Here is a 65195-nt window from a genome sequence, read left to right on the forward strand (position 1 = left end):
ACCCCAAACCTTCTCCTTTCTTTTCCAGGCCAGACAAGGAACAAATTCCCACTCCTCCTCTTGCTTTCTACAGGGATTACACAGCCTAAATTGAGATTAGCACTCACAGGAAGAGCCCCATCTCTGAAATGCCCCTACCTCTTTCCTTGAGACAGAGGGAGTGAGAGAGAGACAGCGGCACAGATCTCAAGAGGACGTCCTGGAAGATGTCTTGGAAAGAAAACACCTTCTTATCCCAAATTTCAAAATGTCCTTCTCCAGTTCCAACAAGTGATTGGCACACATGCAAATGTGTCTACATATGTTCTTGTACTGAGTAACTTTTGAACCTGTTAGCCAGATGCAGGGGAGGATACCTTATAGACAGCTACAGTACATGAACAAAGACAGAGGAGAAATTAATTTCCTGGAATCAATTTGTCCTTAATAATTTTGCAACCCGAAGGGGTTGATTCCTACAATCAAACATAGGTGCTGGCAAGCCCAAAGAGTGTGAGAAGAGGTGATGGGTTTATTCAAGGAAAATGGGAGCTCTTAATACAGGCAATTAAAAAAAAAAATCAATCAGAAGATACTAATCCACAGGGAAACTGGAGACAGTGGTGCTCATAAAACTGCCACCTGTCAATACCTTCTTGTCATACATGAAAAGTCAAATTGTGGCATTGCAGCTGCGAAGGGGGGAAAAGTGGAACCTCTCATCCATGCAAGCTTGTCCTGGTTTCAGCTAGGACAGAGTTAATTTTCTTCCTAGTACCTGGTACAGTGCTGTGTTTTGGATTTAGTAGGAAAATAATGTTGATAACACACTGATGGTTTTAGTTGTAGCTAAGTAGTGTTTATACTAAGTCAAGGATTTTTCAGCTTCTCGTGCCCAGCCAGCAAGAAGGCTGGAGGGGCACAAGAAGCTGGGAGGGGACACCGCCAGGACAGCTGACCCAAACTGGCCAAAGAGCTATTCCATACCATATGACATCATGCCTAGTATATAAACTGGGGGAGCTGGCTGGGAGGGGCGGATCGCGGCTCGGGAACTAACTGGGCATCGGTCAACGAGTGGTGAGCAATTGCATTGTGCACCACTTGCTTTGTATAGTTTAATTCTTTTAGTATTACTATTGTCATATTATCATTATCATTGTTTTTCATTCCTTTCTGTCCTATTAAACTGTCTTTATCTCAACTCACGAGGTTTTTTTCCTGATTCTCTCCCCCATCCCAGGGGTGGGGGGGAGTGAGCGAGCGGCTGTGTGGTGCTTAGCTGCCGGCTGGGGTTAAACCATGACAAAGCTTGAATCAGGGAGCAAGCCCCTTGCTAACCAGAGCAGGTACCTGTGGGCAGCACCAGCTGTGGTTCAAGATCTCAGCAGTCTGCTGAGCAGGTCGTGTCCCAAACTGCTGAGAGAGGTTGAGCTCAACCCCACCGAGGGCATGCAGAGCTACTTGGCTTGAACCTGGAGGAAGCCAACATATAGGTCGGGTTGGCCCTCACTGATGCCAAAAAGGACTTTAGCCTGGATGTCTCCAGGGAGCTGGAGTGGAGGCACTGTTGCCCAGCATGAGCTGCAATATCAGAATCCATCCCTTTGCTAGTCTGGGGGAATGGAGGCGGGATGGCCTTGCAAAACAAGCAAGCATCAAACAGCTAACAAAGCAAGATAAATATGGGACATAAATATGTGACGGTGCAGGAGGCGGTACCATAAACTTATTTTATTGCCACTTGTCTGCAAAGGCCAACATAACTCACTCCTTTTGCCTTGCTCTGTCATTCATGAATAATGAGATTGCCTAAACACATGCCAATAAAAACCTCCTCACGCCCTGCACCAAGATGTGTGAACGCTATCCTGGGTAAGGAAATAAAGGAATGGGGATTTTTAATAATGACCAATCCCCTGCTCTCCATATCCTGAATATCTGATGTAGTGTTTACTGATTACCCATACAATCTGATATTTCATGTTAGTTCCTACACAGCTGTTCTCTGACTTAGCCCTTATCTTAAACGGTCTTCAGGAGTGATATGAATACAGCTGAACCCAGCTCCTGCAGGCAGAGGTCCACGGTGTTTCATAACCAGCTCACAGCAAGTGCAGCCCATGCTCTGGGCTGAGCAGGTCTGTGCAAATGCAGTCAGCCCAATGCCGTTACCCAAGCAAGCATCCTGGGGGCTGAATTAGTCTATCCTGCCTCTCTGCAGGGTTAACGTGGCTTTCAACTTGTTTTGGCTTGCAGCAAGCAGTGCAGGCATACTTGCAGAGCCGTGCCGTGCCCAGAGGCACTAACAAGGGCTTGACCCACGCCTCCAGCTGGAGCAGGGAATCTGCCTCGTGGTTTTGGAGATACATATTGAATAGCTAGCACCTAGTGCCTCGCGCACTGGCAGATGAGAGGCTAATACTACCCTTTTGCTGAACATCAGCTTCTTCTCACCTGCCCCAGAGGGCCGTGAATTTGGGTGGTGTCCCCCTCCCTCCCTGCCCTGGCCAGCCACATCCCCACAGCCGGCTCCAGCCACTGTGTAAGACAACATCCACCAGGAAACGTGACAGGGGAGCCGTGTGTGGGACTGACTGTGCCAGAGCCAGAGGGGAGGGAGCTGGATCAGGCTTGGGGATACGCAAAGCCATGGAGAGAGGATTCTGCTGCCTGCGGCGGGGCTGCGCTCCCCGGCCCATCGCTCCGGTGCACGGATGTGCGGGCACGCCAGAGCCCACAACAACGCAGCCTCTGCCTCCCGAGGGGAAAGCCACTTCAGAGACGGGATGTCTCTTCCCCTGCGCTCGCAGCCTGAGCCCCGCCAAGCAGCCCTCGTAGGAGGCAGGGCCGGGGTCACGCACTGCCTGCCTCCCCCTCTCTGCCAAAGGGCAGAGCAAGAAAAAGACAGTGAAACGGGGAACGTGGGTCAGCAAAGAGAGCCAGAGCCTTTTTCCAGAGCCCACGAGGGAAAATTTCTGTAACCCCATGCACAGGATATCGATGGGCAGTAGGGTGCGTGCTTGGTGATACACAGGCAGAGAGCTGATCCCCAGAGCTAATTCTCTCTCCTCCTGTTATAGACTGGCACTTCTGTGTCACCGTGGTCACAGGGAAAAAGGAAAGCAGACAATTCTCGTTGCCTTCCCATTACTGGGTGACAGCAGCATTTCCCCAGCTTGCACGGGCTGCATCGCCTGATACCGTTGCTGCGCTGCTCCATCTGGGCTGAGAGCTGGAAGCTGTAAATCAAGGTGTCCAGTGGTAGTCGTAAGGGGATAAAGCATCCACAGAAAAATTTCTCTGACAAGTAGTCACAGCTGAGATATCACTTGATGAATGGCAGCAAAATCCCCAATGCAAGGTGATGGATTCTCCGAGGCTGCGAGCAGACTGAACTCTGTTATGGCTGTCAGGGCTTTAGGACATCTGCCACTTCAGCAGGTACGTGTGAGGACGTACCTAGCCCAAACCCTACGCCACTCTCAGCAAGAGCAGCACAGGTAGCTTTCTCGTCCAGTTGCCTCCATCTAAGGAGAACTGACTTTGTCATTGATCCATCAAGCACGGAGGCATCAGTTTTAGTCCTACCTTGGGCACTTTGCTCTTCTCCACCTCCCGGTCCACATAGGTAAAAAAGAAATAGGTAATTGCCTCATCTATCTAGGGTGATTTCTCCAGGGCAGAGCCTACAAGCAGTGCAAATCGCAATGGGGCCTCAAAATGGTTTAATCTCTCTAGATGGGTGTATAACAAATTACGGTAGAGTGTTAAAAAAGTGGAGACGCAGGGACCATGACATCTACACCAGATGCCAGGACATGGGGCACTCACCTCCAAGAACTGGAGCCAACACCAATGCTGACCTCTGTCTTTTCCTTATCCCTCAGGATGAGCTGGTTCCCAGGGGTGAGCTCAAGAGATACAGGAGAAAACTCACGTACCTATTAAAGCCAAGCACCCCAAGGGTTATTTTCAGGATAGTGGGAATGTCCTCCATCTCCTGGGACAACCTCCAGCCAAATCAGGATGTACAGCCACCCTGTAATAAATACTCGTCCTCATTTATGACATGATCATAAATGTTGAAGCAGGAGCTGTAACAGAGAAAATAGTACCAGATATGGCTTTGAAAAAAATAATCAGGGCAGGGCTTTCCATTTCTGTTTGGTTTCCTGGAGATACCAGCAATTTCAAGAGATGAGGTACATCTCTAACATATGCTGGTACTCTGCATGCTGAGCATCAGTCCTAAGAATTATTTTGGCCGTAAGAACTGAGGTTGTCATGGGCAGCTTCCCAGAACTGAAGAATTGCATCTCAAGTCCAAAACCACTTACAATATCTCAAAAATAAAATACAGGTGCCTAAATCCATTCAACTGGAGTAGATATAGGGTTGGGTTTACTTTTTTTGTTTGGTTTCTACCTTGAAGTTTTTCAAATAAAATATAAATGGTGGTTTTAGTCAAAGATTTCTAGGGGAATTGTTGGGATTTTGGCAAAGGTTCCTGCTTTTGAGATTTTGTCAGCTCTGTACTGAGCAGGACTCACTGGTGGTTCTGCTGGTGAAAGGAAACAATACATCACGGAGTCCATCGCTCATGGCACATATTCTGGTTGGGTATCATCTCAGCCCACAGAGCAGAGCAAGGAGCAAAATACAACCCTCCAAAAGCTACCACAGCTCCAGATCTGTCCGGACCTGTGCACCGAATGTGCAACTTTGAATAAATGAGTCTTGTCACAGGTAGACCTGCGTTTGCAATGCTGCTTTATGGTCCACTTTTTTTTCCCCTCCAGCTTTATGTGCCACACAGAACTCAATGGCCTGACCCTTAATCCTCCATCTGGGGGACACCAGTACCTGGCACTGCCTGGACAGAGAGGTACCACTAGCAGCCTGTTCTCACCTAGGTACAGTACCATGACCTTGACCTAGTCATGTCACCAACATGCCCATGTTGCTCTTATCAGACCCAACGCAGAATTGTCTCATACATTGGGGAGGAAGATTCCTGAGAGGTAAGTGAGTCCCATTTTTCAGGTCAAGACTTCAGTGCTCAGCAGATGTGTTTGATGAAAGACAGGAACTTATATAAAAAACAGTTTCTTGTCACTGAAAGAAGTATGTTTAAAACTCATTTATACTTGGAGAAGACCTAGTGTCATTTTGTGACGGGCTGTGGACGATGCATAACTCAAGCATGCTGGAAAACCAGTCTGGTCTGCACCAAGGGAGAAAAATGTACGTTACAATTGAGGACTTTCCACCCATATCTCCCTTTCTGCAAGGCCCAGCCACAGAACAGGAGAAGCTCACTGTGTTGTACAATACAGCCACACACCACTTAGAGTTTACGTGCTATGGTGATACTCTGGAGACAGCCTGCACATAGCAAAAGGCTATAATAAACACTACTGCAAGACAATCCCATTAATTTCAGTGATACTCTTCTCAAAGAAAGCGAAAAAATCCAGAGATGAAGGAAGAAATACTCCGACTAGGACGACATTTGGATCAGGTCCTATTTTAGGTTCTGTTTTCAGGAGCTCTTCTCTGCGTTTAGATTCACCTATAGATGCACCACCCAACATGGCACACGTCTTTCTGACCTTGCAGCCACCTGGGTGGGGACGTGTTGAAGAAAGTCTCAGCTGCCCACAGAGAGGGTTTCGTTGTCAGAGCCGCCAAACCACACAGTGACGGAGGGAACAGAGCGTGCATTTGCTGCACAGGCTGTCTGTGTCCCTACAAGTGACCTGGCCAATTCACCCCAAGAGGTTCCCTTTGGCGACATTTGGATGAGGTCTTATTTTAGGTTCTGTTTGCTGGAGCAGAGATCTAGGCTGCATTGTGCGATGCCCAGATATCCAGATGAGGGACCTTTTGAAGAGTGTGGAAGTCACTATTTGAGTGCCATGAGCTGCTAAGAAGTATCTAGGAGCTACAGAAAGTTACCAAGCCTCCTCAGCTCTCTTCTTTCCCTCCTTTCCCAGGTCAGAACAAACTCTGTGGAGGACTGAACTGACCTTGTACTTCCATCCCTTAGTCTTCCACTCTCACTATGCCCTTCCCTACTTAATAATTATTAAATTATTTGTAATCGCAATTACTAATTATTACTAAAAATTATTAATTATTAAATAATTATTAATTGGTACTTTTGCTTAAGGTACCAATCAACAGTGACAGCACATAATTTAAGCTAGGGGAAGGGTGCCATTTCCTAAGCATTCGGACTTTCTGAGATTTGATACAGACGACAAACCTCATCAGGATGAGTATCTGGGCTTTCTTGTGCATGGCCCTAAAACAGGGCAGGTGGTTTGAAGAGCTACCCCACTAATGCTCCTTATTTTCTAAGCTCATCTGAGGGCTGCTGCTTTTACACATACCTCAGCAGATGGACTAACACCCTCTGGAGCCAAAAATAGGTCCTGCTGCAGCTGCAGTTAAGAGCTATACAACTGGGAGCATAACAGACTCGCACCCTTAGCAGAGGAGACACAGAGGTGAAATTGTTAGCAGGCACCAAGAAGGGGTTACTGCACCTCGAGTCCTCGAATAGTCCCCACTGGTGTGACAGCCACCTCCTCGGTGAACAGGGTCTGCTCAGGGAGCCGAGATGCGTGAACATCTAAAACAGGGATCAGCTCAGGCACTCAGGAGGATCTCAGCTGTGCTTTGTAGCAGGCGATACTGGAGAATTACATCATTTTGATAGACATTGAGTTGGACCTGTAATCCAAAAGCTGTCACTGCTACAGAAACTGCTACACAGGAAAAAAAGTCACGCGGCTGTTACCCTTTAGCACTTTGGCTTCATCTTCAGAGTAACTTGCCTTCCTGCTAATATAGATTAGATCAACACTGACAAGGAGCATGATGGAGTCTAACAATGTCAGATAGTCAGAGGGTTGCTCTGATTATGTTTAAACCACCCAGTCCAATGTTTTTTGGGTTTTGTTTGTGGTTTAATGCAGAGGACAGGGCCAACCCAAAGCAAATGGGAATAAGGGAGACCTGGTAATTTCCAAGCATCTTTACTTCTATCTGTACTTTTTCCCATGCATTTATTTATGCATTTAAAGTCTGCAGCCAAAGTATGAAATTCCTAGAAATGCCTCTTACCCTTTAACACCTTACAAATGCAATCGCTATCTCCATGGTATTTTTGCCTTCCCAGCATCACATCAGCAGCTGGAGTTCATGAAGCTACACTTAGATATCCCACTGCAGATGCAATCCTGAGCCCTTTCAATGGCAGAGAGATTGGCCTGTCACAGTAAATTCACGCAGACTGGATACCAAAGAGGGAGGGTGGTCTTTCCTTTCGGGCACTAAAAGTGTCCTGGGCTCTTTGTTGGGATCTGTCTATCCTGCATTAGGTCAAACCCTCTAATGAAGTCAAACAGTTGCTATCTTCAGAAGGAGTGACTGCAATAACCAGCCTTGAAGACACAGCTGCCACTTCCCAGCTGGTGGCAGAGGTTATCAGAGATGGTCATCTCTAAAGTGTCCATTCAGCAGGGTTTGTCTGAGCTGGGCATCTGAAAATGCTTCAGTGCTTTCCTTGGACTTTAGCTACTAAAGAGAAGATCCAGATTGGCACTACTGTACTGCATTTAGTATTGTTTTGATGTCTGGCTATAGTCTGTTTCTAATAACTGTCCATGAAAGGTGCGGCCCTGATCATATGTTGGAGTTATTTTGGTGTTGGCCAGTGGAAGGAGGATTAGGACTGGCCTTGGAAGCACTGCTTTTTTATCCCTCTTTACTGTTATTGTGCCAGATAGCCTTGGTAAATTCACCCAACACTTCTTCTGCACCATCTCATTCACAAGATGAAGATTGCACTACTCCGTCTTTCCAAGACGTGTCCTCTCGCAGTGCTAGGCTTTATTATTGTTGATATTTTTCCTGTGTTGTCAGGTAAAACGCTAAAAGGCTACATCTTGGGGAAAGAAGGGACAAAGTGTGAGGACCCTGTTCTGCTTGGGTTTATAACCTCTTGCATACTCAACAATTGGTGTAATTTAAATAAAAGAGAGGGTTGGAGGAGAATTCCAGCCTAATTACACATTACAATGGTGCTGTGCTGCTTCTGGGAGACCAGCCAGGCATCTGGAAAGAGGTTCAACTCCCAGCAGGGGGGAGCTGACAGGACAAAGGAGAGAAGGCTGGGGAGTAAGCAGGACAGAAAATACAACCAGAGGAGGGTGGCCCAGCTTCAACCAGGAAATTACAATATTACCAACACCAGGCAGCATGGACACGGCAGCCACGTGGCCAGTCTCAGAGGTAAATCTGGGTCATAATGGTTTGAATTCAGGTGCCTCGGGCTGTCCCTTAACCTTGCTGAAAGCCTTGCACCAGGAGCACACACAATTCATAGCTGAGCTTCTCACTTGTCATGGGCCACCTTGGAGGCCTTTTCAAAGAGTCATCCCAACACACTGCCTAAGAGCTCTGCTTCCTCTCCCATCAATGCAACAGCTCTGCACGTTCAGTGGGAACAGGCCTTGGCTGCACCTCACTCACTTCCAAGACACTGTTAAATTTATCTCCGAGCTTCTCCCCCTTGGGCAGATCACCACTCCTTCTTGCACAAATTCCCAGGGCAGAGGTGGGACTACAGGACCGCCTTCCCCACATTTCCCCTACATCCACGAGGCTTCCCTGGCCGAGAGCAGCAGCTGGGAATGGTTAGTAGACACTGAACTCATGTCCCTCGCAGACAAGGGGTGGTCTTCTCTTTCTTGGCATAGAAAGCAGCAGAAGAGGTTGCCCTGGCAGCTGCTGTTTGAAAACACTGCTTAAATGACTGTGAAGAGCCAGATGGACCTCAGCCCTGAGACTCGAGTGCCCTATTTAGCCACAGAGTGGGGACGCAGCGAATGACCACAGATTTTGCGTGCAGGCTGTCTCAGTATTCTCCAGCCCTGGTTTGGAGGGCTCCATCCAGGCTGGATCTCCAGACCTATTCAGATCTGCCAACAAACTGCCGGAACAAGCTTGGGGAGCTGAACAGCGAGGAGCCAACCCATTTCACCAGTCTTCAGATGGTAACAATCCTTCCCAGCCCATGAGCCTGCGAGCAGGAGAGGGGAAAGGCTCCAGATTTCATTCTTAATCCTCCAAGTTATTCGTACTGCCCCCGTTCCCCAGCATTAGGAAGGGCAACGTTCCCTTATATGGTCAAGAAAAAGTGGAGAATATCTGCAATACATTCTCACATCTGTGCTCAGCCGAGCCTGGCCAGCATGTCCCTGTGAATGCAGAGGTCGTAACTGCCAAGAGCTGTGGAGCAAAATGCCTCCGCCCTGCTGTGAAAAGGCAGGCAAGGGGGATAAACAGATACGGTTGGAAACATTGCAAAATGGATCACATTAAGCAATGCTGCTCATGGGTTTATGGTATCTGATCTGGGAAGTTTTCCCGTGCAAGCCTGGAGTCCAGTGGGAAAAGGCAACTTGCAAATGTGAAAACAACGTAAGAAAATGCTGCAAGGCCAAGTCCTGGAGAAGTAACTAAAATGGGGCATGTAAACCCCCAAAGGACCCAGAAGAAAACTGGTCCTGCTTACTAAGACAAATAGGTGCAGGTTCCCCTAATGAAATTCTCCAACTTCTTCTTACCTGATATGAAGGTCAAGGTTTTAAACTGTGGAGGCTTAGAAGAAAGAAGGAGGGTTCAGACAGGCTCTTCAGGGAAAAAGGGACAACACCATTGGGAAGATCCTTCCAACAGATAGCATTAGGGCTATAAAGAGGGAGACGTTGCCACATTTCTCTGCTGATGGAGAAATACATGCCATTTAGGAGTTTTAAATACCAATACCTGTGCCACCTCATGCACAAGAGCATGACCCATCTGAAAGGTTGCCCAGGCAGTGTTTGTCTAATGATAAAGTTCTTAACCACATTGATTTTTTCCACCTAGATGTCCTACTTCCTTTCAGAAAGGATCAGATGTTCAATGGACGGATTTAGTTTTTGCGGGACCCTTGTATGCACTTTAAGGAGAACTAAGCATGTTTTTAAGTGTAATCCCCAAGTCTGAGAGGCCTCTGGGCTAATAAAAAGTCAGCCTGTAGTCCTGAAGACATGGCATGTATTGCATCCATATAGTGAAACCCAGAGCAATGTGGCCACATCCAAACCCGATTCAAGCATTGCCTGGGGTCATGCTACCCCAGGCCAAAACAGTGCCGGGGTGCATGCTGATGATGAAAATGTGCTTGGTTGTGACCTGCTGGTCTCGAAAAAGGGTCTTACCAGGACACAAGATGTCCTGCTCTGCCCTCCCACTACCTTGGCCTTGGCTCTGCGGCCAAAATCCCCCAAGGCGATGGTGCAGGGAGGAGGCCATTAGGCACCAGGGCAGCAAGCTGGGCTCAAAGACACCTTGGATTTCCCTCCTGCCTCCCACCTCCAGCCCTGTCAGAGGATGCTCCAGGCCCAAGGACCCGGCTGGGATCAGAGGTTGCCAAGGTTGGGCTGGGACTGAGGAAGGGGGCTGAAGCATGGAGAGGAGGAGACAGACACAACCTCCTCCTGACTGCCCCAAATGTCTTTCTTCTGATGAATGTTTGGATTCCACCTGGGATGAGACAGTGGAGAAGAATGATCTGTTTAAGTCACTTGTAGCTGGCTGAGAAGGAAGCACACAATTTCAGAGCCTGGCAGTGCTGCTCACAAGCCCCCTCACCAACTCCAGCCCCAGGAAGTTATGGATGCCCTGGAAATCAGATCCTTTCTGTGTCGAGCTCCGTATTTGAGGACCTAAACAGAGGCACTCGGATTTTCAAAGGTGCCAAGCACCTTTGGTTTCTTTTTCCCCTAATGGCTTTTGTTGCTCCTTTAAAACTAGAACACTTTAAAAAATCCTTTAACATGTAACTAGTGTTTGGGGAGCATCCTGTTGCAGAACACAGCTTTACACACCAGAAAACGGTCTGATTTTCAGGAAAGACCTTTCCTCCCATATAGCAGTTTCTGCAAGACAGGCATCTTAAAGAATCTTGATTCAATAGTTTTTCTTTTTAAAAGATACCAGGCAGTAACCCATCCAATGTCACCCAGCACTCACAAAAAAATGCACTGTCTCTACATCCTAGAGACTGTGCGGCCCTAGGAAAAACTAAAGCCCTACTGTCGTGATGAAAAATACCCCAGTGCTCTGATTTTCTCCTGAAGGTTGTACGAAGAGACGTTGCTGGCGGCATGCTCTGTGCCCTTCTCCAGATCAACCCTGCTCTTGCTATAAACATTTTGCCCCTTTCTGCCAGCTCTGTAGCAAAAGCATCCCTGTCCAAACACACGGAGGAAAAACTGCTTTCCCAATGTTGAAACAGAGGTGATGGGACAAAGATGCACAGGACAAGTTGGGCATTGGCTAATTGGGCTCTATTTATGAATAGGTAATTCGGTGCAGCTGCAGTAGTCCCTGCTTTCATAGCTGCAATGAGAGACAAAACATGTTCCCATTGCACGGATGTTCCTTAACTCTGTGCTGGGGACAGCCTGTCTAGAAACAGGCTTGCAGCATCCCTTGAAAGGGGATGGAGGAAGAAAAGCAGACTCCAACACAGGAGACTGCATCCAGGTCCCAAGAGTGAGTGAAAGGAATATCAAGACTGCCTGTATACTATCACTGCTGTGCAGCTTGGACATCCAGGCCGTTGTTCAGACACCACGTATGGAGCACTTGGATACAGCAGTGAATAAAAAGTACCTTTTACTGCCAGCGTCATGATGTTTCTGTGCACTGCAAGTCAGCCTGCAGGTCAGGGGTCCTGTGGTCTCCATCTCCAGAGCATGGCTGGGATACAGCCAACAGCAGGTAACAACCTTCTCATGAAAAGAACACTAGGGAGAAAATTACCTTTATTAAATGGACACAGACAGGGTGGTTTCCCAACCTCTGGCAGCTTTCTTACCTGTTCTGCCTCCTCCTTGGTGGTGGGGAGACCAGATGTTTGATGTGCTTACTGTACCCCCTCTGCTGCTGCATCCACTGGAGCAGTGAGTACAAAATCTGTCCCCTCTCCCTTCACAGGCTCCCACCTCCTGTTTTTAAACCAAATTTCCCCTGGATCCGTCAATTCTGTTATAGTCAGAGAGGGTCCCAGCAATGCCATTTTGACATGTCTGTGTTTCTCGCAGTGAATGATCAAAACCAATGACATATCTCAGAGCCAAGCTCCTCTGAGATACCCTCTGAAAATCTATTGGATCCTGGAGTGGAGACACCCCCTATTTTGTATAAATAAATATGATTTAATTACTCTGCGGGAGGCTCTGGAAATCCTGCAAGGATGAAGCTCCCTTCAGCTGAGTGCCGTGCAAACGCAGACGGAGACAAGTTCCCTGCTTTAAAGACCTTCACCCAACCTTCTCCAGCTGATGGGGTGAAGAGGAGAGAAATGCCTGCAAATGAGGAAATGCTCCCCAAAAGTAAGGTGGAAGCGCCCTCTTGTGTCCTCGGAGGAGGCGAAGTGGGTTTGTTATCGAAAAATAGATGTGTGCACGCTCCTCTTCAGACCTTTTTGCACAAGTCGGGGACACCATCGTTACCTAAAGGGCAGAACATGAGGGAACAGGGACTTCTCCCAGTGTGACAGGGTAGTCCTAGGAGAAGCTTCCTCTCTTGCTATAAATGCAGTGGGAAGGACCGTGCAGAGGCAGCATGATCAGCACCACACCATCAGGTAAACCAGCACGGAGCCCACCATGCTTCACCGACGTGTCCTCGAGCAGAGGTGCAGGGAGGAAAGTGCCAGATGGAGGATAGCAGTGAGGAGATTTGGGAAAATAAACTGCACAAAAAGTTAAAATCAACTGGAAGTTTTTTTAAAAAAACATATTTTTGCCTTCTAGATCCTTTCCAGAATGGGATGTGGTTGAGAGACTGGCTTAGGGTATCTTCCAAGGAGCTTTTACTCCCTGAACAAGCCAAGGTACTTCGGTGCTTCCCACTCCCCAGATGTCTTCCCTCTGCTTGGCATGGTGCTTACCCCTTTGCTTACTCAGCTGTGGGTGAGATGCACCAGGGAGAGCAGGTGGTGGATGCAGGTCTCCATGTGTAGGCAGTGGGCAGCTCTGAGCAAGTGGTTCAGGACAATCCCCACAGGAAAAAATCTATTTGGAATAGACCTATTTGGAAACAATAATTCAACAGCCCCCCCAAACCCTCCATCCTCAATGGACTGCCTTCTTTGGGAGGACAAACTCCCCCAATGCACTTTGCGGGTACCCTTGGCCATTTCACAATAAACTCTCTGAAGTCAGCGGAGCAGTGAACCTCAGTCCTTCAGGGTAAAGGGATTACAACAACCCATACGGAGGAAAAATATTGATTATGGAAAACACATGCAAACTGCACGACAAACACCGTACTTAGAGTATTTACCTTTGAAGACACGAAGACAAGACAGAGAACAGGGTTGTAAACAAAGAAATGAAGCTCAGAAACACAAAGTGGTCACAAGCAAGGAGAGGGGAGAACACAGCAGGGGTCTGAGCCTCTGCAGCTGAGGGTTTATTCACATAACATCTGTCCACAGGTGATCCTGAGTTTGCCGTACAGGCAGCAAAAGTAACTGGTTGAGCAGGCAGCAGCGTCGCCAAACCTACCTCCCCCCTGCGAGCGTGTGTGCTCTGGGCTCGCTGACTCCTCTCCCTCGAAAGCCTGCAGTTCCCACAGGGTTTTGTCTTGTCGGAGGCACGTTAAGCTCCTGAGGGCACATGCTGTACTTTGCCTCCCGACACACTCTTCCATATGTTCCCCACGTTGCTGTAGACAGACAACCTCTCTCCTGGTGGGGACGTCCCCGGGGCTCCGCGCGTTTGACAGCTGCGGGATGCACACAGGCAGCCTCTGAACCCTTTAATACACCATTTCTCATGGTTGGAGACCACTTTCTGTGTTTTGAGTAAATGGTGACACCCTGGGCTGGGAGGTTTCAGGCTTCACAAATCTTTCTCTTTGCAGGAAAAGAAGAGCTGGAAGAGATCTCTTGTTTTTACCTTTTCTGCCTTTCAGAGACTAGCAGAAGCATACCACTGTTAATGTTAACAATAATAATAATAATAATGAATAAATTTCACTCAGATCCCACTTTGGTATGCAAATATTTCCTCTTTATTTGTATCTTTCCAAAGGATCATGCAGATGTGAAGCTGGATCTATTTCTTAACAGTCGCGTCAAGCTGGCAATGATGTGAAGACCTTCAAGATAAATACATAGGGCTCGGGAATACAGCTCCTTAGTGAAACTTGCAGGCACAAAAGTGTAATAAAACTGATACCCAGCCAGTTCACCTATAGCTTGCAAGCCCTTGCAGCCTGCCGCAAAAAAACCAACACATATCTGTACCTTTCAACCTACAGTTCATTCTGGTATCTGATCTTGAAGGTCAAACCAGGCCTGGTGGAAAAAAAAGCTGGTTTTAAGGCTAGCAAGAGCAGTTTGGAGTCCTGACACATGCAAGACTGACGCAATTCTGCCCCATTCCCAGTCCTCTGGCCCACAACCCTTTCCCTGCTCCTAACCGCACACCAGGAGGGAACTCAGCCCGGGGACCGAGAAGAGGCGATGACAGCTGCCAAACACCCCAGCCAGCTGGAAAGAGGCTGAAGATGGAGCAGGGCTGTCTGGGCTGGGCCCTGGGGAGGTGCCCCACCACCCCCCAGCACCGCTGGGTCCTTATGCAGCCGTTATGCTCCAGATACGCTCAGGGCCAGACCCCCAGCTGAAAGCGATGAAGCGACACACATTTTCCTCCACCAAGAATGGGAGATGAGTAGAGCCGGGCTTGCTGCTTGCCTACAAGCGTGGGTTTCGGCAGCGGTGCAACGATGCAGGACTTGAGCGCTTCTTGGCCCCTCACCCACTCTGCTGAGCCCGACGCAGGGAGCATCTCCCCCTCACCTAGATTTACGCTCGCTCATGTTCCCAAGACAGAGCTTAACAGATTTCCCACGCATCTACTGCAAGGCTCGTGGTCGGGGCTGGTAGGCATCAGCGTTCAGCCGGCTCCCCCTGAGCTGCTCTGCAGTGGTCCCTTTCCTCTGAGTCAACACTTTCAGGTACAAGAGTTTGCAGTGCCAAGAGCCTCTAGCACAGGCACGGAGAAAAAAGACACCCTAATGGTCACCAAACCTTTGCACATCTTCCAAACAACCCAAAAATACACTGCAAACTGTACACGAGGCTGCATTTGCCAGGCAGGAGAGGGCAGAGATGCTGAGGGGCTGCTGTTGCCTTTCCCCTTCCTCTAGCATCAGTCAGGGTGGTGTGTATTCTCCAGCTCATTTTAAAAAAAGGGGGAAAGCAGAAGCTTTTGCTCTGTATTATGGCTGCACCCAGCTCTGATGTATGCCAACAGAGTACAACAGCACGGAATATGCACGCTGTGTAGTTTGCAGACACACACAGAGCTCCACAGTGTCTTAGAGGCAGCCAGGAAATATCTCCTCCTCAGAAGAAATGTATTTTTGCTGGTTTTAATTTTCAGAGCTTCCCAGGGGGGAAAAAAGATACTTTTCAATGAGAAACTGAAGCCTGAACAATCTGCGGTTTTGCATTTTGCTGGAGAGGGTGGAAGAAACATCCACCTCTGAACACTTTCATAAAACCATCTCAGGCAATCACCTCCTTTCACAGGGAAAAGCCTGTGAACAAAAAACATGATCAGCCCGAAGGGACACTGCAGTCCCGTACCATCAGAATAAGATGGTTTATACACTAAAGATTGAAGAGACAAAGTCTTTCCTTGAGAAAAAGCAGTGCATGGGACATGCAGAGCACTCAGGGTGAGGAGAGTCACAAAGCTTTTAGTTGCATGGGCTCATTCATATTCAAAAATTAAAGGTAGCTCTAGTTCTCCCCTTTCTTTCTTTCTTTCTTTCTTTCTTTCTTTTCTTTCTTTCCTTCTTTCCTTCTTTCCTTCTTCCTTTCTTCCTTTCTTCCTTTCTTTCTTTCCTTCTTTCTTTCTTTCTTTCTCTTTCTTTCCTTCTTTCCTTCTTCCTTTCTTCTTTTCTTCCTTTCTTCCTTTCTTCCTTTCTTCCTTTCTTCCTTTCTTCCTTTCTTTCTTCCTTTCTTCCTTTCTTCCTTCCTTTCTTTCTTTCTTTCTTTCTTTCTTTCTTTCTTTCTTTCCACCTTTTGTCCCACTCCAGCGTTCATTTTTCACTGCCACATAAATGGGCAGTTTCTCTTTTGCAATAAATAAGTGAAATGAAGAGTTAGGGGATGTGGCTTGTACCCATAGAAAGGCATGGGAGAAATCAGGGGGATTTGGGGGATAGTCATTTGCCTTCGAGAGCAGCTCGGGAAAGCTTGGGGCGTTGCTCCACAGGCATGGCTGCAGTGTATCCTGCTCTGCGGGGGAAAACCCACGTCCCTCTCCCCAGCGTCAGCATGCGGGCCCCATGGTGCAGCCGGTCACATCACTGTGTCCAGGGGGGGCAAATTCAGCTCAGGATTCACCCAGCTGGAGCCAGTCATGGGGATGGGCACAGAATCCACCCAGGAACGGGGCAAAGCAGGCTTTAAGCAGCAGCATTTTGGGGAGATGAGTCACATCTTAAAGGAGGGAGCTCACACCCCTGTGGTGAAGCTGCACAAGAGGCTGTGAGCATTGAGAGGAGCCCATCTAGGTGCAGCGTCTGGCCATGGTGAAGATGACCTCAGGATATTTCATGCAGAGGGGGATGCTGCGATGTGTCCTGGGGAGGCCATCATCGGACCATTGCCTGAGGACTGCTCTGCTCCTTGGGGAGATGGTGGGCTGCGGCTGAGTGCAACCCCAATGCAGGAAACACAGCCCCGCTGCTATCTTTCAGCTTGGTCCCCTGTGTGTCATGAGACAGTCAACTCCAGGGCAGCACAAGGTCCGCGCTGTGTGGATGTTGGGGAGTTTCTGGTACCAGACAGACCTTGGGGGCAGGTGAGGAAACACGGTCAGAAAACTCCAGTTTGTCAAAGCAGAGACCATTCTGGGCAGGGTTGGTTGCAATAACAGTCCTGACTTGAAAACATATTTTAACTGTCTCACAAGATCAAATGGTTTCTTTCGCATCTTCAAAGTGCCATGCAACCTGAGTCCTCCTTCCTCTACCCACAGTCTAAGTGACATTGCTTTTCTCAAGAAGTCTTGTAGCTGGAAGTTCAGGTTGTTTTCCACCCACAAACCCCGACAGGTCCTACAGGCAATGCCAGTGCTATTCTCAAAATCAGACCCTAAAACTCTAAAATGAAGGCCAACAGAAGCCTTCTCTCCTTTTGAAGTATGTTGGGACCAGCATTTTATTTTCTTACAGCCTGGGTGAACTTCACCTTCACACACTCTGCAGTGCTAGGTGAGCTTACCTACGGCAACGCTGGTGTCCTGAGGGCCACATCTTAACTCCACTGAAGTTCAAGATGCCCCTAATTTGTTGCATCTCATGCCAAGGTCTCTGCGTAAGCTGAGGCCAAGCAGGAGCTGGAGTTGGCCTTGGATGTCCCCACATCCTGAACCCTACAACCTTGGCCATCTCTGCAACCCAACCTCCACCCGAACCTGAGACGGTGGAGTCTGAAAAACTTCAACTTTTGGATCTTTTTCTTTCCTTAAGGAAACCAGAGGCCATCCTACTTCTTGAAGTGGAAATGACCAAATTTTCTGCCACAGTGTTTCCAGCCCGCGTAAAACCCAGCCACTACAGAGGTCTCACAAGAAAATCCAGTCTCCCAAGCTTTCCACCCTGGTTCCTAAAATGAAAAAATCGGAAAAAGGACTTGGCAAACTGCAGCAGGGAGCATTCAAAGGGAGTGTGCATCTGTGGAGGTTCTTGCAGCAGTTTTCCCATGCTTGCCCCCGCAGACCACGTGTTTGTGTTTCAGTGCGCTGGCGTGAAACCGGAGCCCCATAGTCCCGGGGGGCACGGGCAGCCCGGGGCGAGCGTGCACGTGAGCTCCCTCCCCAGCACGTGCCAGTGTTGTGGAAGCTCATTAAAATGGACTGAGCAATGTGCCAGCTGTAAATGCAAAGACAGGTCTTTTCAAATAAGCCCCATTAGTTCCACATGTGCATTTGACAGATAATTTTTTGGTTACTTAACATGAAACCAATAATTATGGAAATGACTGCGAGGATCCAGATAACCTCCACAAGAAAAAGACGGAGAGCAGAGAGAAAGCAATACCACAGACTTTGCAGGGATTTTTCCTCCCCTAATGCACCCATCCTTAGTAAACTGCTAGTGCAGAGCCCTACCCAGCAGACCAAAGGAAAGAAATTGGCTCTGCCAGCATCAGCTCCCTGGAGCTGCACAGTGCCTTCAGCTGCAGGATTAAACACTCACTGTGCAGCCACATACACAGCCTTGAGGCCACACAGGCAAATAGCTCTCCTTGCCCCCCAAAAATGGGGAGAATATACTGGAGAGAGTGCAAATCTGGCTCTTTCCTCCACTGCTTGTAGCTAATTTGCTGTAAATTCCCTGACAGGGGATCAAATCTGGAGGAGACGCACATCACAACCAGTATTTTTCAGACAACCATTTATGCATCAATCTGTTTATAACGAATAGCAGATCTCTGTTCGCACCCAAATTGATTTATTCCCTCTCGTGCTCGCTCGCACCCTGCACCATCCCACCATCCCCGCACACAGCCATCTGACAAGCAGGGCACAAACGTGCGTGCAGCAAAGCAATATAGGCTGGGCACATGGGGGGAAAGAAAGAGGAACGCGCACGTTTTTAGTGGGAATACAGCTATCAAAACAACATTATACAACTGCAAAAAAAGAAGAAGAAAAAAAATAGAGGTGGTTATGTAAACCGCTGTCCCTGTCTGGTCAGCACAAATCTCATGTGGGCTTAGGTCAGTCCATTTGACACAGCTAGAAATAATTGTCTGTGTTAACCATTAGTAGCTCCCAGTTCAAAGTTCCCCGCTAGCTGCCTCTGTGCCTTGCCTGTACTCCCTCTGCCTGCCTCACATGCTGCCTGCCTGCTGCCTACTGCCCAGGCAAGGCGCAGGCAGCATTGCCCACCCCTGTACGTGTCCATGTCCATGCTGGAGAGCTCAGCACCTTGGCAGGGGATGCAACACCCAACTGCAGCTTCCAGCCTGGATGCCCTGCTCTGCCCCGGCTGGCCAAACCGAGTGGCCTCAGTGTTCCCACAGGGTCTGTCTGACCATAGCAAACAAAACCAAAAAGCAGACCTTATTGTTCCTAGCGTGGTGGTCAGGAGAAGTCCTGGGCGGGCAATAAAGCCTCATAGTGCCTGGAACAAAACTCCAGCCCTTACCCTGGAGAAGGCTTGTGTTGCAATCACAGGACAAGGAAGGGTGGGTGGCTCTAACAGGTAGAGTTGTGACCCTACAGAGGAACATGCCAGTGGCATCACTTTGCTGCCCAGGATCATGGAAGCATCTGGAGGACTTTCTAGCTCCCTTCTCATTTTCTGCGGCAAATTCCCGTTGCTTGGGGGAAAAGGGTGTGACTTGGCCATTTATCACAATGAGGAGAGAAAGTGCAGCCTGGCTTCTTAAAACCTCTCAGCTATCTTCTCTCCCAGGGTGAGACCCTATAGAGGGTCCTTGGGATGAAGGCACACATAAGTAACATGGCTGTTTCCACCTTCCTGCAGGAAACAGAGGAGGTATTTGTGGCTGACTGCTCTTTCTAGCTTGGCACACTAGGCCACCACATTTTATTTAGAGTTAAGGACATCTGAAAAGGCCCTTCCAGGACCACAGTCAGTGCTGAACTGTCTGCTGCCCTTGGACAACAGGAGCAGAGCAGCCAAAAGAAAATCTGTGTCCCAAACAAGGCAAGGGTTGCTTGGGCTGGTGACTGGAAAGAGCATTTGGGGGCCACAGAGAAACATGAACAGAAGGGTCCTCACAGCACCTTTTTACCCCATCTCCTCCACCTGGGGAAACTGCTGAAGCTCAAAAATCATGTGCCATCAAAGCTCCTAGTTTCTACAAAAGACCCCTTCCAGCTTCTCACAAGGCAAGACACAAACCCCAAGAGTCTTCAAAAGTAATGATTTCCCTTCCTTTGTTGTGGGAGGAAAAGGTGTTTTGGGGACTGGTACATTCAGTCCCTCCATCCTCTAACTAGTCCCCCACTGCTCCGATTTGGTACTTGGAGGCAAGTCAACCTGATTCAGACAGCTTTCCATGCAAACCAGCGGAGCTACTTACAGCAGCATGAAAATAATGCAACGAGAGGAGATGCAGGGAATAGGACTTGGAGGATTTTGTCCTGGACAGCAGGGACCAAGGGGGCCAAATGGGGCAGCTCAGCAATGTGCAGGTGTGCGTAGCTCTAACCCATTTCTCTCTCTCTGGACTGGGACTCACCTTTTCTTCTCAGCTCACAGAAACTGCTTGGCGTGAACAATTCATTCCCATCTTCCCACAGATGCTTGACAACAGAGCAAACCCAGTACACCGCTAATAGTGAAGACTAAAATCACTGTGAGCTGAGCAAGGCCCCCAGCAGAGACAGTAGCTGAAGAACCAGCCTAAGGCATTGTAATCCTGGCAAAAACAGTTTCAAAACACATTTTATCTAGTGAGTATGCCTTAGCGCTATGCAGAGAATTGTTTCATGCAGCCTTTTTATGGAGAGAGGAGCTGGATAGCAGTAGTCCCCAAAATAATTCACGGGTCTTTTAGCAGCCTCTATTACTCGCTATTAGATGGACTGCAATGTTCTTGTTTCATTCTGTCAGCCAAATCTTTCTCCTCTAAATTAAATAACTAACAAGGATGCATCCCAGCTTCAGAGCCTTGTTTTGCCCGTGCAACTAAAATCCTTCTAGCCTCCCTCAGGTTTGTCTCTTGATAGTCCAGCAGCTACTAAAGTCACTGGTATTTTCCTATTACAGGGCAGGGCGTCCTGCACAATCCTCCAAGAACTGAATCTTGTCACTGGGAAACATCCAGCACGTCAGGGACACCCTGGGAGCACAGGAGAAGGGTGAAGGGTTCACGCCTGGCACAAATCTGAGTATGTACAAAGAGGCTGTGCTCTAGGCTGGTCCTTAGGCACTGCTGCAATGTACACAACTGATAGCATGAGAAGAGTCTACCATATGAAATCAGACTCACTGTACCCACAGGACAGAGAATTAAAATCATTAATGCTTCTCAGTTGTTTCTAGATGCTGGAATAAAAGCTCGATAAAGAGGTTTTGTTTCAGTAAGAATTTAATCAGAACACATGGAGAAGTGCAAGTTATTGTTTTGTAAGGCAATGACAGAGACAGTCAGTTTGTTTATCCAGATCTCTGCTTTGCCCTAACTCACTCGCTCCTCATCTCAAAGGTTTCTAGCTTAGCTTAGGCATTTCTGGGTAAATGATTTTCCACCTTTTGATGTCAAATGCAGCCCTTCTTGTTCATTATAAACCAACACACTGTTATCTGCTGTTATTTGTGCACTGGCTTTGTTGCTTGGTCAACTTTCCAGCATGTGCAGAATAAATCCCCAGGAAGAACTTCATAGAAACCCAGTTATTGTTAGGTGTAAAAGCATCTCTGTTTGTGGCCATGACGCTTTTTGAGAGGGCTAAGGGGTTACCTTTGTCAAACTCCAACTTCAATCAGACTCAGACGTTGCCTAAATCGGATCCCCTCAGACAGTCCTGCCCTTTCTTGCCCCCAATAGTGAAGTATTTCAACTCATTTCATCTGGACCCTGCCTCCCTTAAGGCCTGGCCTGCCTTTCGCTTTTGCCAGGAGGAGCAGTGCATTCCCTAGAGCTGTTAACGCCCCAGAGAGATGCTTTCTCCTGCGGCTCATACAAAACCTCCCCAGCGAAGCCACAAGCACAAGGGACCACAAGCTGAGCTGAAAAAACTCGCTGGTTTGGAGGATGAATATATGACCTGTGCCAGAAGCATCCATTTAAAAATCCCCATGCAGAGGAGCTCATTTCTCCTCCACCTAAGACAAGGTGGGGAGATGGATTCCAGCAGATTTCCACCTAGATCAGAATCTAGCTTTGGGTCTAGATGGCTATTGGTGCCCCAGCTGGGATCCGAATTTACCCCATGTTTTTATGGGGAAGAATGAGACCTCAATAATTGGCGACAGGCTGACAGGAGCAGGGAGGAGGCTTCATCTCCTCTGCTCTTCAGTGCCAGCTCTCCAATTCACACCATCCCCATTTGCACATCAGCTTTTAATATTAAACTGCAGTTTTGCCAAGGGACTTTGCCTCCTGTCTTGTAAAGAAAGGGGAGAGGAAGGAGTCAGAAGCGTGGTACTGAAGAGCCCCAAGGAGACTATCAAATGGCAGATCTCGGGTGGAGGAAAGCACTCTAGCATGTAAGTGATTTTACACAAAAACCCTCCCAGATCACAGAAGATGGAATGAATTAATATCAGAAAAATCCTGTAAACCCTTAGCAAGTGGGGGATGCTGTGCTGATTGTGGGAACTGTTCAGGGTGGGCTGAGAAGAGTATTTCCATCGACTGCCTGTACTGTATTTAAGGAAAAGGGGGGATATAAATGGAAAATCAGGGAACACTTCCCTCCTAACAGGCTCGTTCTGCCACAGAGTAAATCCCTTGAGGGCTCTTCACCTGGAATTGTTTAATGTTAGACACCACCGCAAAAATGGGAAACAATCCCTGGACTGTGGGAGGTGGGAGCCTGTGATCTAACAAATCTGTCTCTTCTCTAACATCCTGGAAAACAAAAAAAAGAAATTTCTAAAGCAACTAGTGAGAAATATATCTCCCTCCCTCTGGTCTTGATTTCAGATGTCTTAAAGGCATGAGAGGGGAGGCAGAGATTCATAAACTGCTGAATGGACACCCCTATCCCCCAGAAAATCTGCCCCTCTTAAGTGCATCTGGAAGTGCGCACCCCAACACGGGAGATGACGGCTCTGGGCACAGCCTAATATTCAGGTCAGTACAACAGAAATCGCTTATGAAACGTATCTTGCAAGCAACATGGCTTTTAAAACAAGTACTTTCAAAATCTAAATACGAATATCTAATAATCCTGTAGTTCGAACGTCTATGTCAGTAATTAAAGAGCAATTACATATAACTTGTAGGTCCCTAGAGCTCTGTCTAAATTCGGAAAATGAACCCCAGATGACCTAATGTACTTCCAAGTGTCAGATCTGTCATTGCAAATCCAATGCCTGAGACTTCTGCTGCACATTTCTGAAGCCTGGAAAACAAGAACATTTTTGGCAGAAGAGACCAAGAGGTGCTTAATTCTCCAGTTACTGCCTGAATTCAGAGCTGGTTCAGGTCTATGCAACATTGGAAACAAGAAAATTTTAACCAATATTGCATATACAAAATTTCCATCAAATAATTTTTGAATTATTTAAAGCTAATTCTTCTTCAGGTTCTTTCCCTCTCCCTGTCACAGAGATGAACTGGGTGATCTAAGAGAATGATAAAAGTCATAGGCAGAGGTGGAAAAGACCCATTCCCTGCATTAGGAGTAATTTAATTTAAACTGTGTCTTCTTTAACCGTATTTCATTTTTTCAAAAATGAATTTATGTGATGAGGTTTGCAGATGTATCAGTGAAGACAGCATTTGTTCCACAGCCCTTTATGATGCACCGATCCCACGAGTGGAGATGGATGCACTAATTGTTGGCCTCTTTTCCCTGGATCATCACATCCAGCACCATAACCTTTACTCTCTTGCTCTGATGCCAGCAGACAGAGAACATGGAAAAAACTGAGAAGCTGACGCCAGCTCAGTCCTTTCCTTTTCTGTGCCATTCTCCAAGGAGCAGTCCAGAGCGCAGAGCGGTTTCTCTGAGAAAATCTCTGTCCGTCTCTGAACTGGTTGCCAGGTGGGTGGTTGATCTACAGTTGCAGTTCACCTTAGATCTGGGGGGTTCCAGGGTGGACTCTCCCTCTCCCACCTCCATAACAAACAAATCTCACTTAGATAACGTCTTTCCCAAGCACAGCATCCCGCGTGTCAGGTCTCAAGCTAGAAACAAGTACTTTTCTGCCATAAGTGCTCTTAGCTATTATATATTACCGATGCATTATTTAGTCTTGCAAGACAAGTCCTGACTTAAAAGCCAGATTCACTTAACAAACTTCCCCAAATACAATGACACAGAGGAATTTGCCCTCAACCCTGATCATTGGAGCATTCCCAGATGGATAATTAAAGCTTTTAATCTTGATAGTCTCTAAGGTGCCACGAGGGAAACCAGCAAATGCTGGAGAGATGAGCTGATGAGGAGACAAGAGGGGCATGGGCATCTCATCCCCTCCCGGTTTCTCTCAACTGTTTCTAACCAAAATGCTCCAGGGAGAGTCACATTTCAACCCAAGCCCTTTAAGGGCTAATTTCTCTTCTGGTTACAACCCATAACTGAGATCAGACCACAACTCTGCCAAGAGTGAGACAAATAGGATTAGCAACAGTACCCGAATTGCATCTTCCTCACATAAGAGTGACAGAGCAGCTGTCAAGACTGTCTCTTAAACTTCCCCTTGGGACTGCTTAGTTCCGAATATCCCAAACTTGGTCAGTTTTCACTGTAAAAAGTCATGTAATCTGACAGAATCTTTGGAGAAAGCTGAAAATGCAGTCCTCACAGCAAGGAAGAGAAGGAAGGTGGTTTCTTCTGCAAAGGTCTCACTCATCACTGGCGTTATATTAGGTCAGGTAGTGACTTCATAAATCCCTTTACATTAGGTTAAAGCTGAATAAATAAACAATGCATTGATCTTCTGGAAAGTCTGACTTGATCTGCAAGCCACATAGTAGCAAAGTGCAATAATACTCCACTTTCAGCCAATATAAGCCCCCAGCACGTCCTCCACCAGTGGGGAGACAGGGTGCTCCAGGAATACTACTGCACGGAGCTTGGGAGGAGAGGGCTCACAACGGATCTAGCAGCACTGCACAGAACTAACCCATTAGACCTAAAGCCAATCCTCTTTGGGGGATTTTTCACCTCTCTCTCACTCTTCAATATTCCTTTTGAAGTCTATTGGGTTTGATATTTTCCAGAGGGTAGGGGAAGGCAGAAAGAGCCTGTCTACTATATGGAAAAATACATTCAGACTAAAAAGGGATTAAGGTGCCATCTCCTGTCTTCCCTGCAGGTACCAGAGCTTCCTGGAAAGTGAAAGCAGCATGTCAAAGCAAGAACATCCCAAGGTGAGAACCAAAGGCTCAGACAAGGTGGGACAGAGCATGTCCTAACAACATAATGCTCCAGTTCTTGGCAATTAGAGACAAAAAAAAAAAGGGGGGGGGGGGGTTTGCAATATCTGGTGCTGTTTTGAGGACATCTCAGGGCAGGTCAGATCCAATTCCCTTTTAGTATGTACAGATGGACTGACATATATAAGATGCTCCAGGATGGGACAGAAGCTTCATGTATAACATTCAGATTGCTCTGGAGTGAATAAATTGTGGGGGTAAAGACTAATAGAAGACATCAAGAGGTGTAGGACCTGGCAGAGAATTTAGTACTGGTTAGAAAGCAAAGGAAGGATCCAGCCTAAGGCAAAGGCACACAAAGACATTAAGGGACCCAGACAGCCACACTGGGCTGGCAGATGTGACACTGAGGCATCTCTGCCCTCCTGCACCAGCAGCAGGAGGTTTTTGAGGTTACCCTGTGTGTCTCAAATGACAGTAAACACCTACCAAAGAAGGTAGGTGCTTAGTGTCATTTCTGTCATTCTACCCCAGGGTGCAGAAATCACTTTCTTGGTGTTTTTGACTGTAATGAGACTTAGACATCAAGTTCACGAGTAGATTTTGCTCACAGCTGCATTTAGATATCTACATTTCAGCATCTTAAAGTGAATCCCCCCCTAACTAGAAGCTGTGACTACTGTTCTCACATCATCGCCAAGGTGCACCTCCCACCTTCCAGTGTCCTTTATATCGTATTTTGATTGCAAACTCATTGGCATAAGGTGCAGTTCTCAGCTCTGTGTTTGCATGTTGGGTCCTGCTTTGTGATAAGGGCCTCTTACAACCTGGAATAACAATGATAAAATCACACACTGGAAGCCAGATACTCTGGACTTCATCCAATTTCCCTGCTGAAGACAGGGTTGATTCCCACTGACCAGAGAAAGCTGAACTGCATCTCATTTAAAAAAGGCAGAATCTGAAAATTTTTATTTCCAGTCCAGGTTTTTAAGATGAAACTGGAGGTTTCCTATGAAATGATAGAGAAGGGTATTTTCTGACTGTTTGGAAACACAATTTCCTAGAGGAAGAGCATGGAGATGGGGATAAAACAGTGATCCAAGAGGGAAGACAACCAGTGGTCATATTTTTTTTTGCTCCAAGGCTTCCTTGCATGACCATGAACAAATCAGGAAGATGCACTGGAAACAGGCAAGACAGAAGCTTCTTCCACACTTCAAAAAGGGCTAGAGTGTGTTTAGATTGTGTCCCTGACATTTACGCTAGAGAAAATAGAGCAGAAAGTGATGAGACACTCTTTCATCCCAAAAAGTTGGAAGGTCAACAGATGTGATGCTTGGACTAGAAGAGCAGGAAACAAAAATTTCAGGAGATTTATTACTGAAGTTAAAGATGAGCCTATTTTGATGTTTGTTTGGGTTTTTTTAGCTCATGGAGAGAAGATATCTATCACAGACTAATGTCAGTCCAATGGGGAAAAACCATGCCTTATCTCAAAGCCATCCCAGTGATATGTGCTCGAGCAAGTCCATGGAGGATCTTCCGATCCCTAACATCAGTGCCCCAACAAGGAATCTCAAAGGACTCCTGACCAGCTTTGACACTCCTAAAGCCACTCCACGGTGTAAGAGTTTACATTTTGCTCCACTGAAGACACCATCTCCCAATGGCATTTTGAGGAAGAGGGAGGCTGATGCCAGAATCATAACAACAATCCAACCCCTGAGCATGGAGATCAAACCCCATAAAGACCCATCCTTCCCTTCCTCTCTTCAGAGCATCCAGAGGAATGCACAATGGAGTCCTGCCACCATCAAATGGAAGGAGTCTCCTGCAAAGGTTAGTAGGTGCTCTTCTTCGAAAGCTCCTGGAAATGTATTTTCTTTGGGTGTCCAGAGTCATCCTTATAAGTGGTTGGGCTTCATGGTGGTGCTTCATCATCCACTGATGCCAATCCTTGGGCATGGAGGCTGCCCTGTGGAAGCTTAACCTTCCATAGTTGGGGAAGGAGGAGCAGGTTTAGACAGATCCTGTCTGAAATGGTCATGTCCGTCTCACCACTGTATGATATCACCCCAGTGATTACTGCTCCACAGGAGGGATTGGTCCCTTCACTGGGAGTACAGCAAAGGGCAACACCAATCATTACTGGATTTGAGACACTAAAATCATTGTGGGAGCTGGTAAAGGAAATGGATGGATAATCCTGACTCTGAAAGAGCAGCAATGGTGGCCTCAAAAACAAAATGGGTAAAGAAAATACCTCTTAGCTCTGCAAATGGGGGAGGTGGGGGGGCATTGTGTGCAAAAACCTGTGAAGCACTGTCCTTGGAGACAACAAAGCAAAGCCAAGGCTGGGTCAGGTCTACAGGAAAAAAGTCCAAACCACACACAATATGTGGAGGCAAAGTCAGGGCCACCTTTGCCTCTGGAAAGCCTCTGGTGCAGTCACCTTCCCCACACTGGGGATTTGTGCAGTTTCTCTCCTCTATTTATGGGAATTTACCTGTTTGCCCGCTGTCATTCCCACACAGGAAGGGAAGCTGTTCTGCGACAGGCAGGCGATCATCTCCTCGGTGCCGGATACAGCCCATGACTCAGCCACGGGCAGAAGCTGTGAGTTGGATTTATTTTGGTTACCGATCATCATTGCTACTCTACTGCCAGCTCTATAGTTGCAACTGGGAAGGGTCTACTTGGTCCTTGCGCAAAGTTGTATTATTTCCCATGTAATCCCACAGCAGAGACTGACTGGGCAATTCTGGCTGGAGGTCGTGTGGGTACTGCCAGGACTGGCCATGCAGCAGTGGGGCCAAGGACAGGGAGTGCAGAGAGCAGATGACCCCACGACTGCAGCCATATCCCTTCCAGCCCTGATCGGTCCTGTTGCACGGAGCTGGCAAATCCCACCACAGCTGGGATCTGGGCCAGTGATGAGTCTACAGAGCCACGCTGACTCTCCCTATGCTGTTATCCCAGCATTTAAAAATAGCTGGTATTAAATACCAAGGCAGAAGTACGTCCATGTTTAGTTTGGGATGAGTAGTATCTCCCTGCACCTCAGCCTTGAGGATAGGAAAAGGGAGAAGTTCCTTTGTACCTAGCTAAGGAGTCTTGGCTGGACTCCTTTTTGAATGTGGCAGTGATGATGTATCAGACACAGTCATCCCTGGCTTAAGATAGGACATGTAAGTGATCCCTAACGCTATGATATCATCAGGGCTAAAGCAGGTCAGGGATATTTCAAGGCAAGAGGCATCTGTGAACAGTGAGAGATCCAAGCCGAAGCTTTGCATGGGAAAGGGTTGAATTTTACAAAAAACTCGCTGTCAGGAAGGTTTTGTAGGTTTGGGGCAGAAAGAAACAACTCTCCAACAATCCCATAATGAGTGGATTTGAGACTGGGGGGACTGTCCTGCCTGGTTTGGGCCTGGATCAGAAAACCAGGGACCCCATATCCCATCTATCTAGGATTTATTCTCTTTCCTTTCCATTTCTTCCTTTTCTTTCACACAAGAAGGGGAAAAAAAAAAAATCACTTGCTGCCTGGAATTGAGACACTGTATTTAATTACCCACCTGCATGGGAAAAGAAGTCTCTTACACAAGTACACAAATGAAGGAGCTGAAGTTTCCACAGCGTTGCTGGGATTTTTGTTTAATATCAAAGCACATGAAGTCACCATGCTATCTTGCTAAACACAATCACAGTATTAGCTGGAGTGTGCCTTTTACAGCACGAGGAACATCTTTTCCTCTGGCTGGCGCATGATGAATCATGGTCTATCTTAGAGCCTTACACCACTCTCCAGCCCCTGACTCAAAGGCCTTGCAATAGCAAAGACTTCATGTCGTCTCCAGCACGGCTTCTTTGGTAGGGCTAGGGTTTACGTGGTGTGGGGTCCTTCTAGGGAGGCAATTGCAGCCAGGGAGCTGGGAATATGACAGCAACCTCTGAGGTAGGTGCTGGATTTGCTCAGAGACAGGAGTTGTAATGCTTCCTAAAAAGTCCAGGAACCGGCTGTCCCACATCTCTGGGACAAGATGTGTCTGGGACTATACCTGTGCTGTGCTTGGTCATTCCCATGGAGCGAGAGAGACATCAGTGCTCCACAAGCCCCAGCAGTGACCAGGGCAGGTCTTCTACAGCAGCCTCCTCACCATCACCCAGGGACTGCCCCACAGCCCTTCCCCAGGGCTGAGGAGGGGACACTCAACAGATGCAGTGACCTGGGATGGGGAAGACAGTGTTGCGCAGTTTGAAGCCACCCAATGTTGTAAGATTAAGCATAGACAACCATTCTCAGGTCTGGGACACTGTGATATGGAGGACAACAGCTTGGCAGTGTTCAAGACAGCTCTGCCGACTGGCATTTGGCTTATCAGCAAACACATGTCCATGCAACAGTCAGAGCTGAATAACGACACACGAAGTCAAAGCACCGGTTGCCGTACCTCCTTCCAGACACAGCATAGTCACCTCTGAGACACTGCTGGAGTCCTGAGCATTGCTCGAAGGGGAAGGCTGCTACACCCCTTAGAAAAGCCCATTCCCAGGCAGCTAAACCAGCCGGGCTACATCCCCAGCCACGCTGACAATATCAGATGGTCCGGAGGAAGCTGCCACCAAAGATGTCACCAAGTCACTAATTAAAGAGGTCCAAGCGGCTGTAGTTAGCAGTAATGAGATTAAAATGAGCAGTGGAAGACTTACACGATAGAACAAAATACTTCCTAGGAAGGAAGACAGTAAATCAAGGAACCATATTCCCCAAAGGGAAATGGTTGAAAGCTTGAGTTCTTTAATATTAAAGAGGAGAAGGCATCAGCTAACTTGCTGCAGGTAGAGTCTCCTGAGTACTCCGAGTTTAAAAATTAACAACTTCTGGATTACTTTTGGCAATGAGAGAGAGGAAAATCATGGCCAAGAAACAGAAAAGAGGGGCATGCATGCGGGCATGCTGTTCCCTCAGCTCACACACATACATATGCTTGTGTGTGTATGTATTAATATAGTTCCATTATTCAGTGCTTTCAGCTGAAGGGCACATGAGGATGTTACCTCGGTGCAGTGTGAAGATGAAACGGGAGCCTGACATGACTGCAAATTACAGAGCATCCAGACAGCTTCCAAAATGCATTTAATTCCCTCCTCCTTCTCCCCCTTTCTATTCTGTATCCGTTTCGACCTCTACCCATGGGGATTTTTCCAAGCAAGGAGAGGAGGTGAAGGAGAGGGCAGAAAACAGTGGACTCCCCCATCCTGCGTGCAGGGAGACCCAGGCTTGGTTGCAACGCTTGCTTGGCAGGGGATGGTTTTTCCCCCGCTCGCTGTAGCACCTGCACTTTCTCCTGCAAGGGGGTGCGGTGCCACCTAGCGACAATTAAACCGTCCCACTTCAGTCCCAAAATTGGTCTCCGCAACGATGTTGCTGCACAGCAGCCACCAGACACCGTGTCCCAGCCCCAGCGCTGGAGGGAGGCTGTCGCCCTCCATCTCTCCATGACCTGGGTCTTGCAGCCAGCATCTCCCCTTCTGCAGCAACCTGTTCAGCAGACGGGGTTGGGAGAACATCACTAGTGAACTGGAAAGATCTGAAAGGCAGCGGAAAAATGCTGATTTAAGATAAAAGGCTGTCTGTGCTTGTGCTACAGACAGCCCTGAGTTCAAGGCAGCTCTGGCATTTGCAATGATAGGGGCTCCTGCAGTCAAAATAATCCTTTTAAAAGCTCATTTCCCTTTCAGCAGTTGCCTTTCATGAGCATGACAAGCAGGAGTTGAATGTCGGGACTCCTGTAAATGGCCAATCCAGCTCTAAGTGCTTTGTGCCTCTGCGACTCAGCCAGGAGGGAAAGTTGAGGTGTTTAAGCATGAGATCCATCTGCCCCCCTGACTAGAGCACCCCACATCACAGAAAGAAGGGGCAGAAGCTGGGTACCATCCATCCCCTTTCACCTCTCCCAGCCCCTGTGACAGCCGGTCAGGGATGCTGGGATCACAGGCACCTTTTTGGGGGGCTGCTGTGGGAGCGTGCAGCGGTTCCCAGGCAATCGTGGAGGGCAGGGGAGTGATCAGCCTCCATTCACGCCTGGCCGAGCTCTGCCAGCGGCTGGGCTGGCAGCAGCGATCATAACAGACAGGCTAGTCCCATCTCGTTGGCTTTTCCTGCGAGCCCTAGTCTCTGCTCTCACTGGATCTAACCTAAAGAGCTTTTCCCCTGCTGAGCCCCTGCTACCCTCTTCTCTCAGCTCCCAGCAAGAGCCACCCCATCTCAGTCGAGGGCTCAGGGCTGCCCTCTGCTTCACACCCGCGTGCCCCCGGGTTGCTGATCTCCCCCTATCACACTCTCAGTGCCTCTCAGAAAGGCCCAGTGCCCCCTTCATTTTTATTTTTTTTTTTTCATTTCCTGCTTTCTAATTAGTTGCTCTCTTCCAGACAGGAGGAGAAAAACCCTTCCCCAGGAGCTGTGCAGAGCTGCCAGGTAGCTCAGCTCTCACAGGCTTGCAGGAGAGTGCTCGCAGGAGCACAGGGTGGAAGTCACAACCCATAGCAGACCAGGTCCTCCGCCTAGGGATGGACAGAGAGACAGCAGGAGAATGAACAGACAGCCATGCATGCAGACAGACCACCCCCCCGTATACGTATGTGATATGTTGCAGTTAGACAGACACACAGGCAAATATATGTTGCAGATGAAGAGAGCTCCACATAAATATATGCATGCACCCTGTGTGTTCCTGCTGGGCACATGTACACCACAAGGACACACACACGCATGCCCACCATGAGCTGCTGACTGAGCCAATATGCTCTGTCCTTCACCTCCTGCCTTTCTGTCCCTCCACCCATACGGAATAAATAAGACACCTCTGTCCCCAGCCTGCCGCTGTGTTTGCTGACACCCCTGCCACCCAGTTCATGCTACCTGAGCGGGTGCGTGTTTGCTGACAGCCCCTGCCATCCCCAGCCCTCTGACTCACAGCCTGGCTGGTGACCAAAAACTTGTCTATCACCCTCCTAACAACATGTCTTGCTTTCCTGCTTCACATTGTGGGATACGCTCACCACAGACCGCTTCGGTCTGTACCTCCTCGCCTGCTTAGTGCTGCCTTGCTCACAGCCATCACTCACAATGTATGGTCTTCTCCTCAGCACGCAGCAGTAACGAGGGTGGCTGTATTTCCTCCCACCCCCGGATGGTTAAATTTCAGCCCATTCTAATTCAGCTCTTTTCTCTAATCCTCATTTATTGAAGGAAGCAACAAAGAACACGGAGACCACTTCAGAAGGAGGGGTGGTGATCTTCCTAGGCACTGGGCTTAACACAGACAGCAAGGTACTGGTAATTCATAGCCTTGCAGGATGTTTAAAGAAACTGGGCTATGGTAGGGAGGAGTTGGCACTTCCAGGAGCCTTGGGGAAAGCAGATGGTCATCTGGAGCTGGACATGATGTGACATGATGTGATGTGATGCGATGTTGGCGAGGAAACCTCGTAGCATGCTGAACTGCAGCCTGGTTGATGTGTAGCATCCTCTCCAGGGACTGATACCTGCAGACCCATAGGGAAATGAGAGGGGGAGCAGCCCCTCCAAACCCCCCTGTAAAACTCCAGCAAAGGTATTCAGGAGGAGCGAACCAAAAAATTTAAGCATCTCAAACTGGAAAATCAGCAGCAGTGAGTTGCTTGGCCCTTTGGAGCAAAGACCATGGAGCCCCTTTAGGGACCGGGGTCACGCTTCACCTACTCAGCAGAATGCTGCTGAGATTTTTATGTGACAAATGAGCTTGGCTGAAACGGAGATGTCCCTGTGCTACACACCGTACAGACACATTGCAGAGAGGCTGAAAGACCTTGGGGAAGTCCCCCTAACCCTGTATTTCTGATGGTGCGTTGGGGCACAGGAAGGCTAAGACAGCTTCCGTGCTGGCAGATAAAAAGACATGATTTTTGCCCCGAGACCATCCGGTCCAGCACAGCTCACATCCGTGCATCTCTCTCCCCCATCGCTGCAGTCCCATGCTGTCTGGCATTGGGTGCTGTAGGCCATGGGCATGGCCTGGGAGGGTACAAGCAGGGTGGGACTGAGCATGGGCCTCTTGCAGCCCTTGCCTTGTGTTTTGTGATCCTAAGCACCTCTGAGTGAGTGTTTTATCCCAGGTGATGGTGACTTCTGGTACTGGCATAGCCAACCCACATCTCTTTTCATCGCCACATGGTGATTTACCCAAGCATACACTCTCTAAATGTGTCAGAAAAGTAAACCGAAGAGAGAACAGCTGGACCTGATTCGGACATTACTGGGTACCTCAGCCATATCGCTATCCCAGCCTGCTAAATGTGGACCATTAAAATAAGGCCCAGAGCGATCGGTTATGTTTGTATTTGTAAATCAGCATGGCCAGGCCAGGGTCCCCAGCTCTGGCCCACAGCTGTACCCACCATTAGTATGCTAAAAATAGCACCCATTGCCCAGCTGAGCTTTGAGGGCATGAGTGCTTTATTGTTATCCCTCTCCAAACACCGCCCAGAGCAGCTACCTGCAGCACCGCATTGCTAACAGAGGGACTGCAAGGATGGGGGTGATTCCCAGCCGACCATAAGGCAGATAGCTCCATTGTCCTTCCTGGCATACGCGTTTCCCCTCACTTTCCTAAAATATTTTTTTTTCTTTCTTGGTTCTAAAATATTGGAACTGATGAGGAAATAGGGAACCGGAAAATGTCGCTAATACCTGTCACCTTTCCAGCTTTTCCCTTAAAACTTTGGCTGTGGCCAGAGGCGAAGGGGGCCTGGCCGTGCAGATCACAGACCGAGGACATGACAGTGAGTCAGGGAAATGCCTCTTCCCCTTTGCACCACTGCCTGGAAGCATACCCCGTCCCGTACTAGATTACACCAGGGGTATTTTGAATGAATAAGTTCTGAAAATAAGCCAGGCCCCCAGACTTTCCCAGCCTCTGTGTAGGATTGCTAAAACTCATGATTGACTCAGCCTGGTGGAAGAGCAATTTCACTCTTCCCTAAAAATAGACCAAGTGGTTCATCCTCTCAACATAGCCCAGTGCTCGGTGATAAAACCGGCTGCCTGAGACCACTGGGAGGCAGTGAACCGGACTGAGGGTGTGAGGAGCGGAGCAGGGCTCCTCATAGGATACGCTAAGGGCTGCCCAGCCGTGAGTTTTACATAGATTTTCCACTGGGGCTGTCTACGGTGTGACACAGCTTTTGGGACTACCGAGACCTCCCTGTAAGTAATTTTGGGGTAAATTAGAGCGGGGTGAAGTGTTGCATGAATATGAACCTCAGACTGATGCTAAAACGCAGGGCAAATGAGGATGCTTAGCACCTCGCGCTATGAAAGTGATGTTGCAGCTCATGGAAAGCCATGGATTTTGTTGGCCCAGAGCTTAGTAAATCCCACCTTTTGATGCAGAAGGTGCTGTCTCTGTGTTCCACAGATGGTGGTTTCTGTCTGGTTCAGCACCGTCTTCTAGGGCGCTTGGGCATGTTCAAGACAGAAACAGAGCATTGTACATGTGTGCTTTTCCCCTGTCCTGAAATATTGAAGTTCCTAGCTTTGAGGCTTAAATTCATGGGGCCAGAACTCAGCGTCTGCTCTCTCCCCAAAAAATACTGTTATTTACCATGACTCTGGTCACCGTGACCAGCAATAGGGGAAAGAATCTGTACGGGATTTGGTTGAGCTGGATGGATGCTGGGGGTGGAGGGGACATCTTCCAGATCAAAACCGTGTTCAGGAGTGGTAGGCAGTAGGCAGCAAAATGTGGACTGTTCGGAGGGAAATGAACTTTGCTTCATCTTACAACCCTAGGGAACAGGAGGCAGAGTAAGATTAGTTAAGGAGGGAATTTCTTTCCCTCCCTCTTCTCTCCCGGTCTCCAGGGAGGGCTGAGAAATGTGTTTGTGACCCTGAGCCAAATAAAGGGCTTCAGGCGCCTGTTGGGTTAGCAGCATTAATATAGCCATACCGCTCCCTATTTGTGCTCACGTATGGAAAGTAACTCCAAAAACTGTCGCCACTCTGTAAGACAGAGCAGAAATCTACCCCTGTGTGTGCACGTGTGTGTCTCATACCTGATTATCCATTTGCCAAAGCCTTTTAGCTCTAAGGTCTGTGTCATGACCAGCAGAAGAGAGCCAGGACTCCAGGTCCAGGTCTCGATGCTGCCCCTCAGTCACTGTGTGATGGGCCTGAGCCCAACGGCCTGAGGTGAAAGTAGTATTTTTCTGCTCATGTATTTGGCGTTGGTTAACGTTTCCTTCTGAGATACACATCCTGCTGATTGCTGCGAGAATAAGAGAAATTCTTTAACTTTCCCCAATTCCCTCCAGATCTCCAATTTTCACCCAAATCTTTGCTGGAAAATATCTGAAGTAGCCTCAGGTTTTTATTAGAAAACAGGGATTTGGGGAAAGAGAGGTGGAGTTGATGCATCAAGTACAGATAGCACTTGATGAGAAGAGGCAAAATATGAAAACCCGTGTTCTTGTCCAGGCAAAGATAATCCACTAGTGTCAATTAAGGGATCCAGCATGGGTGGAAATTCGTAGGAACATCCTACAAAGGCTGTTTTCAGCCCTTGAATAGATGCAGTATTTTGCAGGATACAAAAGCTTCCTTTTGGGAGAAAACCAAGCAAGGATGCCCTAACCCTGTTGCTAGGAGGATGAAAATCCTTCTTCAGCACCGGGAAAAACCCCAGCTGTGGGTCTGAAGACGGTAGCACGAATCTCTGCATTAAGTACTGTACAACCTGGTATTTTACTCTTTTAAAGCCAACCATTTCTATCCTCCCCCGTATTCTCACTGGTAATTTGCCTCATTCAGAAACAAATGGAAATGCCGGGGAAACTCAATAGCTACAAGTGGGTTGGGGTTTTCTCTTTAAAGGATACTGCTAAATTTTTTTGGGCTATGGCTGTTTCTTCCAAAAGAGTATTAAGTTTTCTTGACTGTCAGTGACAAAGAGCTGACAGCAGCATGGAAACACCATGATAAGAATAGAAAGCAGAGGCAGGGTCTCAACAGCTCCTCAGAGCTGCGTGGTATCCATGCAATGCCCCTGCGTAAACACCACGGCACGGCAAAGAAATGCTTAAAGATGCACGCCACAGCCCTGATCCTGGCTGTGCTCTGCATCCCAGGCGGGATGTGCGGCCGGTGATGCTCGCAGGGCTCATGCCTGCACAGACATTCCCAAGGTATCTCTTTGCGGTGGTTAGAGAGGGCTTCCCTTAAAAGGTCTGGTATTCGTGGCATGCGGAGAAGCCCTCCCCCCAGGCAGAGGTTATTCCAGTGGGTAGCTTGGTGTTGCTTTCCCTGGGGAAGGGGATTTTAGAGGGAGGGAAGCTGCTATCGCGAATGGTCATCCTGCATGGTCATCCTGCATTGCAGTCTGCAAGGGCTGAGATGCCGCTCTATGGGAGAAGGTAGAGCACGCAGAGGACACGGAGCCTGGCAGAGGGGTTAGGGATAAAAATAGTCCTGCTGCCAGCCAGCATTCAGGGATAGGTGAAATAGAGAAACAGGGAAATAAAAACAGCTCTCGTTGATGTCAAGCAGGGGTGTTTATCACCATTCCAGTGAAAACCCCCTGTATAAATAACAGATAAAGAGTTATTGGAGGGTACAAGACTGGTGCCGGCATGAGCGGGGCATGATACAGGATCCCCAGCATGTCAGAGGGCAGTGCTGGATACTGAGATCCCAGCGATACACAGCCTGGGGGAGCAATTTATTAAACGTCTGCTCGGCCTTTATTAACCCTTTGCAAATAGCAGAGGAACATGGAGAAGGAGGCAATGCCGAGCGGATAGTCGGGGCTGCATCCGCCTTGCCTAGGCACTTGGTATCCCAAAAGCGGGGGAGCCGACCTGCGTGATGTTGAAGGCCCTCTCTAAGGAAAGAGAATCCCACAGCAGTTGGCCCACTCGGGAAGGCCACGTCCCCAGCCAGCAATGCCACTCGCAGCTGTCTCTCAGCAGAGCTTCTTGGCATTTTTTGGTACCAGGAATAGAGTCCTCCACATTCCTGGATTTTTGCAAAGCCCAGAAATAGCCCCGAGCTGCCTTGGGCAGACACTCAGCTCCGCCCGAGGCTAAATTTTCCTGACTCTTCTCAGGAGTTGTTTAAATTACCTGGGGGTTGTGATGTTGCTCCTGCAAAGGAAAGTCCAGCTGACACTGAGGAGCCAAAAACATTTGCAGAAGTGACTAAAGATCATGAACCTTCAGTTTAGAAGTGCTGGAAACTGTAAAGAGATCTGATTTTGAAACTCAAGTGCAGGAAACAAGACACTCTTCAGTAGCTGTTTTTTCGTTCACCCCCTCCCACCCCCTCAGGTTTGCAAATGCAATGTTATACATGTGCAAAATGTTAATTGGTTGACTATAATTTATTAGACAATTCCTAAAGCATGAAATGATATTTTAAATCTTATTTCCTCTTCAACACAGCTGCTCTTTAGTTACATTATTTTATTTGAATTATTTGTTTAGCACCTTCCTCTGGTTCTGGTGCTTTTCTTTTCAGCTCATTCCCCACCCCAGAATTCATATATTAGCTCTATGCACCAGAGCTGCTCAAGTGATTGCGACATAAGGCTTGCAATCTTTCTTAAACCCTTTCAAAAGAGAATGATTTATATTTTTGATGTGTGTTAGTCATTACATTTATGATCTATACCAGAGATGCCCCCCACCTCCAAATCAGGGATCTATTGTATGTGATGCTGTACAAACTTATTTGAAAGGACAAGGTCTACTCATGAAAGTTTGGAACCAGAAAAAAAGTGTTGTTAAATTGTATCATTTTTGTTAGTTGTCTAACTGTAATCAGTGGTGTTCTTACATCTGAGTTGGTTAGGTGAGCATGTGAAAATCTCAGTTCTCACTTTTAAAGGTCAATTCCTAGCCCATGTAGTTACAACAAAAACGTAACTTGGACCAAAACAGTCAAAAAACAGATGACTTCTTTTGAAAAAATACATGTTTACAATTGCCACTCTCTCACATAATTGGCCAATCCATGGCAAAAAGAAAAAACTTGAATTTCAAATCCTCACTGTCCTTTGTAGAACTGAAAATGAGAGAAAACACTGCAGTTGTTTGCAAACAGAGCAAAGTGTGATCCAGGGATCAGGAGGGAGTACCCGTGACGATAAGCAGGATGTTTTAGAGCATCACTGGTCCTCACTCTTTACTAGAGGATGCCTAAAATCCCATCAATGCTCCCTGCTGCAGCCTTGTCCCATCTTTTTTCCCCTTCCTTTAGAAAAAATAGCACATGACATTTTAACATGCGCTAAAGCCTCAAGAGCAGGTCATGAGGCCAATGAGAAATAGCTAGAGATGCTCTCCCCTCCCCAAACCCTCACCCTCCCAGGACTACCCTTCCCCGCATACCCTTCACTGCAGCATCCCAGGACCACTCACCCTTTTGGCAGCCTCCGAACTGGGGCAGCAAGGAGCCTGCCCTGCTTCCCACACCACCTGCAGCATGCCATCTTCTCCGGCAGAGCTTACCCATGGACCAGGGCTGCTGGAGCAGGGGTTGGGGGCAGAGATTTAAACCTTTCCCCGCTGACCGAGCACCCCCAATGGGCTGCCAGGCTCCCGGATTAAGTGGCAGCACTGGTTTCCCAGCCAGCTTTTGTGGGTGCTTACCCATCCGCGCAAATTCCCCCAGCCCAGCCGTGGAGCGGTGCCGGTATTTAGGAGCCCCTTTTGTCAGAGGATCGATTCTCCAGGGGGCAAAGCTGGGAGGAGGATGGGGTAGGTGTGATTCAGCACTTGCAGCTCCCACATCCAGGAACAGAGGGACTTAGAAATGGAGTCCCCATCTGCAGGGACGGGCTTCCAGCTCCAGGAGAGGGTCAGTGAGTTGCTGAGGTTTCACCAACATGCACGCCAGGGACAAGCAGGTGGGAATGGGGACACATGTCCAGCCACACAGCCCGAGTCAGGGGACTGAACTGGTAGTGACCATCTGATTGGGAGTAACCCACGACCCATCCCAGGCGGGGAGGAAATGGCCCCAAATTCCCAGGGAACAGCCAGCCCAGAGCACCACATACCCAGGATTATTTCCTTCTCCTCCATCCCGTTGGAAAACAGAATCCCTTTCACAGTGTGAAGAAATCACTGTTTTCCTGTCCTGATTTCCCTGGTGGGAAGAAGCTCCAGGACACGGGTCCCTTTGCTCCCACCGGCCTTTGAGTATTGGGTTTTGCATCCTGCATTGTGGGATGCACCGAATGTCTCGTGGTACCCAAGCCATGGCACAGCCAAGAGATGAGACCATAACACATCTGTGCTCCATGGCACAGGACATGCCAGGTCCAGCAGCCATCATGGCAAACCCAAAGCTGATCTGCAGAGGAGCAACGTCAGGCAGCCACTGAGCAGGTGATGGAGGATGCCGGATTCGGCTGCCCGGGATGGGATGCTCTCCAGAGCACCGCTCCTTTCAGCAGGCGATGGAGAGGGATGGGACCCTGGCACAACTTGCACCACTGGGCTATCCCTTTCCCTCCAGCTCGTGCAAGCCCCGTGTGAGCCCTCGGCTGATCTCAGGCCCCGTTATACAACCCCCGGTTCACGGACTGCCGTGGGACGCACACGGCGACACAAAGGGCTTTGCTTAGCAGCTGTGTTTGCTCAGGGCGGCTGATTTTGGGAGCAAAGCTGATGACATGTGGTTGGCCAGGCGACCCGGGAGACTGGTGCTGAGCTTGCAGCTTCCTTTTTTAATAGGTGACTCAGGCGCTCGGTAGCTCACTGGGGTTGGTGGTGGGAGCCGGGCTGCAAAGGCGTGCCAGCGGCAGAGGTGGTGGACACCAACAGGTGGGTAGTGTTGTTTCTCTATAGGATAAAGTGGTTTAAATAGAAAGCAGAGCAAGCCGGAGCTGCTGTGTTACTGGTGAGATGGGGTTTTCTCAGGGGAAGGAGGGGGAAGGGGTTTTGTTAGTGATTTGTTTTCCACTTGTTGGGAGTTGGCTGTCAGATGTAACATGATTACGATTCAAGAGACCTGTAATATTATCTTCAGCAGGAGACAGAGCAGTTTAGTGATTTATGGGCAATAACTGAAGAGGAAGTGAGTGAATTTTTAGATTAATATTTAAAAGTCCTTTTCCCCCTGTTGCCTTGCCTTTTCCCCCTGTGTCTAGAAAGACCAGTGAGTACAAATGAATATGAGGAGTGATTTTCCCCCATTGCAAGTTTGCAGGTCCCAACAGCCCTCCCTGCCTGCCTGGGGTGCAGCTTATGGGGCAGAGAGGCTGTAAACTGAGCCCGAGCTGCACATACGTGGGGCAAGGGAAGAGCTAAAGAAACCCCGACAGCTGCTCCCTATGGACAGTCCTAACATTGCAGCCCCTCACATGAAATGCGTAGATTCATCCGGCGCCAGACGCTGGCACGAAGGACATTTTGCCGACAAACCCCAGCGGGGAGGAGCATTCCCCATATCCCTCGCTCAGACAGCAGCGCCGTCGGCCGCGGTGCCAGCCGCTGGGTGGGACGGGAGGAGGGGGTCCTCAGGAGCTCTTTTCTTCTATTTTAGCTCGCAGGGGATGCTTTAATGCTTGAAGTATCAGGTTTAAATTCCCTAGGGCCACAGTCAGTGCTAATCAATCAGCGCCACATGGGATGTATCACTCAGCGCTGGAACGGATGCTGAACGTACCAGCAGAGCCCTTTAGCTTGGCAAGGCAGAAACGTGGAGTCCAGCACAGGTCTTGAACTGGATTTCCATGCCCTCCATCTCATATACAACAAATATCACCCTAAGCCCGGCCTGCATAGCATCCTTTGGCTTCCCTTTAGCATCCCTAGCTGGGAAGTTCCCCCCTCCCTCCCAGGGGATGCTGTGCAGTGGCACCATGCTCACAACTCTTGAGATGTGCTAGGTGCCACTTGGACGCTGTTAGCCGCACACACGTGAGAGCTCAGCTTTCTCGTTAGCGGAATGAACTGTTGTTCTTTCACTTTTATCTATAATTAGCAATTTAGAGGGTGGCAGCAGCCTGTTTCGTCAGGCATAGCCGTGTGGAGCGACCAGACTTTCTGCAAGCGCAGAGCCAGTCGCCCGCCCGGCAGGTTTGAGAAGCCCCTATCTAAGGCAGGCAGTTTTGTGAGAAGCGATAAGCAAACAGCGGGCTGTGCACAGCCTGTGCACTGCAAAAATGTCAGAAAGGAGAAGAAAAAAAAAAAAAGGCAACAAAGGCAGCGATAAGGGGAAGGTTTCAACGAAAGCCTTGTATCTAATTATATCAATCATTAAAACAGAAGCTCTGCAGCCTTTCATCCATCCAAGCTAATGGATGAAGGACTAGGCAGCACTGAGGCTGTGCTATTTTCCACTGCGTGAACTGGAAATCTTCCTTCAGCTGCATTATTCGTTCTTGGCTGGAGGGGAACATTGCTCTTCTTTGTGCAACGTCTTGACCCATGGGCCCACGGGCCAATAAAAATTATATCAGCTCAGCGGTAATATCCATAGCGTGGGGTGGGAGGAGACCATTAAACATTAGCAGCCCAGCTCTAGGACATGGGGATGCTTTTCCTAAGCACTTAGCACCAAAATGGTTAAGCACAGCAATGCTCGTGTAAGCCTAGGCAGGGTCCCTGCCTTGCCGTGAAGTGCTCCCATCTCCTAGAGTTAGTTTTTAAGAGAGATTTTTCAGTGTGGCTGTGCCCTTGCCAAGGGCTTGTGTTCATTTTCCCAACCAGAAAGGCAAATCTGTGCTTGGTTTTCTTTCTGTTTTAAAGCTACCAAGGCTGACTCTCCCCAGCTCTCCCCATTGCTCTTACTGGGAGGCTTAGCCAAAACTCATTACTTTGCAGGGAAGAAAGCTTCTGTTTTCCAGACTGATTGGACCCCTTTTGCCTTTCCAGTAGGTAATTCAGCAATGTAGGAGAAAAGAAAGAGATTCCCAGGCAAGATTTTTCAAAGCCCTCTTCAAAGCTTTCTGCAGCTAATTCAGCACATACTTCAATGCTCTTCTCACAGGGTACGGCCATAATAAGGAAAGACCATGAAATCTGAGGTACCTTCGCTGCCAGTTACTTCACTTTCCATTTTTACAGAGTAGACCCCTTCAAATGCGTGCCTCGAGCCTCCAAATGAAGGGAGAAGCCCACTGCAGCAGATAGAGGGGCTTGTGTTAGCAGATATCGGCACTGGCTCCAGTAAAAGCGGTGTCTCGGCGATGCCTTGACCCTCTCCTCCCCATTTCCAGGGTGCTGTTTGTCTCAAAAAGCCAGAGATCTAGTCAAAGTTTGGGGTCTCTTGAGCAGAGTGGGGAAAAACTGATGCAATCAGAGGGTGGTTGCAACCTCACAGCCTATCTTAAGATGCACCAAATCTGCCCCAGCAGTGCCACTGTCTCCACTGGCTGTAGGTGGGTAATTCCTTTTGACTTAGTGTTTAAGCAGTGTCTCAGTGCTGTGGACAGCAGAAATCAGGGAGAGGGGTCCGATATTTACATGGTGACTTAGAAAAAAAAGCATTAAGGAAATATCTTCTTCTGTTTCCTCCCCTGATGTCCTAGTGACCTCTGGCAGAACTGGGCAGCTAAACCTGTATTGCATCCCACTGCTTCCTCAGGTATCCAGCCTTGGTTCTGCATCAAAATGCCTGCACATCTGCAGGAGCAGCTGGAACCAAGGACAAAAGAAACTTTGGGGTTTGGCACCTTCCAGCAGCACACTGGCCAGTGTCTGACAAGCTCACTGGGGTCCCTCTGTTCTTATCTTCATGGCTTTTTGGTGCATGTTTGTCCCTGTAGGAACTGGTATTTCATTTGAAGCACCAGCTCCTGGAATCCTGCTAGTGTATAACATTAACTGCTGTCACTTTAAAATAAAAACAGAATAAATCTCCTTCAGTATTTTAGAGAAAAACTTGAAAATCTGAACTCAAAACACAGAAAACAAAGGAAAAGAGTCGTTAAGTTTGTTATTTACAGAATCTCATGATTTGGGGACTGAGATTTGAGGGCAAAGAACGCTAGAATTGCTGCAGTGCTTCTAATGTGCACATATTAAAAAGTACATCAGCCCTTTCCTGGCTGTGCAATAGCTGGATTTGTGGCGAGAGAGCCCATTGTTCAAACAGAAAGCATTGCAAATACCACACTAAATCCGAATGCAGCAGTGCAAGTCTGCAGATAAAAGGAGAACCTTCTCGTGTTTTTACAGCAGTAACAGAGAAATTACAGCCCTGACTAACCTGGAGGACTAAGATGCATCATATAGGTGTAAAGATCTATGTACGTCTGTGACGGGAGGTGGAGATGGCCATCCTGCTCACACCCAGCAGAGTAATGCAAAAAGAAATTTCTTAGCTAGAATTTGGAGTTGCCTCTTTCTTTGAAAACTGAACCCATCTGCTTTAGAGCCCTTAATTTCAACACGAACCTCTCTCTGGGGATGGACACAGCTCTCATCCTCAGAGGGAGGGGAAGCCCCCACTGTTTAGGGGGATGAGGACCAAGGGGGACAGGGCACAACAGGTGGGAATGAGGGACCATGGCCTGAGCATCATCCAAAAGTGCGTGACGGCTCCAACCATCCAGTCCCTCTGTGTACACCTCAGGAGCTGTGGCTGATAGATCACCTCCTCCCAGAGCAGCCATTTCTCCATGAACCAGACAGGGACATCCTCAGCTGTAGTCATCTCCATGGGTGACATCTGAACAAAGGTAGGAGGAACGCTGAATATCTTGGATATCTCAGCAATGCCATGCTGGGCCCCAGTGGGGGCCCCATGGGAGCTGGTGCAGCTCAAAATATCAGATCCCTGAACTAAGAGCAGGGTTCGGTCCTCTGGCTCTGCCAAAGACTCCCTGCTACATCCTTGGGCAAGTCTCGTAGCCTCTTCATCTCTCCGTTCCCTGAAATGGGCTCCCAGGGGAGAGGTAAAGATAAATGGATATAACTGCTTGTGTGGCACACCGATAGGAGAGCGGTGCGGCCATGGAGCAAAAAAAGTGGGAACTGGTTCAAGTTGAACATGCGTAGCTCTTTCACGTCCTCCGACTCGCTCATGTTTGGTGATGGCCTTGTCCAGGGATGCAGGAATGGGTGCGGGCTCTGTGCCCCACCAGCAGGATGGTGGCATCAGGTCACTAGCCGATGTGTTACTCTCATCCAGGCTCAAAGTCCGTTTCAGCCATGAAAGAGGTAGAAATGTCCACATTTTCTCCCTGAACCAAAACGTCATGATGTTAAGTTTTGGGGGACCAGGGCGGGGGCCGCTGGGGGAATCGGTGTGCAGATGTCAAAGGCGCCTGGCAGAGCCCTTGGTAAGCGATGCTCATGCTCCAGGCTGGCCGTGCCCTCTCATCTTTGGCACATAGCTCACCGCGCACGTCTGTCCCTGTTTCAGATGAGAGGACGCGGTCATTTTTAGACACATCAGACAACACTAGCCACATACTTCACCAAGGACGAGGGAGGTCCTCTGCGCCCTCCGTGAAGGAGCTGTCGGCTCTCTATCTCTCCCAGACAGCTGCTGCTGCTGCTCACGCCGGCAGCCCCACACAGCCGGTAAGCACCGCGCGCCGCCACCGTCCTCCCCCTCACAAATCACCAGCGGCATCCGAACAATGTCCCGTCCCAGCAAGTGGTTGTAAGAGGGTGAGAGAGAACATGTCTGGTTTCATAAATCTGGAGAAACACAGCATTTGGTTTTCCAAAAATGACCAGCTTTCCCTTGTCACTTGCAAATATTGTATAAATGTTATCAGAGGTGTTGATTTGTATGTATATGATGTATAAGCTGCGTATACATACACACACACATATATATACACATTATATTCACACATGCACACACATACCAAACACACACACACGTCTACATCCACTAGCCCATACAAACATACGTAAGATTTCCACTTTATTTGCACGTATATATTTACACACTCACACCCATGGAAGAAATATTCAGCACGCAGTAACACATACATCTCCATGCTGTACCCATTCCAACACACGCACTTATATATGTCCGTGTATGTCACACTCAGACATAACTTTACAATGCAACCTCCCTGTGTTCCTCTGTTTACAGCCGTTGGTCGGCATCCAGCTATTTAATCACCCACTCCAGACTGATCATTGGGTCATAGGATAATTCAGGTTATAAGGGTTATGAGGCACTGAGCTACATTTTTCCCATTTCCCCAGCTCCACTGGTGATCCAGGAGTAACCTGGGATGTGATTTCACATCTGAACCTTTCCTGCAGGCACGTTCATGCTCCCTCCCACTCTCAATCTTTTACAGGGTCCCTGTCCAGAGAAGCAGTCTCTCGAGCGTGTATCAGGGCTCTGTACTGGAGGAGTCCAGAATGAAGCAGTCCCAGTTCAAAATAAATGAGTGGAGACTGTAACTGGAAAGTTATAACTGATAGGAAGTCTAAAAAAAAAAAAAGAAAAGCAATTTCAAAACAATTAATTACACAATCCATAATGCAATTACAAATGCAGATCAGTTTTATTTTTAAAAATATCGAAGTATAAACAAAAATATAGGCTAAATCAAACTTTGGAGAAATCTGTGCTTGTTTTGTTTTTCCCTTAACTCTAAACAAATGTGTTTGGGGTTTTGTTTGTTGACTGAGACTTTTGGCAACAAATACTTCTGATCAACCTGGAATAAGATTGTTTTTCCCAGCTGTACAGAACTGCCAGTGAACCAAAAAAAAACACCTCACCTGTAATGTTTTCAGGTCTTTCTAGTTGATACGTACATATATGTGTATTTATACAGATAACGCGTCTTCCTATGCAGTTTGATGTCATTTCTCCTCGTGTCTTTTCCAGAGTACTGTGAAGGACAACTCCATTCACTCTCCCCACAGACAGAAGAAAAGCAAGGTAAGAAATGTTAAAGATAAGCACCGTTATCTAACCAAATATTTGTGGACTGTGGTGGAGTGTGATTTAAATACCCACACAAGGCAGCGAGGAGCGCTTTCATACTGAATATAGCTATCAGCTGCTCAGTCGCCCTTCCCCACATTCAGAAGTTCTTCACAGACCCCCAAAAAACCCTTATTTTTAAAAGTGCATTCAAAGTATGCTGGCTCATGTGAAAGATTTACATTTTACACTTGCTGCAAAATATACTGATTTTGGTATTCTGGGTTTTTTTTTTTTTACTAATGTTCAATACTTATTTTTAGCCGGAACAATCTGCGTGTAACAACGGAGTGAAATAACACCGCGCGCCATTGCTTTTAGCAACAACTAATAATATTCCAGGCATAACTCTACAGACGTAACTCCACAGGCATGCCAAGGGTCAGCAGATCTGTTTACTGAAAGGATAGCCACCAGGATTACAGTCTCTTTTAGATAATGATTGTAGGCCTCGGCTACCTTCCCTTTGGATAAATGCCAAGCTAGAGCAGGTTGCAGGTATTCAGTTCAGTGTTCGGCGCCCAGGCTCCCCAAGCTAAGGAGAAAAAAGGCAGAAAGTGAGGCTCAAAGGTAGGCTGAACAACCACAGTCCACCCCATCACGACTGCACCCTCTGTTCACTTCTGTACCAACGCTGCTGTGAATTTGAGCTGAGCTCAGGCCGATTGAGTCTAAACAGGTCTAACTTTTGCTGGCCCCCAGCGACGGGTGTTACCCCAACCTCTGGTCCCTCAGCCTTGCTTTTTCCTCCTAGCAGAGCACAGAATTTGGCCTGCTAATTCCAGCAGCGTGTAAACCTTAGTTAGCCTCATCCCTGTACAAGTCTGCAAGTCAAAAGAGCTTTATTTAAGTCTATTAGAGATATATATGTATAACTGCGCATCTATTCTTATGCAAATGATGACGTGGGGTACACTCGTGAGTCCAACAGAAGAAATCATTAATCAATCAGACAAACGTCCTTCCCCAAGCCTTCACTCCTGTGCAGTGGGCAGCCCATGGTGCTACCAAAAGCCCATCATGCTAGCTCACTATCCAAAAATAGGCTGTCCTCATCAGCTCAGTTTGACACTTTTGTTTTTGGTTCCCTCTCCCCATTTTCTTCTTGAGACCTCTTCACAAATAGCTCCTTGGCTTTCTCCTGCACCCATATCCTATCTTCCCAGACTCTCTGTAGGTCCTCACACTGCCCTGGACACTTGAGAGCAGGAGGGAGAAGTTAATTTTCAGCTTGCTACTCTAAGAAAGACAGCCTTCTTCATGCTATTCTTGTGGTCACTCTATCTTGCTGACACAGCCCAAATCGGGCATCTCTGTTACGCTGTAGCTGGACTGAATGCTGGGGACTGTGGACTAACCACCGCACATGCCTGGATTAGAGACCTTGCTTTAGAGCGCGTTGCTGTGTAACCAGAGCTAACACGAAGCCTGGAGCGTGTGCAGTGGTGTGATGCTTTGGAGTGCAGTGTGCTACTGAACCAAAGGTATGGAGCTTAGTAGGTGCATGGATTTCCCTTGTTGGCTGGCTTTTTCCTTTGCTGTTCTCACTATTAACGGCCCTGGGGTTGGGGGGTAAGAGATGATGCTGACGTTTAAAACTGTTTCCCTAAAGATGTCAGAAGCTCAGAAATCATCTAAAGTTGCCATCAAGAAAATGGAAGACGACTTACCTCCCCCTCCTGCCCTTGGCTCAGTCCAGGTCATCGCTCCAGGGAGCCAGGATCTCAACCCACTCCCTGTGCCTCCTCCAAAGCAAGCCTTCTCCAAGTTCTACCAGCAGCGTCAAGTGAACGAGCTGAAGAGGCTCTACAGACACATGCATCCTGAGCTCAGGAAGAACTTGGAAGAAGCTGTGACTGAGGACCTGGCAGAAATGCTTAATACTGAAGATCCCAATGCACAGGCATCTGTGAACCTGGACAAAGTTCTTCCAGGAGAGGTTCAGTCCATGCGCTGGATTTTTGAGAACTGGGCACTTGACTCCATTGGGGACCATCAAGCCACAAAGAAGCTGGCAGAAGAAGAGATCATTCCCGGTGGGGATGTGAAAAATACTTCCCTGAGGTTTGAAAGCCAGTCAATCAATGGGGACAGTCTGTCAACATCAGCCAAGGTATCAGACACAGACCTTGCCAGAGGGGATGTGCATACTGCCCGGTGGCTGTTTGAAACCCAACCACTAGACTCATTAAACAAACTGTATTCGGATGAAACCGAAGTGCAGGAGGCAGTTCTCAAGGAGCCTGTCCAGGGAGGTGATGTGAAAGGTGCCAAACAGCTCTTTGAAGCACAGTCCTTGGATGCTATAGGACGCTGCTGCTCAGTGGAGGAGAAGAGCATCCTACAACTCAAGTCAGAAATCCAGGAGCTAAAAGGCGATGTTAAGAAGACTGTCAGGCTCTTCCAAACAGAGCCCCTCTGTGCCATCAGAGACAAAACTGGGAACATCCATGAAATCAAGTCCGTCTGCCGAGAAGAAATTCAGAGCAATGCAGTCAGAACGGCTCGCTGGCTGTTTGAGACTCAGCCCCTGGATACCATCAACAAGGACACTTCCAAAGTGCAAATAATCCGTGGGATTTCATTGGAAGAAATTGGAAGGCCAGATGTCAGTGGAGCAAGGTGGATATTTGAAACTCAGCCTCTGGATGCCATCAGAGAAATCACAGTTGAAGAACAGGATTTCAAGGCTTCAACAGATTTTGTCACAGGGGCAGATGTCAGTAAGCAGCGAATGCTCTTTGAGACCCAGACTCTTGATTCTCTGAAAGGAGAAGCTTCAGAAAGTGTTGTAGCCAAAGAGCAAGTCATTGGAGGTGATGTGAAATCTACACTCTGGCTATTCGAAACTCAGCCAATGGAAACCCTGAAAGACAATTTTGAGGTGGGACGTTTAAAAAAAGTAGAGCTTTCAGCAGAGGAGAAGGGAGACGTGAAGCAAAGAAAACATGTCTTTGAGACCTGTCCCCTTGGCAGCATCTCCAAGGCATTTGAGGAAGAAATTCCAGCCGCCAGCATGGAAGAGGTAGTGAAAGGGGATGTGAAGTCTTTCAAGACCCTGTTTGAGACTCTCCCCTTAGACAGCATTAAGCAGGCTGATGCTGAGCCCGTCATCAAAGAAGAGGAGAAGATTCCAGCTGGCAACGTCAAAGCCAACCAGATCCTGTTTGAGACAACACCTTTGTATGCCATCAAGGATAGTTTTGGCAATTTCCATGAAGTCACCTCTGTAAGCAGAGAGCAAATCATCAGTGGTGATGTCAAGAACTACAAATGGATGTTTGAAACCAGGCCCCTGGACCAGTTTGATGAAAGCACCAAAAAAGTGGACATAATACGGGGGATCACAAAACAAGAGGTGGTGGCTGGTGATGTCAGAACAGCCAAGTGGCTCTTTGAAACTCAGCCCATGGACGTCATTCAATACCAAGCCATGCAAGGTGAGGAGCGTCCCTCGGTGAAGCGGGAGATCTCCCAGCGGGGGGATGTGAAGACCTGCAGGTGGCTTTTTGAGACCCAGCCCATCCACACCCTGTATGAGAAGGCTGAAAAGAAGCAGGAGGAGGATGGCAGTGTGCCCCAAGCTGATGTGAAGTCATACACATGGATGTTTGAGACTCAGCCCCTGGACTCCCTGAAAGGCCAGGAGGAGCAGTATTTACAAGTCAGTAAGGCATACAGTCAGGAGGAATTACAGGGAGTTGATGTCAAAACTGTCCGGCACCTATTTGAGACCGAACCCTTGGGCAGCAGTGTTGTCAGTGAAGCTGACCGAAAAAAAACCATGCGGTACTCCAGTCGTGTGGAGATACAGTCTGGGGAAGTGTCCAGAGTGAAGGAGTTCTTTGAAGCTAAGCCCTTGGATACAGCCACCAAACCAACATCCCAGAAGGATGATGGGACAATTGAAGCTGGATCCGTGCACAAGTTCACTTGGCTCTTTGAGAACTACCCTATGGACTCCCTGAAGGACTGCTCTGAGGGCATCCAGGAAATCCCTCCAGAGAAGGATGTCAAGGGGGGAGATGTTGGAGGCAAAAGGTTCGTATTTGAGACCTATTCCCTTGACCAAATCCATGACAAAGTGGATGAGACAGAGCTCCAGAAGATCCAGAAAGACACCATGAGCAAAGCTAATGTCAAGTCCTGCACAATGCTCTTTGAAAGCCAACCCTTATACGCTATCCAGGACAAAGAGGGGGGATACCATGAGGTCACCTCAGTGCAGAAAGAAGAAATCATGAAAGGTGATGTGAAAGGCGCCCGGTGGTTGTTTGAAACTAAACCCCTGGATCAGATCAAGAAGGAAGAAGAGGTGTTTGTGATTAGGGCTGTCACCCAAGAGGACATCAAGAAAGGAGATGTCCAGTCTGCCCGGTGGAGGTTTGAGACAGAGCCTCTTGACTCCTTCTCAGGGGGAAAGATGTCTGTGCCCAGAACAGTAGATGATGTGCAGAAGGGAGATGTTCAGTTCAACAAGCAGCTCTTTGAGTCCCAGCAAGTGGGCCAGAAGAAGTATGTGAGGATGGTCAGTGTCAGTGATGTTCAGCGGGGTGATGTGAGGACATCCACTTGGCTTTTTGAAAACCAGCCTGTGGACTCCCTATACGGGGATGCGGAGAGAAGCTCATCTATCAGTACCGTGCAGAGAGAGGACAGCCAGAAAGGGGATGTAAAACGCTGCACCTGGTTGTTTGAAACCCAGCCAATGGACACCCTTAAGGACCCAGAGGTGACAACCAGTGCTGGGGCCCAAGAAGCCATCCCTCACGCAGATGTGAAAAGTACAACGTGGCTCTTTGAGAGCACACCCTTGGACAAATTTAGTGCTTCTGAAGGTAGTATAGAAACAGAACTGAAAGAAAGGACCATGAAGGAGACTTTAGAGACGCTCTGCACTTGCCAGGCTATTCAGCTTGATGGGATCCTCATTGAAGCCAATGATATGGAGAGTGTGAAGATGGTGAAGTACCAGCTCAGCAGCCCAGGTGCTCCAGAGATCCTGAAAGAGGAGATTGTGGGAGGCCATTTGCAAAGGATCATGCTGCAGCTCCTGCACAGAACCAATGTGGAAGCACAGAGCGTGCTGGTGGAGGAGGACAGAGAGGGCAAGATCAAAGTAAGCCCATTGCAGCTACTGGACCAGAGTGAAGCTGTTAAAGGCAAAGAGGACTTGAGCGGAAATGTAGCTAAGGCTTTACAGGTTCTCCTCAGTCAAGATGCTTCCATCAAAAAGGGGATGGTCTTACAAGAGACAAAGTCAGGATCAGTGAAGATGACTCTCTACTCCCTCCTGTTCCATTCTGTCCAGCAGAAAGTTGTCAAGGGGGATGTGAAGTCAACGATAGGGAACCTGTTGGCTTCTTCTCAGGAGCAGAAAGCAACAGCAACTGTTAAGCGTGAGGACAATGAGAAGGGAAATGTCCAGCTTTTCGCGAGCTGCATTGAGAAGGGAGATCTAGACTATCTGAAGAATCTCCAGCAGGAGTCCGAGATACAATCCCTCATCTCTTCCCAAGCAGAGCAGGGGGCAAATGAGAGTGCCCCACGGGTTGTGCAGGGGGCTAAGATACATATCTTACCAAATAAAGAACAAATAGAGAAAGTAATTGCAGAGCCAGGGGCTATGGAGGGAGCAAAAAAGGTATTCGCATGTGAAAGCACGGGCAAAGAGGGTGCATTAGAGAGAGAGGCTGTGCATGCAGCAGGTGTGACAGGCACCACTGTGCAATGTCTTGGGAAGCCCCTGCCCACAGTGACGGGAAAGGAAGAAATTCTGTCGGGAGGGCTTAAAGTGACTACAAAGTCAATCCAAAGGGTTGCAGATGTCAGCAAGAAGGCAGAGAAAGAAGAATCCACCACTGCCAGTTTGAAGGAACCCAAAGCTATGACACAAGGTAAATTTCCAACTCATGTGATGGCTCAGAGGGGAGAAGTGGCTGGGAAACAGCAGAGTTTGGTGACTGGGGAAGCCAGCCAGATGCAGCCAGAAGAAAAGGCCCTTGGCAGTGATCTTCAGGCTGCAATGCAAAGCCTGAGGCTAGCAACAGCAGAAGCAAAAAACATTCAACACCATGTCCAGAGCAAGCTACAGAGGAATAGGGAGGAGGTCCACATGGCCTGCAGGCAGCAGGCAGCCAGCACACAGGGGACAGTTACCCTTCAGTCAACCGTACGCCAACAAGACTCTGCATCCACCACACAGGAGAGCACCAGCACTGCCATCAGGACCACCACCACTAGAGCCCAGGAGGCATCCAAGACCCACACAAGCGTGTCTCAGAAGAGCATAGCATCACACAAAAAGGTCAGTGCTTCAGAGGAAGTACAGGGAGGACAACTATTGAGCCAGGAAAGCCAAGTTGTGCCTAGTAGAGATTTTAGCATTAAGGATGGCCTTTATACTGCCACACCCGTGAAAACCTATATAAACCCTTTTGTTGAGTCTGATTACAAAGAGCAATCAGTGCAAGAAGAAAGAGATGTTATTATCAGAGGGGATGTACAGACAGCTATCAGAGCACTGCAAAGTGCCGCCACAGAACAGCGCCTGGTAGAAAAGGAGGATGTTGTCCGAGGTAATTTAAAAGCCACACTTCAGTCGCTGGAAAAGTCTAACGTTAATGTCTCCAGAGGGGATTTTAAAGCCGCTATGATATACAGAAATGCAGGGCAGTCCTATTCTGTGTGTAAAAAGAAAAATGAGACTCAAGTCGTTAGTAACGAGACTGCTGTAGTGGCTTCAGGGTCGCAGGCTGATAATGACTTTCCTCCTCCTCCTCCCTCAGTTGCTGTGATGAAAGCAGAACATTGCCCACCCTCAACTAAGGCAACAAGAGAAGGTGCCCTTCCACTACCAACCAGCAAAGATGAAGCCCCAGGATGTTCTGCACCACTCCAGACCCCTCTTCTTGCCCTCCCTTCTCTGTCCTGCAAACCCAGTGATCAGAGTCCTGCAGAGAAGCCCAGGACTCCTCCAAAACCAGAAATTACTGCCCCACCCCGGAAAAAACCTGTTCCCCCTCCAAAACCTGAGCACCTCTTACACGAGGCACATTCTGCCTCTGCAAATAACAGCACAAGCAGACCAACCAAACCCATCCCTCCACCCCTGCCTCCAAAACCTCCAGGCCTGAGGGAGATCAGCAAGCCAAAGCCTCCCCCCACGGAGCTGGGCTTAAGCTGCATGGAAGTATGTGAGCAATCAGGCCAGGTTCAGGCAAAATGCTGCACTTTGGAGACATCTGTGAACAAGCCTGTCACGGGTCAGGGTATGAGCCCTGAGAGAAAGCTGCCAAAAAACACTACCAAAACCCCTCTTCAAATGGCAGAGGAAAGATACAAGGCCAGCAAAGGAGGACAAGGAAAGGTGGAATCAGGTAGTGCTAAGACTTCAAAGCCAATAAAAAATGGAGTGGTTAGTTTTGAAGTCGAGCAGGGTATGATGAGCGGGAAAGCAGCAGCTCCAAGGAGGTGCCCAGGTGAGGTGGTTCAGAGGTATATAGAGCTGTGCCAAGATGAGAACGGGTGCTCTTCAGTATCACATCCAACCTGTCCTGGTAGAGCACAGACGCTTAATGTGCCAGGGCAGACTGAGCCAAGCACCTCCCCTGTGGGCCACACCACTCCTCCAAAGAGAGAAAATGACATTGCACAAAACGCCTCGTCCAAGGTGGAAAGGGAAAGTGTGCCTAATTCTTATGGATCGTGGGATAGTCAGAGAGTCGTGCAGCAGGTGAATGAGAGGAAGCAAATGTGTCATTCAATGTCTTTCCATCAGCAGCCAATGAGCTCCTTTGAGGAGCAGCAGCAGGGCAACAGTGGGCAATTGAAATGTCCTGATGGGGAGGCAGAGACACCTGCCCAGGAGAAGCCAGCAGTTGTTATGAGAGAAAAAAACAAGAGAGAAACAGAAGATGAGCGTCGGAAGAGGCTTTCAGTACACAAAGAGGAGATCATGAAAGGCAATGTCAAAGAGGCTATGGAGATCTTTGAGAACCTCAGGAGACAGGAGGAGCTGCAAGAGATCTTGACTCGGGTGAGGGAGTTTGAGGAGGAGACAACCAAAGTGGACGTGAAAGCTCTGAAGAGCTTCTTTGAGAAGGTTCCTGACTGGGTTGTTCGTCAGAAGGCCCACCAGGCCAAGCAACAGGACAGGGCTGAGACACTGGCAAAGGAGGACACTGACAGTGTCTCCTCAGTGGAGCTGGTTTTCGGGGACCTTGAACGAGCAAGTGCTGAGATTATCCACCTGAAGGAGCAGACACTTGCCCGGCTCCTCGACATTGAGGAGGCCATCAAGAAAGCTCTTTATTCTGTCTCTAGTCTCAAGTCTGAGTCAGACATCGCTGGGCTCTCAGGGCTGTTCAAGGAGTCTCTGGGGAGCACCCAAAGCTCTGTGAGCAGCAGCAATATCCGTAAAATCAGTATTGTCTCAAGCAAAGCCAAGCAGGAGGGAATCACACAGGAGACAGGGGAAGCAGCATCTGTGGAAGGTGCAAAGGTGGCAGAAAAGACCGAGGTAACCAAGGCAGAGCTAGAGGTCCCCCGCCTTGTTCAATCTCGTGTCAGCTCTCCCTCCTCACCTTCCTACATCTCCATCGAGTCTGCTGCCAGAAAACCAGCAGAATCACCCAGGACAACACACTCCCCCTGGGACGTCCCTTCACCAGACTGTCTTGACACTCCAGGAAAGAGGGATGTTTTTGCTCAGGACAGCGTTAGCTCCTTTAACCATCCATCAGCAGGGCCTACTGGGCATTACATGACCCCCTTTGAGAAGAGACCAGAGCCCGTCCAAACAAAAATTGGGCTGAGCTCAGTGAAACAGCACACCCTTGGCAATGCCAACCATCCGATCAGTGAGAAAGACAGGTGCCCTCTGGACACCTCCAAAGGCAGCTGCCACTGTGGGATGAAAGGAGGCTTTTCGGACTACTGCTCCCTGAATGTCCCCAGCCCACAAAATCCGCGGAGGCAGAAAAGCATCTTGGAGCTGCAGACAGGGCCCGATGGGTCCAAGCTCTATGGAGCCACCCGGACTGTCATGGAGCAGTATGAGGAAATGGACCAGTTTGGAAACAAAATCATCACTTCGTCCACCACAGTCACCAAGCAATCTGAGACACAAACATCTTCCACATGTGATGTGGTCTCTCATCCCCAATATGAGGTATCTGCCTCACCCGTGTTTCGGAGGTACTTGAAGAGCCCAGGCGAAGACTTTCGCACCAACGGCAGTTTTCAGGAGCCAGGAGTGGTCTTTGTCACCTTTGGCAACTCCAAGCCAAAGAAATAGGAGATTCTGGAGAGCAAGAGAGAACTGTATAAGACAAAAAAAGAAAGTCCACAATAAAAAAATCTCCTGGTTTATCCACATTACACACAGAGATTCATCTACACCCTAAGAACTTCTCAGGGTCATCGCCTTGGTGTTTGCATACAGACAGGAAAAATGCAGTCTGCCTTGACACTGGAGGAGAACAGCCCTCACCTAGCCAACCCAACAGACTTGGTGCTGCACCACAACCCAGAGCCCTGACACTGTTAGAAGCACAAGGGAAAAATCCATCCATGGGCACCTTAGGGTAGCTTCTTCCCCCTAGAATGTTTGAGGGGGGACGGGGGGGATCGTATCGGGCTTCTCTGAACTCATGCAGAAGAAAGGATAGGCAGGATCAATTAAAGAACCAACCAGCCTGGTCATTGACAAACACCTTTATGCTATCTTCTTTTTCTAATTTCAATATAGACTTTCCAAGAAGGGCATCCTAAACACACATATATACACATGCTCATATTGCTGGTGAGTTGGATAGGTTTTCTTTTAGCCATTAACAAAAGAAAAGGAAAAAAAATATCTCAAATTGCTGTCACTGTTGGGGTTGGGGGAGGTAGTTATCAGTTTATTTTTCAGTTCCTGGAAAGTACTCGATGTTACTGAAAGTTGTCAAGCCAAGTCCTACAGCTATTATCAGTGCCATTCCCCCAAAGAAAGATGCTATGAAAGATTCTCTACTTGATTCAGAATGGTTACTGCTTTCCTTTCTTTATTTTTAGAATTGTAATTTATTATTCAATATATACAAAAAACTTATTTTAGATTTTCCATGCTTTCATACATGTTTACTGTTTAAATTCATTTTGAGACTTTGTAAAGCAATTTTCTTTTTATTATGACTTTGTTTTGTACATTCTCAACTCAAGATTTTAGATATTTTGTGGCTTTTTTTTTTAACTTCTATTGCTGCGTTCTGAAGGTAAACATTACCTCTAAAAATACTTTGGTCTGGTTGAGTTTCTTTTGTTGAGTGCTTGTTTGCTTTCAAAGTACCTAGAAATCATCTCTCAATGAACCAGTTGAATCACATATTGAGAGCACTCTAAAGCACTGGAGGGATTTAGTCTACTTCTTCTTTACAATGTGGGTGGATTAACAGCCCTGTGGCAAGCGGCATTCATACTCTTGTCTGAAAACTGAGTTGAGTCCAGGGTGATATACACCACCCAATCCGGGACCCTGTGTAGGTGTGTGGAGACTGGGTAGGACGTATACACCAGGAAAAGTCTGAACATTTGCCTGTACCCATTTCCTCCATGTGAGGAGGCAGCAGAGGTGGTGTGTCTCCATAAGCCTTACAAGGAGGGACAGTTGATGAACCAGCCATTGCTCAGTGCTGTGCCTCAACTGATATCACAGGTTGGGCTCAGTTTGGGAATGAGGCGAGCGAGCACGGAGTTTGCTCCAGGTGTGGGAGAAGATGAGGAGCCTACAGAGTGACTGGATGGTTTCTCAGGGAGCTGTGTCCTACTACCTGGCTCAGACTTGGGCTACCGACCCCTGGGTCTGACTGTAGACCTTCTGGCTGGTCTATGGCAAGCCACCTCATCTCTCAGTGCATCAGTTTACTTTTCTGCAGAAGGGGACAGTAACCTCATTCAAAAAACCACCATGTTTCAGTAAGATGTTGCGGTTAATATTTTCTTTTTTCCTCTGAGGGAAAAGAGTTCACATTGATGACCGAAGAGCAGGACACTGGGGAGAAAGGGACTGTTTCAGCATCTACCACTTTATATCCCGGAGTCCATAGCTAGGTTTTTGAATAGCAAATAACATCTCATCTGATGCAATACCTTGTTCAAGGTGTTGTAGACCAAGTAGAAGTTCTGTTTCAACCCCCAGAAAAGCAGGCGCATACCCAGAGCTCTTTGGTTTGCCTCTAGGACCCCATAAATTTGAAAGTGAGATATGCCAAAAGAATATCATTTTCAGTTCCACCAAAGAATACACCGAAGGCTGAGGTAGAAGAGCAGATCATCATAAAATGAGCATATATGGTTTCAGGGAATCAGAAAAAATAACTGCTTAGACTTTCCCAATTGTTTTTTGTAGGACCAATTGTAGAAACGGGGGAGAATTAGTAATTTGGAGCTGCTCTTCAAAATTTTTCCAACACTACTTTCTTATCCTTGATTGTTTCTCATCTTAACTTGTTTCAGGATGACCATAAAACATGTTTGTTTCATTTCTTTTTAAGGACAGCTGCAGAGCAGTTTTAGTAAGCTGCAAACAGGTTGCTTGGGCAATGAAAATGATTCCACAGGAACTGAAACAAACCCAAATATCCTGCACTGCCAGTGCTTAAAAATACTGATCTTATTGTTTGTGTTTCTGGTTTTACAGGATTTCTAAATGTCTCAATGAGCCATTTATGAGGCTAAGATCGTTTCAGATGTGTTTCTTTCATGGTATTTCCATCAGCCAGGAACTGAAATGTCATGAGGGGACAGATGCTGCATTATTTCAGGACCATACATGGCTCCTTGAAGCACTGAAAGAGCTGGAGAAAAAAAACAAATGCAAAGATTTGAAACTCAAATACAAGCAGAAGGATCAGCTCGTATTCTCAGACCTTGCAATAATAAACCAGCAGAGCACATACAAACTTTCAAATCCCAAATGAGTTGCCATAGTTCTTCTGTGATCTTTGGATACAAGACATGATATTGTTCACCATTCTTTACCCTAGTGGGTCACTACACACAGTGCTAGGTAGATATTTTCGAGAGCAAAGTGGCTGGGAGAATTACCTGGGCCAGTGGACAGAGGACAGATGGCCTTGTCTTAACCGCACCTCCCTGAGTGGTCAAAGGACAAATTCAGCTACAGATCTGGTTCTCTTGCAGCAGTAGACATGAAATATGCCACATTTGAGGTGCCTGCATCGAGTATTACCCTTCCCAGCTGCATTTCAGCCACTGGTCTCCCTGAGGATACTCAGTCTTAGGTCAGAAACCTTTGTGCTCACCGTCTTCTCTGCCTATCAATAACACAGGCATTTTCAGGCTGACCCCTCCTACTATAAAGATTTTAATTCACCTAGGGGAAAAAAGGCAACAACTGATAAGCCATAAGCCAACTGCAACTTTCAGCATGGCAGTAATCAGCAGTGTGCTAGAAGAGCCTTCCAGGAACATTCTGTAACTGCTTTTCACAGAAGTCTTAAGATAGTTTCCTTGCCCACAGTGCCATTCGATTGCTGCTAATCACTCTCTCTCTTCCAAACCATTAGGAAGGCTTATTCCTGGGGCTGATAAAAATAGCTCTGAAGAGCAAGAGTATTTGCCGATGCATCAGGCAGTGAGCACTTAAAATAAATCCCCTGGTGAAAGAGACCTGCATCCCCTATAAAAGATTATCACACTTTGGAAACACACTCCAGGAGTACGTACATTCATTCCCAGCTAAGAGTAGACAGATCTCGTTTGTTTACTAAACAGCACTGCTTCCTTCCTTGGTCACAATTAAAGGAAAGCATTTTTTTCATATACAACAGAGACATGTCAACAGTTACTCTCTTCTCTGCCAGGACACACACCTTCATGCTGTATGAAAGCTCATCGCTGTCAGAGTTAAAGCCTGCCAGAGTACCTAGATGTAACTGTGATCTGTACTGCCAAATACAGAAAAGTTGATCCATTGGCTGAGATTTATTATCGCCAGGACTGGCACTTTGCTCCATCATCACAGATGATGTTGCATTCATGCAGCTGCCCATCACCACTCACAGTTCTTTGCCAAACAGCCTCCTCATTTCCTCCACTGAAATGGCATCCATGCCAAAGGTGCAGAGCTTCAGTTTCTCTTGGAGAGACACACTAACATGGCATTACTTTCCATCTGGTTTCTGCTACCATTTTCCACTTGAAGGATCTAACTTATCTTTGCACAAAAGCACATTTCTGCTTCACCTTCACCAGCACTGCCCTCCCATTGGCATCAGCACAGTTCTGTAGTCACATCGGTGAAATTCATCTTGCCTAACTGACTGATTTTGTCCAACTACGTGGGCTTCTTTTAGGGTAGATATATCACCTTCTAGATTCCCTTAACTGGACCTCCACGAAGTATACTGGTAGTTTAGACACCCATTACATATGTAAACACCTACAGAACTATGGTCTCGTCTCTGTAGAGGACTGGAATAGCCCAGATATGCTGACATCATTGCAGACTGAAGGAAAGACAGGGGGTTTGTTTGTATACTTCCCTCTAGAGAGAGGGAAGAAAACCGAAGATGTTAAACTCTTCTTCTTGAAAGTGTTGTCAGAGGGAAACAAAGATGACTTGACCTTACTGGTATGTTCAGCCAAAATGAAGGTAATTTAAAAAAAATTGGTACCTAGGTGTTTGTTGCAAATAAAAGACAGGGTACCTGTTCCCTTGTCAACTCATCTCTTGAGATACAGAAACACCTTTCATGTTTCATAGAATCAGAATCATAGAATCATAGAATCATAGAATCATAGAATCACAGAATGGGTTGGGTCAGAAAGGACCTTAAAGATCATCTAGTTCCAACCCCCCTGCCATGGGCAGGGACACCTTCCACTAGACCTGCTTGCTCAAAGCCCCATCCAACCTGACCTCGAATACTTCCAGGGAGGGGGCATCCACAACTTCTCTGGGCAACCTGTTTTCTCTGGTCTAAGCTAAAATCTGGCCATCAGCCCACTCCACATAAGAGCAGAAAGTAAACTCGCCTTTTTTCTGAGCTGACAACACTGCAAACCAGGGTGAGCACATATTGAAGAAAAAGCCAGAGGGATCAGAGAGCACCAGCAAAACTCTATCAAATTAAACTGTGGCAAATTACCCCCAACAAAGAGGCAGAGATGCCCTCATTTGAGGGAGTATCAGTACTCAGAGCACTGACCTGGTCAGTCAGAGTTAGGTTAGGCTCAGCTGCGCTCCTTTTGGGGCTTTGGACAGACTTGACTTGCAGATGGACTCACCAGGTAAGCTGAGCCTCTGCTTCGCACCACAGTGAAAAGGAACGCACAGAGATGCCCGCATTGCCACCAGCATCCTCTGGATTACTTGACCATGCAGACAACCTGGAGCTATTTCTGCAGCTAGGCTGATGTCCAAGCTTCTTTATTCCCTTTCTCTTTCCACTAATAAAATAGCTGGTGTGGGCAATGCTTTCCAGAGAGATTCCCTGGGCTCTTCACATAAAGTGTTGTTTGAGGAATCAGGTCATGGCATAAAACACAGTCCACAGAGTAAAAATACTGGAGTAAACCACGAGGTTTATGGAGCTGTGGAAGGTTTAACGCTGAGATGTGCTGCCTTTTTAGGGTTTGGACTATGTGGTCTGTGTGAGCAGCCGTAAGATATCAGTGATTTCAGGAGCTGCCCAGCCAGACTTTTTGAGTCAGAGACTCTGAACAATGTTTCTTACCTCACTCAAGGCTTTTAAATGATTCAACTGAGTGAATCATTTGCTCTCGATCAAATGAATAATTTCTCTCATTGGGGGTCCAAGGGTGTCTTGTCTTTCTGTCCTGACTGAAAATTAATGCTGACCTATCCAAGATGACAAGTAAATTGAGTCAGACAGGAATCTGAACTCTCACAACAGATCTGCAAAAGAACATCAACAAGAAAATCCAAAACAAGCAGAAGATTCAGCAAATTAGCTTGCAGATGCCTTTCCAAGTGGTCATGATTCAGGGTTATTTAACTTCAGTTTCTCCTTCTTCTTCAGCCCATGTTGAAAGAAGTGTGTGCCTCATGCCTGCAGCCTGTCTACTCCATGGAGCGTGTGGTCACTGACAAAGTCTGTGTGCACCGCTCATGTTTCTGCTGCCAGGTCTGCGGGAGGAAGCTGAGGTGAGTGGTAGGACTCGGGTGCATTTATTTTTAAGCGATGTCCAAGTAGTTTCCATCACAATAGTCCAAGGGCAGGCTTCAGGAAATGAAAAAGGGCAAACAGTTTCCCTGATACAATCTGCCTCTCCATCACTAGAGTCTGAAGACTGCTCACCTCAAGCTTGTAGACACCTGTGGATCAGGAGTCTGCATGGTGGTGCAAGGGTGAGCTGAAAATACAACAAATATTTACAGTTTGGGAATGTTGATATGGAATTCAATTGGAGGAGTCATTTGGGTGCCTCACATGTTCATGGAGTCAGGTAGGTTGGAAGGTAGCTCTGGAAGTCTCCACCCAGCCTCCTGCGGGTCCAAGGAGGGCAGGTAGCTCAGGAACATGTCCAGGAGAGGTGTGAATGGTTCCAAGGATGGAGATTCCACAGCGTCTCGGTTGGAGCCCCTCTTTCAAGATCTGACCACCAGTGAAAAGGTTTTTTCTTATGTCTCATCACAATTTCCCATGTTACAACTTGTTCCCATTGCCTCTCATCCTGTCACTGTCCACCTCCAAGAGCACTCCAGCCCTGTCTTCTCTATAACCTCCCATAAAACAGACACACAGAGCAATGAGTTCCTCCCTCTTAACCTTCTCCTTATAAGACCTAGCTAACCCAGCTCTCAGCCTCTCCTCAGATGACACATGTTCCAGGCCCCTGACCACCTTGGTGGCCCTTTGCTGGACTCCTTCCAGTATGTTAATGGCTTTCTTGCACTGAGGAGCCCCAAACTGGGCAAAGTACTCCGCATGTGGTCCTACAAGTGCCAAATGCAGAGGAATGGTCACTTCTCTTGACCAGCTGGCTGGGCTCTTGTTACTGCAGCCTAGGATGTAGTTGGCTTCTCCGTCACAAGGGCACACTGCTGCCTTGTTTTCAGCTTGTCAGTCACCGAGACACCCCGGTCCTTTTCTGCAAGGCTGCTTGCCATCCTCTTGGCCCACCAGCTGTACAGACACTTTCTCCCATCATGCAGTTGTTGTATCACGGGAGCCCTGTGCAATTTTACCCATATGGTCCATGCTGTGCATACAGGGGGAGAGACGAAGTGCTGGTATGAAGCCTGGCCCATAAATGAGAAAGGGATTGCACATAACCTGGACTACAGCTCCCAGAGGTATTGCAAGGAAATGTTTAATTTTTCACGTGTTTTGGTTTTTGAAAGAAAAATCAAACATATCCTCAGAAAACTGACACTGCATTTGAAAGGTTTCGTTCTTCAAGCCCCCTCCCTTCCCCAACAGTTTCTACTGAAAAACAATTTTGCTGAAAACCTGTCCATCAGTGCTGCTGTTAATCCTTGCCTCCCACACAGCCACTAACAGCTATGCCAATGTGTGTTTTCCAGCTTGCAAAACTATGCTGCCCTCCATGGGGTGTTTTACTGCCAAGTCCACTACAAGCAGATGGCTGGAGCTAAAAGCAGAAGTGAGACGGAAAGGTTGGATCACCGGATAGGAGACCATCAGGTTCAGCAAGTGGCAAGGGTAGGCAGAGGATCACAGTCCCAGGACTGGTATAACAGGGCCAAAAAGAAGACTGAAACAAGAGAGAAACCCACATCCTTCAATGCACGGTGCAGCCTGCAGCTGGCTGAACACAGGCAAGAGCTGAACAGCAGGTCTGTCCTCTTAGGGAACAAGCTCAGAATGGGCTGGCCACCTTCAGAAACAGCCTTGTTGGCTGTAGATGGAAAAGCTGGAAAGGGAGTGTGTTCCTGGAAAAAGCCCGCACTGAGCCTGCAAACCTACCAGGCTGCGGGCAGCAGGGCAGGCAGGATGGTGCTCAGGGGTCAGGAGAGAAAATCAGTGGCGGAGGCAGCAGTGGAGAAGGGAAGCTTCTTACCTGGTGTCACCTATACCAAGGAAAGAGAGCAAGCGTGTTCCTGGCCCAAGACCGGAGAACAGAGCGACGGTGAAAAGATTGGGGATGGGGACGTGCCCAAAGGGAAGCGAGGGGGCAAGGTGTCCCAGCGAGTGGCTGCGATCCAGCAGGGCAAAAGCCAGTTGAAGAAAGGACCTGCCTCTGCCTCCTCCCCTCTAGCCCTGGAGCCTGTGAAATCCCTGCCTCGTGGCTCACTTCTTGTCCACCACGCCACACGTCAAAGCACTAAACCCACCAACTGGATGTACCTGGGGGGCACAGGGGGCTGCATCCTCTCCGCTGCAGAGCTCCCAGAGAAGGAAAATGAGGTCTGTGGGTCTCTAAGCATACCAAACGAAGGAGGCACAATGCCTGCGATGACAGATGACAAGCCTGAGCTGACCATAGCCACCCCAGCTACTGGAGGAGACAAGCATCATCTTGGCGAGAGAATGAACAGCCCACAGCCCATCTGTGTGCCAGGAGAGCCCAAAACCAGAAACACTACAAGTTCAGAGCTGAAATGTGGAGCTGAGGGTGTTGATCCCCCTGAAAATGAAGCTGAAGAAGCCCATCGTCTCTCTGGTGTGTCAAGGACCCCTTATGTATCTTCTGGCTCCCTGGAGCCAGGAGGGCTGAGTGTATCACCTGAGATCACTGAGCTGGTGAATGAGAAATCAAAGGCAAATACCGATGAGTTCCCTGGGAAACAGATACCAGTAACTTTGGTGGAAAACATGAAGCCATCCAGCGTAAGTCATTTGCCTGGAATTGAGAGCAAAGGGGCAGAATTTGAGAAGACAAAAGAAGTGAAACCAGTAAGTACGTCAGGGTTTCCGGAAGAGCCCAGTCCTGAGCATACATCTCAGGAAAACAGAGCAGAAAAGAGCAGAGTCTCTTTACCTGGTTTGCCAGATAAGACAGATGACCACAGCGTGTCCTGTCTACAAGAAACAGAATCTCAGGGCACATGTGGCCCACTGATAACTAACCCTCATGAGGATATTTTGAGACATGATCTAAAATCACCCGGCAAGGATTTTTCAGTATCAGCAGACACACCTCTGAAAGGAACTTATGGCACTTGGCCCTCACATGATGAAGTCAACAACTCCAAGTTAAAGGATCCCAGAGAAGTTCTTAGTGGAAACATCTTTCACATTTCTGAGCAACAAGCCAAGCCATTAGACTCTTCCAAACCGAATATATCCTTGGACAAATCCAGAGTTCATCCAGTGGGTGAAGAAAAAATTGATCTGAAACTCCCAGGGGAAAGCACTGTGTATACGTCAAGGCCTGGTGCCCAGAGCAAAGAGAGCAGAAGCAGCCAAGCCGGCAGAGAGATGTCAGGTAAAGGTTTCAGGTTTGGGAAAAACCCCTTTACTACACTTTTTGGTTCTGAAGACAAAGGCAGCACTCCCAAGAAGGAAACAACAACACAAAGGAAACCCACTAAGCCCCAGTCAGCCCTTGTCACTTTGTTTGGTTACTCCTCAGAGAAGAAGCAGAGTCAACAAGAAGAACCTGCAAGATCCTCAGAACAAACAAATATTGATGACAGGCCAGAAAAGCCCCAGGGCTCCTCAGCTTCTCCACCCAAGCAAAACAAAAGTCCTCCAAGAATGATCAGCTGCCACAGCCAGGAAAGATGGAGGTCTTCCCTAAACATACCCAGGAGAGCTCTGGAGGCTTCTCAGACTCTACTGAGGGCAAGCAGACCGACGTCCTGTTATTAGCTCCTGGCACAAGCATTTCATGCGATGATAAACATGAGAGAACTGAACTTGACTTTCATGACCAACTGGCTTTAAATAGTCAGGTTCAGCAGCAAAGGGACAGCTGTTGGCCCTCTCTCCTGCCAGCACAGGAAAATGAGATAGAAGATGCAGTAACCTCAGAAGGTGGAACAAACCCTCTACATCCTCCTCCAGAGCTTATGCCTGCAGCTGATAACAGCAAAAATCTCATCAAGGAAGGAAATCATCATGACGCTCATCT

The 65195-nt window shown here is 48.0% G+C and overlaps 1 protein-coding gene across 2 annotated transcripts; it reads left to right on the plus strand.

Annotated features, from left to right (window-relative positions):
- The first annotated feature begins 23700 nt into the window (after positions 1-23700).
- On the plus strand, positions 23701-56405 carry XIRP1 (xin actin binding repeat containing 1). Of its 2 annotated transcripts, XM_050892511.1 has the most exons (7): positions 23701-23828; positions 25105-25159; positions 26597-27007; positions 27703-27784; positions 44586-44746; positions 46026-46079; positions 47737-56405. In XM_050892511.1, exons 1-7 carry the CDS (start codon positions 23701-23703, stop codon positions 55420-55422), a joined length of 8577 nt encoding a protein of 2858 aa, XP_050748468.1. In that variant the 3' UTR covers positions 55423-56405. The 2 variants fall into 2 exon arrangements, with proteins under 2 accessions (XP_050748468.1, XP_050748469.1); XM_050892512.1 differs by lacking the exons at positions 23701-23828; positions 25105-25159; positions 26597-27007; positions 27703-27784 and adding an exon at positions 40013-40036.
- Positions 56406-65195: the final 8790 nt, after the last annotated feature.

This window comes from Gymnogyps californianus, chromosome 2, assembly GCF_018139145.2.
Source record: "Gymnogyps californianus isolate 813 chromosome 2, ASM1813914v2, whole genome shotgun sequence".
NCBI classification, from domain to species: Eukaryota; Metazoa; Chordata; class Aves; order Accipitriformes; family Cathartidae; genus Gymnogyps; species Gymnogyps californianus.

Bases quoted from the DNA above. Each gene is read 5' to 3' on its own strand.
- XIRP1 (XM_050892511.1), top strand. From the start codon at position 23,701: ATGGAAAAAACTGAGAAGCTGACGCCAGCTCAGTCCTTTCCTTTTCTG. The intron at 23,829-25,104 runs GTGGGTGGTTGA...TCTTCCCTGCAG, and splicing joins GTCTCTGAACTGGTTGCCAG to GTACCAGAGCTTCCTGGAAA. The intron at 46,080-47,736 runs GTAAGAAATGTT...GTTTCCCTAAAG, and splicing joins ACAGACAGAAGAAAAGCAAG to ATGTCAGAAGCTCAGAAATC.